The sequence below is a fragment of the Anser brachyrhynchus genome, assembly GCF_964034855.1.
Source record: "Anser brachyrhynchus genome assembly, chromosome: 2".
Classification (NCBI taxonomy): domain Eukaryota; kingdom Metazoa; phylum Chordata; class Aves; order Anseriformes; family Anatidae; genus Anser; species Anser brachyrhynchus.
Window position 1 is genome coordinate 55,566,615 of NC_137695.1, and position 72,089 is coordinate 55,638,703.

The 72,089-nt window shown below is 37.2% G+C and overlaps 1 long non-coding RNA gene across 2 annotated transcripts; it reads left to right on the forward strand.

The window, feature by feature from the left end:
• Nucleotides 1-32,876: 32,876 nt before the first annotated feature.
• Nucleotides 32,877-42,314, forward strand: LOC308189797. 2 transcript variants are annotated; one of them, XR_013946614.1, is made up of 4 exons: nt 32,877-33,086; nt 33,163-33,224; nt 38,237-38,420; nt 41,068-42,314. It is a non-coding gene; the product is annotated as an uncharacterized lncRNA (long non-coding RNA). The 2 variants fall into 2 exon arrangements; XR_013946613.1 differs by having other exon boundaries at nt 32,877-33,224.
• Nucleotides 42,315-72,089: the final 29,775 nt, after the last annotated feature.

The following is a 72,089-nucleotide window of genomic DNA, read 5'->3' on the forward strand; positions in this document are numbered from 1 at the left end:
AGGTTCAAGACCACCTGATGAATATGAGCATACACAAGACCTTGGAATATGATGAGATGCAATCCACGGTCCTGAGGAAATTGGGTAGTATAATCACTAAGTCACTGTTCATCATATCTGAAAACTCATGACCATCAGGCGAAGTCCCCGGGGACTGGAGAAAAGGGAAACATCTCACCTAAAAATGGGTGCATTTTTAAAAAGGTTAATAAGGAGGACCCTGGAAACTACTTATGAGTCTGTCTTACCTCTGTGCCCAGGAAGATTGTGGAACAGATCCTCCTAGAAGCTATGTTGGACATACAGAAGACAAAGTGTTGATACGATACAGCAAACATGGCTTCACCAAGGGCAATTTGCGCCTCTCTAATTAGATGGTCTTCTACAATAGAGCGACTGTGACTTCTGTAATGCCTTTGACATGGTTGCACACAACATCTTTATCTCTAAATTGGAGCAGTATGGATTTGATGGATGGACTATTGGATGGATAAGGAATTGTCTGGATGGCTGAATCTGAAGAGTTACAGTCAACAGCTCAGTGTCCAGATGGAGGCCCATGACAAGTGCTGTCCCTCAGGGGCCTATATTGGGACTGGTAGTGTTTAATATCTTTGTTAATGACATAGACAGTGGCATTGAGTGCACCCTCAGCAAGTTTACAGATGACACCAAGCTGAGTGGTGCAGTTGATAAGATAGCATGAAGGTATGTCATCCATAGGGACCTTGACACACTTTGGGGGTGGGCCCATGTGAAACTCATGAAGTTCAGTCTGGGCTGGGGCAATCACCAATATCAATACAGGCTGAATTATGAATTGATTGAGAGCAACTCTTCAGAGAAGGACTTGGGGACACTAATAAGAAATTGGATATGAGCTGTCAGTTGGTGCTTGCAGCTGTGAAAGCTGCATGAAATGCAGCTACATGAAATGAAGAGTGGCTGGAAGGTCAAAGAAGGGGATTCTCCCCCTCTACTCCACTTTTGTGAGACCCCATCTAAAGTACTGCATCCAGATCTAGGGTGCTTAACACAAGAAAGACATGGACCTGTTAGAGTGGGTCCAGAGGTGGGACCCACAATTGTTAGAAGATTGGAACACCTTTCCTTTGAAGAAAGGATTAGAGAATTGGGGTTGCTTAGCTTGGGGAAAAGAAGACTCCAGGGAAATCTGATTGCAACCTTTCAATAAGTAAGGGGGGTTTATAAGAAGGATGGAGAGAGTCTTTTTACCCGGGCCTCCAGCGATAGGACAAGAGGTAACCGTTTTAAGCTGAAAAAGGGTAGAAATAGTTTAGACTTAACACATAAATTTTTTACTGTGAGGACGGTGAGACACTGTAACAGGTTGCCCAGAGAAGTTGCTGATGTTTTACAACCCTGGATGTATACATTCCTGGAAGTGTAGAAGGTCAGAATTAGCAAATTGGCCTAGTGGAAGTTGTTCCTGTCAATGCTACAATGTTGGACTAGATGATTAAAGGTTCCTTCCAACCCAAACCATTAGCTAATTTAATATTTAGCTACTTTAGCTACCGTTTAGCTACTTTAAGATTTATGTATGTGTTTTTAAGTTCCATTTCACTTGCAGTGGTATCCTATATCAGTTTGTACTTATATGAATAATTCAGTTTGGCCATGATTTGCAGGCATACCTAAAGAATCAACTCATCACCTTTTTCCTCTTTTTCCTGTGTCCTAGTTTTGGCTAGGATAGAGTTAATTTTCCTCCTAGTAGCTGGTATGGTACTGTGTTTTGGGTTTGTGTTTTGAGAATAATGTTGATTACATGCTGACATTTTAATTGTTGCAGAGCAATGCGTACACTAAGTCGAGGACTTTTCAGCTTCTCATGCTGCCCTGACAGTGAGGAGGCTGGGAGTGAATGAGGAGCTTGGAGGGGACAGAACCAGGACAGCTAACCCCAACTGGCCAAAGTGATATTCCACACCATGTGATGTCATGATGAACAATTAATATAAGGCGGCTGGCCGGGGTGGGGGTGGGGGGCACTGCTCAGGGATAGGCTGGGCATTGGTCAGCGGGTGGTGAGCAATTGCATTGTGCATCACTTGCTTTGTACATATTATTATTATTACTATTTTCATTGTTATTATATCTTCTCTTCCTTTTCCATCCTATTAAACTGCCTTTATCTGAACCAACAAGCTTTTGCTTTTTTTTTTTTTTTTTTCCCCTCTGATTCTCTCCTAGAGTGAATGTCTGTGTGATGCTTAGTTGCTTGCTGGGTTAAACCACAACATCCTGTTTGGCAAATAGAAGTTGTTTTGTTCTTTTTAAAAATTAGCTGCATGATAAAACCCCTTCATTAACCATAGTTCTTTCTAATGGTTTGTGCTGTAGCAGAGGCAGCAGTTCTGAATATATTCTAGATACATACAGCAAAAAGCTACACTTACATAATAATAATAATGCTGCATGAAAGACATGGCACCATCTTTTATTTTCTTTCTGTATCTTAAAATTTGCCAAACTGGTGCATGTGTGAAATAGCCTCTACCCTTAAAAACAACAACAAAGAAACAACAAAACAAAACTAAAAAAATAAACAATCAAAGAAAAAACCTTCAAGAATCTCTCTGCTTTCTTGTAAGTGTATTTAACCATTCCTGATCAGTAATTCAAGAATCTTGAATTCAGAAATGATGGTCAAACTAAATTACTTTGTCATGTAATCAGTAATGTATGTGTTAGTTCACCCTAAAATCATTAGCTATCCTGTACAATACAGTGCAGTCTAAAGTTGTAACAAGACATAATGCCAGTAGATGGACCCAAATTTATGATATCCATGATGTACCTATACAATTTTCACATAAGTTTTCAGTATGCTGACCATGTTCTACTTATTTCTTTGTATTGAATGGTATTTCCTATTTGTTTTCATTGCCCTACTTCTACATGGCCTCTGCTAGATTTTCTTTCTGGTTCTGTACTTACAGTTTTGTTAGATTTCTAAAAGTATTTCTTATTCCAACAAAATAAATGAAAGTCTGAGGTTTTAAACTATGGGATACCTTAGAACAAGAGCGTGGAGGTGTTGGGAAAGTCACCCAGCCAACCAATTCACCAGTATTTACTTCAGTGCTCCATCCAGCCAGTTCATTCTGAAGGTCTTTTCAAGGTCCTGATAATCCACTTCAGATTTAGCTGGCTATTTCTACTCCTTCCCTCCTTCCTTCTTCTTTACTTCCTTTCACTCAACCTACCTGTATGCTGTACTTTGAAGAATGTAAAATTTCATGTGCCAAAATCAATGGGATTTGTGTGCATTTTTTAACTTTTCTACCTTACTGTACTGAAGTCCTGATACAGCAAAGCAGAGAGCTACGTACTCTATTAAAGTTAAGCCCTAGGATTAATATTTGTGAATAGTTTCAAAGCATCTGGTTGAAGCAGTATGGTACAGAAGCTAACTAACTTTCTTATACCTCACTTTACAGTTTTTATTACTTGTGTTTTACATTGAAAAATGAGAAAATTTGAATTATCATTTGAATATCCTTAAGAGTCATAGAAGTGTGGGACTCTATTCTGTACATCTAAAACTTAAGTGGGTGAATAACTTCAGCTTAATTATCATCAACATTACATTAATGTGCAGAAATTTCTTTTTTACAAAGTTTAAATTCTGAGAATTCACTTACACATGCTTCACTATTTTAGATGTTTCCTTGATAGAAAGATACCTCTCATGCCAAGAATTATTCTGAAGGGATGTTATCCAGGATTTTGCCAAAAATTCTGGCATAGTCTTCTTTATCCTTGTCACAGTTTTCTTTTTATGTGGATGTTGTTTGTTTTGCTTGTCTAGCTTGTTAGTATCTGGATATGCACATTTTCTTAGCCTTTCACTTGTGTCCCAGATGTATAATCATGTGTTGTATTATCTCTGTGTTAATTCCTAGAGTGCCGTGTCATTGCATAGCTGTTATGTGCCAGACTTGAAGAATTCTAGGAAATATAAACCTGAATTCCTGAATATCAATGCCACATTGTTCTCATGCTAGAAATATTCTGATTATCACGTTCAAGACCTTGCTTCATAGACAAGCTCAAGGAAATTTTAATGACTAGTAGAAGCTGCTGTATGTTCTATTTTGGATGTGAAAACATTTATTTATCTATTTAACCTAGCAAAGCCAAAACATACCGTCCTTACCTAGGTATCAATATGTTATCATGGTCCCATATTTCAGAGCATTTCCTTTAATGATGCACAAAAGGTAATTTGAGCAACCCTGGTATTTTCTCCAGTTTCCCTTCATAGAAAAAGGGAAGGGAATGGAAGGGAGGGGAAGGGAAGGGAAGGGAAAAGCAGCAACACATTGTTTTCCACATTGCTGTGATTTAGATTACACAGATGTTAATAGTGTTGAATGTCTTTATACTACTACCAATTCCTTATCTTTAAAGAAATTCCATTTACTGAAGGCCTACCTGTTACTCCTTTTATAATTCTTGTCTTTGTTGTATGCAATTCTTTAGACACTGAGAATTATTTTATCCTGTGTTAATTGTGAAACTGGAAATGTACATGGCCTTCTTCAGCATTTCAATTACAGATTCATCAGACAGAACTAGCTGGTCAAGTACTATACTTAGACTGTCAAGTTTTTGACCCAATATATTTTCAAACAAATCAGGCTAGACTTTGAACTGTTCAAATGCAAAAATTGTACCCCTTGTCTGGGTTTTTGTAGTTTGTCAGGTCAAAATTGTTTTGACTAGAACTAATTACTTTAGATTTTTGAATTTGTTGGACTACAAATCAATCAAATTGGTAAAATTGTGTGATAATTTTCTATAAAATCTTTTGAAAGACTTGTGAAGTGCTTAGTAGATTCAGGATGCAACTTTTTTTTTGTTTGTTTGTTTTGATTCTTTTTTCCTTTTTCCTTCTTTTCCTCTTTCAGGAGATGGACTTGATGATCCTTATGGGTCCCTTCCAACTCGGGATATTCTATGATTCTATGATTCCTCCCCAGTGTCAGAAGACAACAAGAAGGCAGATATAGCCTGTGCTTTTTGAAGTTTAAATAAACTTACGTCCAAAAAAAGTTTCTTTGTAATTTCTGTTAAAGAGCTTCAGCATCTCTTTGTTTAAAAAAGTAATCAGCAAGAAAAAATATATAGTGAACTAAGATATGCTAGCATTCTATCTACTTTACCATGATAAAGAAGGAGATAAAGTTTATAACATTGCATGTCATACAGACACTAAGGATATTTTAGTATGATAATCCAGGATGCCTCTGGGCACTACCTGTTCTAGCAGGCAGCAATGCCTTAAATTTAACCAGTGCTGATCTCTACAGAAATAGGACAGGCTGCAGCCATCTTCTTAGTGTATTGGAACCACTTTTGACGCTAGACCACTCTGATTTCTGTTATAATTTATGTATCTTTACACACACATGTTATTGCTAATCAATATTAAACACATAAATACTAAACAAAAAACCCTTAACAGGGGAAATTTGATCCTTCTAGTATGCTTCCCACCATGTGCATACATACAGGACAAATGAGGCTATAGGCCTTAATCTAGAAAAAGCAGTGCTCAGTCATTCTCCTTCTGCTTCAGAATATTTTGTTACTTTTTTCACTCTGTCCAGGCCTATAGGTATTTTCCCATATAAAATTCTTTCCCATTTCTCATGCCAATATTTTTGTTATGGTAGGTTGCTTTTTGGGGGCTCTCCCACAGCTGCTTAAAGAGTAGTTGAATTCTGAGAGGTGACTCCCTGAAGAATGTTACTGTGTAATTCCATGATTTTTCTATAAAAAGAAAGGATCTTATTTTTAATTAATATATTTTTTTTTCCTAATGATCTTTCCTATACAACAAACCTTGGGATCTAGGCAGCAACCTTTCAGTCTTGTGCTTGGTCATAAATAGCATAGATTCCACAACAGGAGTTTAGTAAGTAATTTGGTCAGTCATTGGCAAGGCAGAATAACAACCCATATGCAACAATACTGAGGAGAAAAAACATATATTTTCATGCCTATGTAGGAATATTTTACTTATACTTGGCCTGAAATGCTAGGAGCCAAGGGGTATTTTCACACAGACTGTTCTCAAGAATTTTGACTTTGATGGGCATCTTGATTACTCTCACACAGGCATGTACTATGATCAGGAGTGCTTTTGCAAAGTTAGAGGCTATATTTGCACGTCTACTACCATCATAAAGGTTGGACAGAGGGCTGTATGATAACAAACAGTACTGTATGCCTGAAGATATCCTCAGTGAAGTACAACAAACAGAATTGGCAGAAAATGAACTCTTCATGCAATGCATAGCTTACTTTGTTCTGCTTTTATTCTCTAGTATTCTAGGTGACTTGTTTGGATGTCACAGTGAGCAGCTGAGACAGAACTGGGAATTTACCACAGTATTGAATGATACCCTAAGTACTTCATATCCGAAGATCATTACATAGTTCACCCATTAATTTTCCTCCTGTATTCAGTGGGGGTAAAATACAAATATTCTATGCACATAACTTATAAGTATTTCTTTTTTATTACAGAAATAAGAAGATATGCTTTCATATAAAGAGGGAGCAGCTCCAATTTCTTGCCAAGAAAGTGTTGCTTAATAACTGCTTTTCAAAACAGAACTGCTCTGCTAGTTGTGAGTTTCCCATTGCTCTAGTTAGCTCTAAGTTTTAGTCAAAGCTTTACTGTGCTGTGTTTCTCTCTTACCGTGAATGAAAACACTGCACGCACAATGTTCAAAGAGTTAATTGAACATATTTCCAGCTTAATTGCTGCATTGGGCCTTGCCATTAAGTGTATTACATCACGTGACTGCTTGTATTGCTATATGAAGTGTGAGTAGTTAAGGCAAATGTCTCAACAGCATGGAACTATTTGTGTATTGGGTGTGTGGGGCAGTTGTCAGGGAACAGAGGTTGCAAAGTTTATATATTTTCTGTGTATTTGGTTTTCTGTCTAATTAATTTTCACAGAAAAAAAAAATCCATAGTGTGTTGGAACAGAGATGCTGGTCTTGCAACTGTGTTATCTGTGTTTCAGTGGAATGGCTAAGAATTGGTCACAGCTGAACTGGATTGCCTCAAATGGGCTACCACTCAACGTTTGACAAGTGTTGCACTATGTATGTAGATAAAGCTTCATTTTTCCCCTCTGTTACAGCTTTTTAATATCCTGGTTTTCATGTAAATACTAGGCCTGTTGAAATGTCGCTACTATTTTGGAGAAAGTAAAGACAGGGAAAATAAATTTTTAGCCAACTTAAACTTCTTTTGCTTTTATAGACCAGTATAATTCTTAATTTTAAGAAAGTCCTGTTGATCTATACTTTAAACTGCTAAAATAAGAAAACTGAAAAATGTTTTTTTTTTTTTTTTTAATGAGGTCCTTTTGTGGGATTTGTGAGGAATTATAGCTTGCATTCTTTACAAAAGCAATGAATCAATAAGATGCCAAAGTCAGATACAGAACATTTAAATTCCACTCTACCATCTTCTAGAATCTATTGCTGTTTTTCTGTCTGGCTATAAGGTATTTTGAATTGGCTTAATTTGTCAACAGTACTTACTAAATGGCATGAAAACCAAGCTATCGAGCATTTTTGTACAAAACCTGAGTATCACCAGAAGGGAAGCTACTTTCTATAGGATGCTTTCATCACATTGTTCAATAGTTTCTAAATAAGGATAATAAAGCTCATACTAACTACAATGGAATTCTGAATAAGTTTAAAACAACCTCAGACGTTGTTATGCACTCCTGCAGTTCCAAAACCAGCTAGAAAAATAGTCCCCATCCCTGTCCCTCTCCCCCTGCCCCTCTCTTCCTTCAATCTGCACTGATTTAAAACTGACTTGGCTGAATGGCTTCTAGCTAATCAACTCTAACTTATTTCTCATTTATGTTGCTACACTGAGCTAACACCATCATAAATGAGAAGCAAATGAGATCCCACTGCCCTCCAACATACATGCTGGTAGAACTAGGAGGAGAAAAAATTGAGCATTTATTGCAAAAATATTTCTATTATTGTAACAAAACTGTATTAATTGCACTGGAAAAATATTAAAGAGATGCTTGGCCTTAATTGCATGTCTTGCAGAACCATATATTTAGTAAAGAAAATAAAAGGTATATCTTGTTTGAGAGTAGTATGACTTGTTTGAGAGTCTATCATGCGTTAGAAAATTGTTGGCCTGAACAGTTTTCTAGGAAAAGAAAAGAAAAAAGTAAAAAAGCTTGTATCCTAAAAAGAAAAAGCATGTGAAGTAAGTGCTATAATCTTTGCAAATGTGCCAGAAATTTGTTAAGTAAGCTTTTCTTTTTATGGCTACGTTCTTCCAATTTCTAGTTGTAAATGTAGAATACCAAAGATACTAGGATTTGTTGTACTGCATCTAAGAAAGGTCTAAGTAGAAGATTAATTAATGGAATAGCCGTTGATTTAAGGAGCCAAAAGGGAAATAAAAAAATTCCCTATGCTCATATTTTCAAAAGTGGTAAGTACCTACTATTCATGTATGGGATTCAGAATTACTAAACAAGGCTAGGATCTAATTCACTTTGATTTCAGTGGAAATTATATGCTTAATCTGTTGAAGGACATTTGAAATCCCCCTTACACAAACAAATATATTTTCATGTTGTAATATCAATTTAAATATCTCACCCAATGTAATTTACAAACACAAATCCTTTAAGCGACACCAGATTAGAGCCTGAATTTATTTATTTTCCTATAAATCCAGCTCTCCACCCTGTGCCTTCAATTATGTCACTGCATTCTTATGTTTAGTGGTAGAAATAACTACACTGTAGAAATTCAAGATACAGCTTTAGAGATTTAGTACAAACATGTTATTCACCTGCAAACACAGCTACTCTTTCAACTAAAAATAACCATACATCACTGTTCATAGTTTTGCTTTGTTTGTTAGTACTTTCTCTCTCTTTTTTTTTCTTTTTTTCTGAATAATCATTATCATTCTTTAGAACTGATGGGCTTTGTATTTCTTTTCTCCCAGTTTAAGACAGACGGACGGAACTGATGTGCATATAGTATACTTGCTAGTAGTAGAGACTGAGGCTTTCTGTGCAATGCAAAATAAATCATGAAGTTTCCTGTGTCAGGAAAAGAGGAAGTTGAGGACAACAGGAAAACATTCACACCTTTTCACTTCTCTTGAAGCTCCATATCCAAGGCATAGTTGGTAAGGACTCCCCAGATGAGGAACAAGCAGTGGCCAGGATGGGGCATGGGGGGGGCAAGGCATCGTGACTGACATGCAGCAGTAACTGCTGAAGAGACCAGGAAGCAGATCCCCTGTGTGAACCTCATTCTGTTCAGAAGACTTGAAATATTCTTTAGGAATTAAACTTATCACTCTTCTGTATTTAGTTTATTTTAAAGTATCAGCAGAAGAGAAACTCCTGATTTATTTTCCACTTGCATATATGTAGACTATGCATGTCCTACCACAGAAGCAGTACAATACCTTGTACTACCTGGCTATGAATAGGAAAAATGATGACTGAAAATTTCTTCTACATAGGAAGGGTGGGAATCTGATTTATAAAGGGAATGATTAGGTACAAAAGAATTGTAAAGTTTGTGCACTAACATATGTTATTATCCGAGTTATTAAATAGCTTCAGGGGAAAAAATGCAGTTTGCTCAGGAATCTGTTGAATAACTTGCAAATCTTGTTACTTTTTAGCAGGAAGGCATAACTTTTTTTTTTCTATTTTTTCCCAATTTAATTTAGTACAAAATAACTTTATAAAGAGTAGAACACTTGAGTTCATTTTTACTTATTTGTTTGTAAATTTTACTAAGTCATGAAGTAATGTATTTTCCTAAATAATGTGGTAGTTCTCACACATCTTTTCCGTTTGTCAGATGATCCATCTGTCTTTTCTTTGATGTAAATTGAAATAAATAAACCCTCATTCAACGTAATTCTATTTTGTAAAAACATTCAGAAGTTTCAATATTCTGTTTCATTGGAGAGCACAACTCAAAATTGCAAAGGGTGTTGCAAAATACTAGAGCCAGCCCTGCTGCTTCTGCTTTTGTGCAATCTGCTTGTCATTTTTCCTGGCCTATTCATTGGTTTCCTGTTCAGGATTGCAGATAGATGGAGAGAAAGTAGAGCTTATTCTACAGATATATAAAAGGTATCTGGTGCCCTCCTGGGGCTTCATCCGGTGGCACTGAGAGCTGATTGCAGAAGTGTTGCTTCCAGAAAAAAAGATTTTTTTTTTCCTTGCCTAATATTTTTTAAGAAAAATCTAAGGGAGAAGTAAGTTGGCTTAAGTGCAAGAGGCCGAAAGAACTAGTCTCAGGGTCTTGACGTTCCCCCAGGATTTAAAAAATGTTTAATGAAAACTATGTCTAGCACATAGTAGGGCCCATTTTCTTATCTAGAAAAGAAGTCAGGAAGAAATCATATGGAAGTCTTTTTGTTAGGCTGTTGGGAATCATGATTTAGGCTGTAGTATAAATAAAGTCTGTGGGAGAATCTCAGAATGACATATTGAACCATAAAATAGTAGAACCCAAAGTTCTGTATGGAGTTTTTTCCCAATACTTTTTTTTTTTTTAATAGAACAATACTGTTGTATTTTGAGCCCTAAATGTAACCCTGTAGTCTTAAAAACTCTGTCAGCTAACCTTCCCATTTCTCTTAGCCTTTCTGAACTTTTCTATGATCCTATAATCTCTGATTATAGATAGTCTCAAATCCTTGGATGCAAACTGGAAAATTTAAAATTTGGGTGTAAAGTGTATGATTTGGAGCTATATCTATATTTTTAATGTATGTATGTTTCATAACTGACCCAGATAAAAGGTAAGTTTAAAATCGCATATGAAGAAAGATGTTGGGTATGTATAAGAGTGCAAAACTCTTAAAGACATTGCTAGTTCCTTCTTTTTGTAAGCTCTATGTTCCTCTGTATATAATCTTCTAAAAGGTCTTTCAAATTAAGAGCAAGAAAGTTGTATTGTATTCCATAACAAAGTGGACCTAATGCAGCAATACTGTTCATCAATTTCTTTTTATCCTGTATTAGCATGACCATGGAGATAAGCATTTGCTGCAGGGAAGACTAAGCTCAATTCTAGTTGTGTATTAGACAACAAAACTGCCCTTGATTTAAGATTAGCTTGTTCAGCTAATGATTTTTCATAAAAATTTTGGTACCTTTATAGTTAGCTTCAGAAACTTGATATAGGCTCAGTAAAGCTAAGGGATTTTCTAGTTTGATTTAGATCAGATTCTTTTTCAGGTGGGGCAGAATTTAGAAGGGAGGTAAGTTGGTGTTTAGATTCATGTTTATGTTGGAAAAGATTCCAATGAGTGAAAAGTATTTTCAGCCTATTACGTTAATTGCAAGGTAGCTGTACTATGTTCATTTGAGAGAGAATTTTTTTTGCAGTACTTAGATGATATTGTTTTGTCCTGTTGTAGTATATTTTTGGCAAATATGAGACAAAAATTCAGTACATTAACTCCATAAGAAAAGCATGTCAATTAGAAGCACTTTGTAGTAGCAAGTGGGAGTTATGATGGCACTAGTTCCAGAAAAAAATATAATGAAATATGCAGGCTTTGAAAGGTTTTAGCAAATATCACTGCTGTGGTGGGAATGAAAGGCAACAGAGGAAGTGAGCAAGATTTTGGGTCACTGCAATAATTCACTGGATAATGTAGAAATGATATTGCTTGCCCAGTGAGAGGCAGAATTGAACTTATTTTTCCTCCTCAACAACAGTCTTAAGAGACAAAGTCACAGTTGTTTAAATTAATAATTTTCAGTTTTATAGATATTTAAGACAAAAAGATACCTATGTAATTATTCAGCACCTCTGTATGCTGGACAAAAAGTCTTTTTACATTTCCCCCACCCCGAATTTTTAATTTGAACATTTCTATATGGAGATTACAGACAACAGGTTACATTGCCATTTGTTTCTTGGCCTTTTGATTTTAATTTATTTTATGAATTAAAATGTTGCCATGCCTGATTAATGAGAAACTTCATTATTTTTGAATTTAATTGGTTCTGTGTCATTACAGAGTATTCTCATATTCTGAGGTATTCTTTTTGGAAACTGTTCAGGACAGTTATTAGAATTTAAAAAAATGGTTTTTTTTGTTTGTGTTTTTCTCCTGCAAAATCTCCCTGACTTACAATAAAAGTAGTCAGGCTTACTGAGTTTTCACCAGTCAGCTTTGGCAGCAGCACCAACTACAAACTCATTTCTTTTATTTCTGATGTCTTCTACGAGACTCCTGAAATGTTGTCATGAATATGTCTTTCAGGGGGAGCAGGTGAGGTTTGCACTTTTGGCAGCTGAAACAAATAATGGAGTTGGTTTCATATTTGCAGAGCACTGGAGAAGAGGTCTTTTTCTTCAAGTGGGCAGATGTTTTTGAAGGGTAACTTCAGTAATTCTTACTGGCAAATTCTTCACATTGAGAATGAAGCCTCAAGACGTTATGTATTTCCACTTCTGTTCCCAGGAGCCCCATCTTCTCCAGCCCCAAAATGTGTGCAGAAGGGATGTAGTATTTACAAGGCAATTTAACTTTAATAGAAAACCAGCACAAAAACCATAAAAAGCATACCGCCAAACACAAGACAGTGAACTGGAAATTCTGAGATTAATCATGGCTCTGACACCGTTTAAACAGTCTGTTTTTATATAATTTTTGAAAGCACAACTTTAATCACTGATAAGATCAACTCACATGGACTTAGCCAGATGACACATTTCATCCTGGTGAATCCAATAATTCTCTCACCTCTGTTAATAAACTATTTTGAATTTGTGCATTTTCTTCATGGCAGATGTGAAACTCTACTAATTAGTTAGGTCTTTTCCAATCTCTGGCTACTATTTGGCAAGCTCACTACAGTGGATATTTCTTTTGACATCTTGTTACTTCAGTTGACATTGCAGAATTCATGTTCTGATGGAAGGATATAAGGTTGATTGTCCTCCCTACAGATAACTTTTGCAAGAGCAAATGAGGCAACAGCTCTGTAGACAGAAAATATTAGACAACACAAAGTGCACCTAGAAGATTTCCCTCCCCCTCTGATGTTCTGAATCTAGGAGCAGGGTTATGTGATAAATCTGTTTTGCTTTTCTAGTAAATGCCAATCCTTCATGGCTAACTGGCTGGCTTCTCGGTGCAATGTGTTATTGTTCTGTCCCACATGAAAACATGCTAGATTGAATTGGGAACGTGTGGGTAAGTGCCAAGGAAAACATTTCTCTGGCATAAAAACCTTCCACCACTCAGCACCTCTCTGGGCATGAATTGAACTTTGTAGAAGTTGATCCACTGCAGACTGACTGATGTGTGAAATTTTTAGCTGTATGTTCTCAGTATTTGAGCACTCCCCTGGGGAAGACAAACAAACAAACAAACATGAAACACATTGGCTTAACCCCTTTTGTAGAGAGTCTAGAGTGAGAACTTGCTTACTTTCTTTTCCTGCTCTTGTTTGTGGAGAATGGGGAGAAGTAAAGCACTTGCAAGTTGATGCAAATTCCTGTTAGGTTAGAGGTACTGGATGATGGTGGCATACGAGGAAATTGGGAAAAAATAGTGGAGAAAGACAAACCCAACCTAGAAATGCATAGTATATTTAGTTTGGGAAAAGAACTTGGTTAGCATTTTCTTCTCTGTATTTTATGCTTTCTGATTCAGTTTCTCAGCACTGAAAGCAAAATAAACAATAAATAGTATGCAGCAAAATTCTGGAGGCTTACGAGGTACAGACATTGTACTTTTACCAGCCTGATCCTACTTTAAGACCTCTGATGGACTTGAAATGGTCTACAGATGTCAGCCATTCTCCATGGAAGTCTGTATGAGAACTGCTTTAAAGAAAATAATAAAGTGAAACAGAACGTAAGTTAAGGGAAAGATTTAGTGATGTTTGCATTGTACAAGAACTCCCATCCTCATTTTCTCACCCAAACATGATCTGAACTCTGAAACATTAAAACTCAATTTGAATAACTGATACACATTCCTTTATATCTTTTCTTTTCCTTTCTTGAATTATTCTGAAAGCATAAAGAAATACAGAACAGAAAAGTTTTTTATTTCTTAAGTAGCCTGAGGCAGGATAGAAAAGAAATATGCCTAAAGCCTCATAAATATTGAGATGAAACCGTATCTTCACAATAGATCTGGTCAGTTGTGCCACTTTAAAATTCAAGTCTGAATTTTAAAAAATAGACCTCTCTAGAGTTTTCAGTGAACTGTATGAGCTGATCATTGTGGCTGAACCTTTGCAAAACAACCAAGCTTTCCAGCTGTCTCAAGTGAGACATAATCTCTGACTTGCCTTCTGACAGAGCCTTTGCTGTTTAGCTGTCCATAGATGTAACATAATTAGCACCCACATGATAAAATTAGCCTATGTGAAACCATCTTGCCCTGCCTTATTTGTGTATAGTTTCTTTTGTTTGGAAAAAAAAAAAAAACAAAAACTTTTTTAGTTACCTGTATGGTTCTATAGTTACTGAAGTGAAGAATAGTTACAAGATAGAAATACCAGAAAAGTGGAAAGACAGAAATTGTCCATATGTATTCAATTTGCCCACACATTAACATCATCCAGGATTAATTTTATATTTACATGTATTTTATACATCATGTGAGATATTAGTGCATCTAAAAGTTATACTGTCCTTTATTGGCAGTTCACCTCAGTTACAGTAACTCAAAAAACCTACAAGGAAATAATTTCAACGCAGGTGAGAAATCTGCTTTGTGATATCCAGAGCCTTTGCATTGAAACTACATAATGGTAGGAACAAGCTGCTGACACAGATGATGCTTAGAGTGCAGTATATTGTGCTCTTATTAATCTTTTAAGCAAAGGATCTGTCTTAAAATTTTGTCTGGGATAGTCATATACTAAATTCTTGAATTTTCTGCATGTTTGTATAAAATCAAGCATAGGGACTTTCTCATTCTTTTATATGCAGACATATGTTGAGAGGATAAGTTATTTGAATATTGAGGACTGGAAAGTAATAGAAAGAATGGGATTCTTATAAAATTGAAAATATAGATGAGTTGAAACAGTGCAAGCTACAGTTTCAGGAAACATGCTTCTCAATGAAGCTATTTCACTGATGTGGTCTCCTTTCCTTTTATCTTCTGAAACTAAAATGGTTTGGTTTTGGGATCTTAGTCTACCTCCTCTTCTGAAATACATTTTGGCCTTAGACATTGTGCTGTCCAGCCACAGGAATGTTATTTGGTCTAAAAAGGGAACTAGATTATACTCTAAACCTGCTCAGGGAGAAAACGGGTGGAGAGATTATCCTGTACGTATCATCCATTCTTATAAATTGTTAACTTATAGAAAAGAGCTTACCATTCTGTGAGAGTGAATACAAAAGGCAGATGGGTTAACAGAGTTTTTGTTGTCCCACAGTAATTCTACATAACAGGAGAAAGGATGGCACATTTTGCTTGGAAAAATGATGTTCCTGTCTGCTTGAATTTCCAATAACTGACATGTTTTCTGTCAATGCACCATATATATAATGTATCATGTACTATTGATACAGGTAGCATGTGCTATGCAATGCATACTCTGAGAAGTACAGAAGTGGATGTATAATGTTTGAGACCATCTAAGGAACTGGAATGTGCACAAGTCCATGGGACCTGATCAGACACATACGCAGGTCCTGAGGGAACTGGTCGATGAAGTTGCTAAGCCTCTATCAATCACATTTGAGAAGTTGTGGCAGCCCAGTGAAGTTCCCAGTTACTGGAAAAGGGGAAACAGAACCCCCATTTCTAAAAAAGGGAAAAAAGGAAGACTTGGAAAATGACAGGCCTGCCAATCTCACCTCTATACTTGGCAAGATCATGGAGCAGATCCTCCTGGAAACTCTGCTAAGGCATGCGGAAAACAGAGAGCTGATTGGTGACAGCCAACATGTCCTGATTAAGAGCTTGACATGGTCTTATACAAAGCATTTGAAACTGTCTCTCATGACATCCTTGTCTCTAAATTAGAGAGACATATATTTGATGGATGAATCACTTGGTGGATAAAGAATTAGCTGAATGGTCACACTGAGAGTTCCAGTCAATAGCTTGATATCTCAGTGGAGACTAGTGATGAGTGCTGTCCCTCAGATGTCTGTATTGGGATGGGTATTACTTAACATATTTGTTGGCAACATGGACAGTGGAATTGAATGCACCCTAAGCAAATTTGCAGATGACACCAAGCTGAGTGGTACAGTTGATATGCTGGAGGGTGGAGACGTTAACCAGAGGGACCTTGACAGGCTTGAGGGGTGAGACTGTGTGAGCCTCATGTAATCCAAGTCCAAGTGCAAGGTCCTGCACCTGGGCTGGGTCAATCCCAAACATGAATACCGGGTGGTCAATGGTCAATGAGCATATTGAGAGCAGCCCTGCAGAGAAGGACTTGGGGGTTTTGGTAGACAGAAAATTGAATGTGAGCCAGCAATGTGTGTTTTTAGCCTAGAAAGCCAATCAAATCTTGGGATGCATCAAAAGAAGTGTAGCTAGCAGGTCAAGGGAGGTGATTCTCCCATTTTCCTCTCCTGAGACTACTGGGCTATTGTGTTCCAACTCTGGGGCCCACATCATGAGAAAGACACGGACCTGTTAGAGTGGGTCCAGAGAAGGGCCATGATCATGATTAGAGAACTGGAACATCTTTCCTATGGAGAACAGATGAGAGAGTTTAGGTTGTTTAGCCTAGAGAAGAGAAGGCTCTGGGGACACCTCATAGTGAGTGGCCTTCCAGCACCTAGAGGGGGTCTACAATAAAGATGGGGAGGGATTCTTCATCTGGAAGTGTAGTGATGGGACAAGGGGTAGTGTAGTGTTTGTAAACTAAAAGAGAGTAGACTTAGATTATATATAAGGAATACATTCTTTACTCGGAGGGTGTTGAGGCACTGGAACAAGTTGCCCTGAGTAGTTGTGGATGTCTCATCCCTGGAAGTGTTCATGGCCAGGTGGGATGTGGCTTTGAGCAATGTGGTCTAGGGGAAGTTGTCCCTTCCCATGTATTGTGCTAGTGATATATGGTCAAGGGGGGCGCTCCTATTGAGTCATGAGGTTCAGAAAGGAACCCATTGCTTTCTAAACTCCTTCTTAGAGAGGAGCATAGGTGAGGCTGGATCCAATCCTAGTCCCAGACTTTGTCAACAGTTCATATCTAAAGGATTATGTGTATAGCCACTTATTAGAGTTAACGTTTGCCATCTCAGAGGCCTGCCAATGCAGGAGACAGTTTCACTGTGACAATTTTGAAAAGCTGAAAAGATAGGTAATTTATCAAGGCAACAATTAGATTTGGAATTTCCATTGATAAATTCACTTAATGCAATAATTGGGCTCAAGTTAATAGTTCAGTGTTTTAGTTATCAATATTTTCCTGGGTAACATCTGACAGAGACAGAGGCAGGAGCCTTACCAAAGAGATGTCCCTGCTTGGGAAGGAGAGAGGTCCAGGCCTGCCGATCTGTCCAATAACTGGAGTTCTAATCATCTAAATAGAGGTTTCTGAACACCAGATTTTTACTATTGGTGAGGCGGAACTAAGTCTTTTATCATGTGCCAATTTGCTCTCAACAAGACTTGTTGTGTTGTTTGGTCAAGAATATTAGGAAAAAGTTCTTCACTGTGAATGTTGTTGGGCACAGGAACAGGCCCCCCAGGGAAGTGGTCACAGCACTGAGCCTGTGGAAGTTCAAGAAGCATTTGGATAATGCTCTCAGACATTGTCTGATTTTTGGGTGGTCCTGTGCAGACCTAGGAGTTGTGCTTTATGATCCTTGTGGGTCCCTTCCAACTTGGAATATTTTATGAATGTATGTGATCTTAATTCTCAAGCTTGTCCAGGTCTCTTTGGATGGCTGCAGAAAAGTAGGTTTCAAGTTGATATCAGTACGTGATGTAGTTTTTATGAATACTGTGTTTTTCAAGGCTTACAAATGTAAGGCTGAAATAGGAGCAGTCCCATGATGAAGTGATATGACAGAACTTCCTGGTACAGAACCATGTTTTTGTATGAAGTTGTAGTTTACAGTAATAGTGACAGATGATAACAATACTAAGCAGTAAGCAGAAAACTCAAAATATTTCCCAAGATAAATTTCAAAACACATTTTATTTGAAGAAATGATTATTTTATTGTAGAGTTTGCTGAAAAATACAAATTGTTTGCTTTGAAAATAATATACTGAGAAACTTACCACAATCCAGACTTTCCATGTGCTTAAATCATCCTCTGGAAGGACTAACACTAAACAGTTAATAGAGCAGCTAATTTTAGGCATGGATCAACTATTGTGTGAAATCTGCCCTGGACTGAAGTTAGATCTAAGCTTGATCATCAGAACTGGAATACTCAATTGAAGAGGAAGTATGAATGATGTGCCAGAGTGGCCATAAATCCTGTAGAAAGTGTGGTCCTATTTCTAGCCACGATTGGAGATAGGTGGAGACAGAAACTCTGACTTTTAAGAGTATGAGAATATCCAGGTAAGACATTGAACTTCAGTTTGTGACCTCATCAAATCCAATTGATGCACCTTAATGCATCATTGTAATCAAAGCCACATTTGGGTGGTTCTTTGACAGATCGTACAGAAGAAGCTCAGGTTGGGACTGGGAATTTATTTGGTGGCATTTGGGAGCTGCAAATGTTCTGTCTTCCATGATAAGGTATTTTTTATACGGTTCAGCTAGAACCTCAGAAATGTTCTTCATTTAGGTGTTCAATCTCTAGAAAAACTGACACTTGCATATCATTCTGTGTGGTGATTTCTCCTCTGATGAACATCAGCATGAATATGAGGTTTTGTTGTTGTTTTGGCAGGATATATTTAATGGTAATTGGCAGTTTTGGAGTTGATGGATGATTCTGCAATATCAAAGTGCTATAAACTATGCACATGGCAAGTATATGAAGTAAGTACATAACAAGGATATGGCTCAGATACACAGCTGGTTAAAAGGACCATTCATTACAATGAACTACCTGCTTTAATTTCAGCTGGAAGTTGGACCCTTAGTTTTCCCAAGAGATTCCTCAGACTGTTTCATTTTGTCATTACATGAAGCTGTCTGCAGTGGAGGACACTGGTCTCTCTCTGCTCTTCGACATTCCTATCTATAATAATAACGATTATTAATATAATTAATTTGTTCTACTGCTCTTTTTTTTCTTTTTTTTTTTTTAAGGGCCTTACTTTTTTCCAAGATAAATTTTACAATGTGTGAAGTAGCCTGGATTCAGAAATTGGAGAGGGGTGTAATGTTTCCACAGACGTTACCTCTTTCTTTCCTCCCTCTTCATATGTTAGACTGTCTTAAGACATTACTCTTCTATTCTATAGCATGGTCAATTGAAAATGTTCCATAGGAATTTGGGCTGGTTTATGAAGCTTTCTGAGGGGTGGGAGTGGGGATTTTACTTAAACACAGATGGTCATGGAAACAATCCCACTAGGAACATCACATGAAATATGCAGATAAACATGATCATCAAGGCGATGAGCTCTGGGGCCCGTGCATTCTGCAGTGGAGCAGTGGATCATGGTCTGCAGAGGGGTTCCTGCACTGAGGCAACCCTAGGGAGAGGATGGAGCTGCCAGCCCCCAGCAGCCCTCACGAAACCAGCTGACAAGGCTTGGGCAGGGCCAGCAGCAGCAGCAGCAGACACCCCCACATATAAAAGCTGCCCCTAGAGTGCGTGAGTGACAAAGAGCAGGCAATCTATGTGTGGTGCAGCAGTTTGCGTGGCAGTTCGTGCCAGCATGTGATGTGGCGTGGCGTGGCGTGGCATGGCAGTTCGAGCGGCTGTTCACGGGGGAGGGCACACACAATGCATGGAAGGCAGGCTCCTCTCATCAGGGAGCAACAGAGGAAGGTACCCTGTACTGAAACAGAAATGGTGTTTGCCTGCCGGGCTGAGGCTGAAACCCAGACAGAGGGGTCACAGCTCCCCCAGGCAGATGCCTACACCCAAACAGACCTGCGGACCAAAGAGCTGCTTAGACCCTCAGTTCCAGGGCACTCCAGAATCTGAAGTCCCCCTAGGTCCAGAAGGAAGAGGTGGGTGTCATGGATGCAAGTGTTCCCAACTGGATGAAATTTTCAAGCAGGTTGCTGTGTTAGAAGAGGAGCTCACCAGGCAGTGTAGCATCCAGGAATCTGGCAGATTGATAAATACTATTATGTGCTGACATGGGCCAAGCAACAGCCCTGCCTTAAGTCCTGGCAAGTAAGTTAGCTCCAGCTCTGAACAAACAAACTTGACTGACTCCCAAGGCAAGGGAGACTGGACCTTCATCTCTTCTTGGAGTAGGTGTAGGAATCTCCCCCTTGCCCTGAAGTGCCTCTACACAACAGATGCAGTGATCTAGGGCTAGAAGAAGGAGACTGTGTGGGTAATGGTAAAGACTCAGGAAAGGGCAATTGTACAATGTTGGCCCACTCAACCATCTGCATCAGAACCAGTGCAACAAAAAAAGGAGCAAAGAGTGTTAGCAACTTAACAACTACAAGTCTATGGGACCTGATGGCATGCATCCCAGGATTCTGAGGGAATTGGCTGGTGTAGTTGCTAAACCTCTCTCCATCATATTTGAAAAGTCCTGACAACCAGACGAAGTCCCTGGTGACTGGAAAAAGAGAAACATCACTCCCATTTTAAAAAAGGGTAGAAAGGATGACTCAGGGAACTACAGACTCGTGAGTCTCACTTCTGTGCTTGGAAAGCTCATGGATCAGATCTTCTGGGAAGCAATGTCAGGGCGCATGCAGGACAAAGAAGTAATCTGAGGCAGCTAGCATGGCTTCAGCAAGGGTAAATCATGCCTGACCAATCTAGTGGCTTTCTATGATGGCGTGACTGCATCAGTTGACAAAGGAAGACCAATCGATGTCATCTACCTGGACTTCTGTAAAGCCTTTGACATGAAACGACATGACATCCTGGTCTCTAAATTGGAGAGAGATGGATTTAAATGTGGACCATTCAGTGGATAAGGAATTGGCTTGAAGGTCACATACAGAGTGGTGGTCAATGGTTGTCCAGGTGGAGGCTGGTGATGAGTGGTGTTCCTCAGGGGTCTGTTCTTGGACTGGTACTGTTTAATATCTTTATCAACGACAGACAATGGGATTGAGTGCACCCTCAGCAAGTTTGCAAATGACACTAAGCTGAATGGTACAGTCACAGAATCATATCATAGACTCATAGAATGGCTATGGTTGGAAGGGACCTTAAAGGTCAAGTAGTTCCACTCCCCTGCCATTTCAGGGATGCCACCCACTTGATCTGGTTGGCCAGGGCCTCGACCATCCTGGTCTTGAACACCTCCAGGGATGGGGCATCCACAACTTTCCTTGGCAACTTGTTCCAGTGGCTCATTACCCTCTGAGTGAAGATTTTTCTGCTAACCTCTAATCTAAAACTCCCCTCTTTTAGTTTAAAACCATTCCCCCCTCCCCTGTCATTATATGATTAAGCAAAAAGTTGCTCTCCATCTTTTTTATAAGCCCTCTTTAAGTATTGAAAAACTGTAGTGAGGTCACTCCTGGGCCTTCTCTTCTTCAGGCTGAACAACCCATAGCTGTTCCCAGGAGAACTGTTTTTCCTTCTAGCTTTGTGATCCTGTTTTTCGTAATGAATTAATATGTCTATAATGTTTTTTGGACCAAGTGTATTTTAGAGTTTCAAAGCACAAATCAAAGTTAACTCTAGAGAACCCAAACTTGTAAGTATACCAGTTTGGATCAAAAGGTGTGAGGAAGTACATAATTCTTTCTAAAATGGGAGAGAACTACGTCTACATATGCAGGTGAAAAACACACTCCATTTTTATTCTCTTGATGTATACTTTCTGTGCATGTATACATTATTTTATGTACATGGTAATTTTAATGGGCCAGCATTTCCCAGAATACTGTAACACTGTTGTGTTTTAATATATATAACATCATACAGAAAATATACTTAACAGTATCCTGGCTACCAGCTTCAGGATGAGTAGGTTTCATACCAGGACTATTGCGTAATGCCTATTTTTATCACCTTTCGTGAATTGTTTCTGATCAAAGAACTGAATTAAGAAAAAAAAAAGTCCTCACCCATTCTGTCTCTAATTTCAGAATTTAGCTGCAAAATTAATATATTTTCTCTCAAAGACGAATTCATAACTTTATTTTGCATTTATAAATATATTTTATAAAACAGGAAATAGTTGCTTATGATAGATATTAGAACTTAAATTATGAAGATATTATTACTATTATTAGGCTGTGTTGTATGAAGTTATAAATCAGTATTTTCCCATGTATCGTATTTCTCTAGTATTCTTTTGGTAATATGTTCAAAAATGTCCTTGCACAGATAACTAATATGCAAAACCCCTTTTAGAACTGTATTTACAGCATGTCACAAGAGCGCACAGAACAGTTCAGCGTATAAGGCCCTGCTTCTCTAAACACTTATGTAAGTGTTTCACCACAATCTTGAGAATAAGCCAAGCAATTTGAATGAGATTATCTGGAAATTCATGTATTTAATGTTAAGCATGTGTCCAGACATTTGCAGTATTAGAGCTTAAATTGGACTCGTTTTGTCCAAACCCCACTTGTTAAAAAAAGAAATGTGAGAAGCAGACCCTGTGTGTGCATATGTTATAAAGTACTAAAGGTAACTGAAAATGGATTAATCCAGATGAGTGCTAAAAAAACCCAACCCAACCCAAAATAGTTCACAGTTTCACAGTTCACCTCTTCACAGTTCTAAATACAAAATTACTTTTTATTTGTTTTATTTTATTTTATTTTATTTTTTTTAAGGACTACTGGTATATTACCCTGTCTGCAGTGACCTTTTGCTGTTCAGGTCTTCCTTCTTAAAAATAGATTAGTGTGGAATAAAAGGAACATTTTGCAACACATTGTGAAATTTTTGGGAAAAAATACATGACAGAAAAATATGGGAAACTTTCTTATATGGCTGATAGTAAAGGGAACACAGATTTTACACAGTTTACATTTTTATTTAGCTGTTAATTTTGACTTTGCCGCCAAGATCCAACTATATGGTAACTGAACACTTTAGCATCTGCAATTTCTTAAAACCCGGTTAAATACATGCAATTCCTAGCATAACTTTGTTTTTGCCAGCACTTTTTGTTACATTCCATTAAGACCAAACAGGAAATAGATTTCCTTCAGTTTAAAAGTTCAGGAAGAAAATGAGCCTCTCTTTGTAGCCCAGAACAGAATGAGATCTTTATTACTTCATGCTATCAATTAACAGGTTAATGTTAAAATAAATAGCAGTCCTTTTAGTGTGTCCAATAAGTGAATGAATTTATTGATGTTGATTCCTTTTAATTAGCATATTTAATACTACATTTTTCCTTTTATCTGTTTTAGATGTCATCATTATAATACTTTCTCCTTGTTATATTTGTTTGGTCTATATACACAGTCAATATCTATATTGTACATTACGTAAGCAATTGTTTATTTTTTAAGGTTATTTTCGTTGGTTTTGTTCAAGGAAAACAATGCAGAAAAAAATGCCTAGGGGATTTTTTTAAATGTACTTTATCGTTTAATGTTCAGTCAAGTTCAAACACTTCTGAAAAACATGTCTTATCTATACAGATCTTATGCACTGATCCTATGCAGGTCCTACTTAAGCATTCTATGATTTTTTTCTTTTTTTTTTTTTCTAAGAATAGTTGAGATTTAGCCATGTCTAAACCAATTAGGACCTCTGTGAAGCATGAGATTGCAGATGCTTTCTGCTTTCTATAAGCTAGTATCTTAAGTGTCTTAAGCATCCCTTTTTTTGTTTTTTGAAACTTGTACATGCACTATGTTATTTATTTTAAGTACACCTAAGAAAATTAGAACTGAAGACTGAGAATGAACTTATACTTTCATACAAACCTCAAACTGAACCTTTTTTTGCAGTTGAAAAAGTGCACTGTAGGTTTATTTTGTTTGTTTCTTACATTCAGTTTCTTGTGCCTCTGCCCTTCCTGGTTTAAACCAGGCCTGGAAACGGAAATGCTGAAATATGTCCAGAAATGTTATTCTTTAGTCTATTTTTGGCTTGGGGAAACCACAAAGAACTGGAAATCCTAGGAGAAAAACAGCTTTTAAGAAACATTGTCAACTACTCAAATCTAGAGATTACCAGAAATAAATATCAGAATTTATCTGAATGTATGGACCCACTGAGTTTTAGCTACCAGACATTCATCTGAAGGTTGTTGAATATTTCTTTTATCTTATACAAATCATTAAAAAAAAGATAGTTGCTGCATGTTTTTACAGCTCTTGACATACCACTAAACAGCAACACTAATGCCAAAACTAAATTATGACAGAAGATTGCAAATCTTCTGAAGTCAGACCGAAGTCTGTTGTATGAATTCAAAGCAGATCCAAAATTTCAATCTCATTTGGAGAAACTTACTAATCTTTGAATATCACCAGAATCCACTTTTTAAAAATCTGGATAAAGGACAATACTATAAGTGTGTGTGTACGCGTGCATGTGTATAAATCAAATTAATTGAATATTAATTGAATATTGTCATTGTGTGCAAATCTGGGGTTGATTTTTGATTAGCAAAGATGAACTTTTTTTTTTTATTTCACTTAATCTAATTTATTGGGATTTAGGATTTTCCCAGTTTAACAAACTGAAAATATACACTGTGATTCACCTTAAGATCCTTAAGTTTTTGAGTCCAGTTAACCTGTATGATTACTGGGAACTGATAAGGCAATTAGTTCACCTGTGTAACTGCCAATCCTTTCCCACTTTAAAGAGTATATGCAATGATTTTCTTTCTAATTCTCTAAGTTAGGTAGATGAGTATGAGATAACCCTCTCTCCCCTTGCTAACTTTTAATGCACTCAGCTGTATGGATTTCTGTCAGGCTTGTGCAAGTTACTAGAATTAAGGGTAGGAGGTAGTTTTGACAGGTTTGTAAGAGTAGGCAGCATAATTGTGGTACTTGCAGTCAAATTTTAATGAAATATTGTTAGGTTGGGAGGTTACATTAGCTTTATCACTTGTCACCTGAGAAAAGAGACCAACATCCTTTCAGGCAGTTATATAGAGCAGTGACATCTGCCCTCAGCTTTTTTTTCTCCAGACTAAACAAACCCAGTTCCCTCATCTGCTCCTCATATGTCTTGTTTTCTAGTTCCTTCACCAGTTTTGTTGCTCCTCTCTGCACGTACTTGAGACACTCAACATCTGAACACAGGACTGAAGGTGTGATCTCATCAGTATTGAGTACCAAGGGACAATCATTTCTGTTGTCTTGCTGGCCACATTATTTTTGATTATTTCTGATACAAGCTAGGATAGCACTGGCCTTCTCAGCCACCTGGGCACACAGTCAGCTCATGTTCAACTGGCTGTTGACCATCACCCACAGGTCCTTTTTTGCTGGCCAACTTTCTAGCCACTCTTACCCAAGCCTGTACTACTGTATGGGGTTGTTGTGACCCAAGTGCAGCACCTGACATTTCGCCTTGTTGAATGTCATGTGATTGGATGTGGCCCATTATCCAGTGTATTCAGATCATTCTGCAAAACATTTTCACGTTCAAGCAAGTCAACACTCACACCTAACTTGGTATTTTCTGCAAACTTACTGAGGATCCACTTGATCCCCTCGTCCAGTCATTGATAAAACACAAAACTGGCCAATACTGAGCCTTGGGGAATGCCACTGGTGACCAGCCACCATCTGGATTGAGCTCCATTCAAGAGATCCATCCAGTCTCTTTGAGCTGTCCATCCAGTCAGTTCTTTACCCAGCAAATTGTATGCCTGTCCAAACCATGAGCAGACAGTTTCTTCTGCAGAATACTGTGGGAAATGGAGTCAAACGCTTTACTAAAATTGAGGTAAGCAATTCTTTCTCATAGAAAGAGATCAGGTCAGTCATGCAGGATCTCCCTTCATAATCCCATGCTTGCTTCTTCTGATCGCTTGATTGTCCCATACACGCTGTGTGATGGCACGCAAGATACTCTGTTCCATAACCTCCCCTGGTATCAAGGCCAGATTTATAATTCTCTGGACCCACAATACTTCACTAGCCTTTGGAACTAGTATGGGAAAATTAATTACTGGATGTCTTTTTCTGGCTCTGTTATTTGTAAAATCTAGTTTCTTTTCTTCCATACAAATAGTAAGAAAATAATCAGAAATTTAAAGAAAGGATATATAGAAATAACATGGAAATGGAAAGACAGAGAAAAAGAAGTAAAAACACATGGGCAAAGTGTGCAAAGAAAGTAAAATTCACAAGGAAAGCCAGAAAAGGAGAGGGAAGGACCCCAAAACAGGACTAAGTCCTTTGAGCTAAATACAGCCTAAGAATACAATTGTGTTAGGCTGAAGGAAGATGTCATCGCTTTTTTTCAGTGTCTGAATAGTTTTGTTTATAAAGACTGGGCTTCGCTGAGTGCTCTAAGGTTAAGTTTTGGTGGTGAGAACTACTATTTTAAGTTGCCAAGCCAGCAAACTGCTTCATAAAATACACCATTCTTTGCTCTTTTATAATGCTTTGCAGTTTATTATATTTCATTTTACTAATCCATTCACTGACCAGCAAGTGATCTTAGATACTTAGAAGTACTTTCTCTGTATTCTAAAAAAGTAACATGGTCAGGATATTTGCTACAATGCACCTGTGGCAAATTAATTTGCTTCCCCCTAGTTAATGTATGGTTGTATCAAAGCTCAAAGCCTACTTTATCAGTACTTTATTATCAGGCTCTTTCTCAAATGAGCTTAATTCTTTCCTTTCTGTACTGCTGTTGAGGCAGGAGCAGCACCATGCTGAGGTCACCAAACTCCACCTCTTCTGATCCGAAACCTAGATTGTACCTTCCAGGAGCACTTTTGAATCCTGCCTCAGTGGCCCACTAGTCTGACAAACAGTAGCTGCTGCTTTAATACTGGATATAGTTAAAGAAATCACAGAAAGCTATGTGAATTACTTTTGCTTGGTGTGCTTGGTTTTGATTTTTGATACTTTTTTGATGCTGCCTCTGATGACCCAAAATAAGAATAACTGTTTTCCACATCTCAGTTTTTTTTTTTTTTTTTACAAACGGCAGCCTGTAGACTACTTTATGCAAGTTCAATACTCGCAAGCCTCAAAGAAAAATGTCAACACAATTCATTATGTACTTGACACATCCTCTCAGATTTTTTATGCTAATTGCCAACCTTTTTCTGTCACCTACAATTTCTTTAAAAGAATGGTGTAGGCTGAAGAATTTTGTATAAAAAAAAGAAACAAAAAACATCCAGAATATAATAATACCAAACTCAGTTACATTATCAATATTAAATATCATTGTTATGCTATCAATATTAATATGCAATATATGGTATGAATATTTATTAATAAAATCAATTCCCAGAAATATTAATAGTGGTGAAGCCAGGGATTTTACATCATGTCATGTAATTCATACTGCCCGGTATAAAAGGATGATATTCAGAGTACAAAATACAATTTTTGTACAACTTGATCTGTAGAATTAATTTTCTGCTTAGTTGGTTTCAAAGAAAATCATTGGAAGTGCTTAGATACAGGTTGCATGAAATAGGAAAAAAAAAAAAAGTGTGATCTACTCATAAGGTAGGCACCTTTTGTTGTTGTTTAGAAGCCTGTGCATCATTAAAGAGATTGTGGAATTTCTGTATGTATGGTAAATGGAAGTTTTCTTTCTTGCCGTCTTTATAGAGAAAATGTGTATGAGAAGCATTCTTGAATATTCATACTCTTTTTCCCCTTTCTTTTCACCTTAAATTTCACTGAATCACTTTTTTTTTTTCCCTACAAGACTGATATTGATTAAAATATACTTAAACATTTTTTTTTTCCAAAATTGATTTAAGCTTCTTATTTTGAAACATACTAAACCTGGAAATCCCTACAATTGCAGAGAACATATTGCAGTGTGAGTCGCGGAGAGATGCACTGTTTTTCTACCTGTTATTAAGAGCTCTTTTTGCAGTCTTTTTTTTGGCAAATCTAGTGCTGTTCTATGCTGCCTCCACCTTTTGTTGTTATGAGGGAAAGCCAGCAACACAATATTTGGAATGTGTTTTGTAAAAAAAAAAAAAAAAAAAAAAAAAAAAAAAAAAAAAAGTCTTCTTCAAGAGAAGAATGATGTTCTAATAATTGAATATGAATAATGAAAACTAACTTCAAAAAACTGAGCTGTAGTTTTCATCAATAGGACTTTGGAATTTTTTTCTTTGTTTCAATGTTAACAGATTTTATGTGTATTTATTCTTTGCCATTTTTCTGGAAAAACAAAACAAAACACAAGGTGAGAGACAGGTAGCAACATACTTCATATGATATTTTTTTGAGGTACAGTAAAATTAAAATTAATCTAATAAACATAGGATTTGTCTTCTAGTGTAGAACTGTCATAATGGTTCTAATTTTGGAATATGTCTGACGGAGCAATACTGAAGAAAAAGGTGTCACCACAGCCCAGACTTAGACCTCCAAATGTGACAATCTGTGAAATTTCCTCAAGACTGTGCTCAGGTAAATACAAATTAAATCAACCATCAGTACCTGGACATGTGTCTAGAAGCCAATCTTTGTTAAAGAAAATAAATCCCCTTTGCTATTCTGAAAGTTGGAATAGAAAGCAAGCCTTTATCCCAGCAACAAGTAACATGGACTTAAGGAAGGAACAATGTTTTTTAGCTTTCATTTTGTCTTCTAGTTATCTTGAAGTCCTTTACATGTAGATAGTTCTGAAACTATACAACTTAGATTCTCCAGTGATGAAGTGTGAACTGATGTCAATTGATCTGAAAGAGACTTCATTTATCCCTTTGTAATTTATTGCCTTTAGGAAACAAACAAACAAAAAACAAAGCTGAGGAACTGAAACTTAATCTAGCTACCAGGACAGAATTTCTGAAGGAGAGTTATTTAAGAGCTAGCTGTGCACTAAATTTACAACCTTTATATAAATGTAAAGAAACCACGTAAACCACCTATAGATGTTTGTTGTAACAACAGTAATCTGAACAACCTAAATTTTATTTTTCAATGGTAGGTGTAAAAAAAAAATAACGAATGAAATTCCTTTCTACCAAGTTAAATGGTGTTTTTAAAGGAGAAATAGGTAAGTTATAACCTCTATTTTCCTTCAAGATTTCCTCAGCCATGGGATCAAAATAGAACCTGAATTATTATAATAATAAAGCTAGGGCTTTTTTAGCTTTTGGTGGTACAGCTTAAAGATTTGCAAAGTTCTACTTTTCAGTACCTGAAAATGGGCTACTGCTGGCTATCTACAGAGACTAAAGGAATACTTATTTTGTCCAAACCTGCTGATTCACTCAATTACCCTAAAGGAAGGTGATATACTATTCAAGATGATCACTAGTCTTCTTGGTAGGGCCTGTAAGTTGCTTCCATTTTTCCTTCAAATATGCCGTGGTTAGTCAGCAACTTGCCCAGCAAAAGTAGTTCTTCAAAAAGACTGGAACTGCAGGGGAACTAGAGGTTTCCTGGACAAGCTGAGTTCGGCAGTGAAAATGAGAACAATGAATGATTGACAGAATAATTGTCAAACTTACATGGTATTGAGGAAGATAGGGTCTATAGCTTATCCCTTTTGAAATAATGTTTAACAATTTTGGTTTGTGTCTGCATAGATTTTGAAAAAAAAAAAAAAAAAAAAGAGAAAGCTCCATGAGCTAGCATAAGTGTTTTCTATTTTGGCCTTTCTTTTGAATAACAGTGATGTCAGAGCTAATATGTTCCCACAAGTGGACTACTTATTTTTATTAATACTGATTCAGAACAGAATGCAAATGCCACAAAATTGTGGAAAACAATATTTCTGTTGTTCTTTACTGTGTTACAGTAACACTTAAAGGCCTTCAGTGAGATCGAGATTATACTGCATGCAAGCATTCGTAAACCACATTATATTGAGTCAAGCCCTGCCATCAAGAAGTGTTAGCAGAGCCTCAGGTCTCATGTAACCCAGTACTGTGTCCTAGTAAGGCTGCCTTTAATTATACTGTACATAAGCAGTTTTACACTCAATGAAACTTAATTATGAGTTAGCATCACTCACAGCATTCAAAAGAGATTGTGTTCTCACTTTATAAAAGCAGGCAAGACAATGGATATTTTTATTTTTTTTTTTTTTCAGCTTTGCCAAGATCAGAATGACCTTGACTCTCAGCCAAGAACATTCCAAGTGAGCTAACAGCAGGAATCACATCCACAGTTGAGATCATCTTTGCAATCAGATAACAATTTGTTCCCATTTGTGAAAGTCATCCAGCCTCATTTAAGGACAATAGTAGTGTACAGTATGTTCATAGCATGTTTTAATGTCACAGTGTGAAGAACATGAGAAGTTCAGGAAGCACAATATACCTACTTTAAAAATGTCATATGATGAGGCAATACTGTTTTTACAAATTGTTATAATAAAATATCACACAGTTCACAGCTAACTTTAAAGGAGTTTGTTCCATTTTCCCCCACAACTTAACACATGTTTTTGCCCATTATATTGGTGCAAGGCAGTTCAATCCCATTATATGTTTGGAATCTGAAACCATGGTTTGAGAAGGTAATCAAGACATTATCAAAACGTTATCAAACTGCCTAGAGTAGTTCTAGTTGACTAACTGGAAAGCAGAGAAACTACATTCAAAAACAATGAGACCAGTGCAAAAAGCAAGTAGTCCTGTCCTTGTGGCAAGTTTTAATGTAGATCCATTTCATCATGCAGTCATGCAATTGCTTCAGCTGATACAAAAGAAGTATTGTGCAGACTGGTATCAAGTTTATGATAGGTGCAAGGGGAAGCGCCTTCTTTTCTTTTTTTTTTTTTTTTTGTACACAGTTCTACCTTAAAGGATATATAAAACATGGCTTTAGCTTAAACAGCTCAAGAAGATGTATGTTCTATGCGAACTGGAGTGATAGAAGCTATTCCTCTTTGGACAACTGAGTGAGGTAATTTATTCAACTGCCTCTCCTAGATATGCCCACAGAAGCCTCTCAAATCCTATGGACAGATGGAAAGGAGAGAAAGTTTTATTCTCATCAATTGTGTAAAATGCTTTTCAAGAAAATTACTTGTAACTTTTGGGAAATAAATCAGAGATGATCTTGGAAAAAAGAGCCAAGGTAACAGCAGATGCAACAAATGAGAGGTTGTGCTATGGATGGCTTTCCTTTTTTTTCAGTATTCTGAACAGAACAGGAAGGCTTTCTTTTTAATATTTTTGAACTCTTTCAAATAATGTATTTATGGGAGACCAAGGAAAAGAAAAATTAGGAACAAAAATTCAGTTTCAGTTAATCTTAGCAGCTCACCATGACCTAATCCTTTCTCCTCATCTTCCAAAACTTTGAGTCTTAGGAGTTAAGATGAAAGCATTGATTGGATGAATTAGGTGGTATAGTGATGAATTACAATGGTAATGCATTGAGGCAAAGAACACTTTTATCTCTTCCCGCTCTTGTTACGTGGGAATAAAGAAATTTCTTATGGGGAGGGAGCAATTGTCATTTAGAGATGATATTGCTGAAGAATAGATGACACATTAGGTCCACAAAGACTTCACAAGTCAAAGATTTCAGGGCAAATTGTGGTGGAAGATGCCAAGTCCATTCTTATTATGAAATCATGGAGAAAGATATTTGGCTTTTAAGGGATTTAATAGTAGGGAGACCACATACTGTTATGAGTAGTTATTATTCTCTCAAAAATTGTTCTTTCTTAATCTCAAAATGATTGAAGGAGAATTAGAGGAGAATTAGTCAGATTTGATATTTTGACTTTTTTTTTTTGTGTGTCTTTCTTCTAGTAGGTCTAGTTCTTATTTTGCAATGATAACTGATTTAGAACTAATTCTACCACAGTAAAGAGGACTGTACCAATACAGAAACAGTTTAAGAGAGTTGTCAATAATCAGCCACCTCCCCCCCTCCCCCCCCCCCCCCCCCATATGCATTTTCTTTAGCAGGGTTCATCCTTGTCTCTGCCACTGTGTCATTTCTGAAAAAGAACTTTGCCTCAAGATAATGTGCATATTTTTTATCTTTTAGGTAGCACTGGGTGTTCTTTAAGCCTTGAATAATTAATATATGTGTCTCAGGTGGAAGTTGTTATATGGCCACAAATTTGTTGGTAATTTTTAAATGAGACTCAATAAAAATCATTTTACATTGCTAAGTTTGTGCAATAAATGTACTGAAAATATTTCCATGAGTGTTTCGTGATGAACTTTATTGTCTACATGGAAATCTATTTTAGTGCAGTTCTCTGTTACTGTTAAATCTGTAGGGACTAGCTTCTGTTCTACCATGATTATATGATTATATTCTAATTTTACTGGGGCATATTATTGAACTAAATTACATAGTTATTGTAGTTAAAAATCCATCTGTATTTTGCTCATTTGCTTGTTACTTTGTGTGCTGACATAAAATCTAGATTATCAAGAATTTGCTTTTTAACTGACTTGTCTAAAGCACAATAGTCATTCTCTACATCCACATGTCAAATTATACTCAACATCTTGACAAAATTTCTAAAGATACAAATGGAATTGGAATTTTAAGGAAAAGGAAACAAAATGTTTTTAAACTTTCAGAATTGAGAGCTCAAATCTTAACTACACTAGGTTGTTAAAACAGTGGTCCTCAGTGAATGTTCTGTATTCTATGGGCATCCTTGGTTGACAGGAACTGTTGACTAGCGTTCTCCAAAGTCCTGCAGAACCAACACACCTAGAAGAGGGTGTACTGGGCATAAATGGGATGACAGCCAGTAGAAAAGAGAGAAAAAATATGCAGCATATGCCATACATGCATATGTGACTGAATCACCATTCTCTTTCCTTTTAAATAGTCCTCTCCTGAAACTAAAGTAACTTAAGGTAGGTGGAGATCTAGAACTATGAGCATTTTGCATCTACTTTGCACAGAAGTAAGTGATTGATTACTCTAACCCAGGCATGAAGATGAAGTTGAGTGAGTTTGTCTGTTGACTGAGGAGAGAGTTTTCCACACAAAAGGTAAGAATCTTAACACCAACATTTTTTTTTCTTTCAAATTTTAAAGTGAAGTAGTACTTCAGCATATTTGCCAAAATGATCTTGTTCCTTATCATTAGATATCTTACTGAAATTTGAGAACTGATTTTCCACTGCTGACACTATTTAGTCTTGAAAGTGTGCTAAATCTTATACATCATGTGATGACAAAGATACTTCTATATCTAATACAACTAAAGGCTCTTTGCTGGAAAAGAGCCTTCTTTCAGTTCTTAGGCTACTTGAGATTCTGCTTTGATAGCATCTTACTGAAATAGAGCCAAGATGAATTGCATATTATTTATTTTAAATTGTTTTCATACTGTTCTTTTTGCATGGATGCTCACTGCAACATCTTTCTATTCTCTGCATTCCTTTAAGCACTCATTTCAGGTGTTTCAGGTTCGAAGTTGCTTGTTTGAGTAAAAATAACAGGATACATGAGTATCTACAGTCTTGGGGAATTCTTTTTTTTACCCTCACAGGTCTGTTTTGCTGTTTACTGTTGTGTGTCTGAACACACAATTCTGGCTTCAAAAGTTCCGTTGAATCATAGAAGCATTAAGGTTGGAAAAGACCTCAAAGATCATCTGGTCCAACCATCCCCCTATCACTAATATCACCCAATAAACCATGTCCCTAACCACCATGTCCAACATTTTCCTAAACACCCCCAAGGACAGTGACTCAACCATCTCCCTGGGTAACCCGTTCCAATGCCTGACTACTCTTTCTGAGAAGAAATTTCTCCTAATTTCCACCCTAAACCTCCCCTGGCACGACTTGAGGCCATTCCCTCTTGTCCAATCCCTAGAGACTGACCCCCACCAGCCCACTACTCCCTTTCAGGTAGCTGTAGAGAGCAATAAGGTCTCCTCTGAGCCTCCTCTTCTCCAGACTAAACAATCCCAGTTCCCTCAGCCGCTCCTCATATTACTTGTGTTCTAGACCCTTCACCAGCTTCATAGCCCTTCTCTGGACATGCTCCAGGGCCTTGATGTCTTTCTTGTAGTGAAGGGCCCAAAACTGAACACAGTACTTGAAGCTCGGCTTACACCAGAGCAGAGCACAGAGGGACGATCACCTCCCTTGTCCTTCTAGCTACACTATTCCTGATAAAAGCCAGGATACTGTTGGCCTTCTGGGTCACCTGGGTACCCTGCTGTCTCATTTCAGGTGAGCATTGACTAATACCCCCAGATCCTTTTCCCTGCACAGCTTTCCAGCCACTCTTCCCCAAGCCTGTAGCGTTGTAGGGTGTTTTGTTTTTTTTTTTTTGACCAAAGTTCAGGATCTAGCACTTAGCCGTGTTGAATCTCATCCCATTGGCCTCTGCCCATCGATCCAACCTGTCCAGGTCCCTCTACAAGGCCTATTTGCCTTCCAGCAGATCAACACTTCCCCCCAACTTGGTGTCTGCAAACTTACTGAGAGTGCACTCAATTCTCTCGTCCAAATCACCAAATCAAATTAAAAATATTAAAGAGAATGGGTCCTAACAATGACCTCTGGGTAACACTGCCCATGACCGGTCACCAACTGGATTTCACTCCAGTCACTACACCAAAGAGTGTACCTGTCCGAGTCATGGGCTGCCAGCTTCTCCAGGAGATACACTGTGGGAGACCATGTCAAAGGTCTTGCTGAAGTCTAGGTCGACTACACCAACAGCCTTTCCCTCATCCACCAGGTGGGTTACCTGGTCATAGAAGGAGATGAGTTTGGTCAGGCAGGACCTGCCTTTCATGAACCCATGCTCACTGGGCCTGATCTCCTGGTTGTCTTGCACACATTGTGTGATTGCACTCAAGATGACCTGTTCCATCACCTTTCCTGGCATCAAAGTCAGACTGACAGGCCTGTAGTTCCCTGGCTCTTCCTCAAACCCTTCTAATAGATGGGTGTGACATAAAATTTTTTTTAAGGTTTCCATAAATTACAAATAAACTGCCACTATCTTAACTTATCTAATTAACTTATCTTAATTGTGGAACCAATGTTGCATTAAAGCTTCTGGCTAACTTTTTCACAGCATTGGATAGGTGAACTAGAAATTTTTACAGACATTATTTGATAGAAACTTTTTGAAATCCATACACTGGCAGGAATTCCATACTGACATAGATATTTAGAACTTGCATGATCAGGAATTTGATCACTTTTATGGCTCCTTTTGTTCCCCAGAAAATAAAAAATTAAATCTGAATAGATTTGGTGGTTCTTCACAAGAAATAGAAACCTCTCTCCAAGCAGATGAAGACCTGTTCTTGTGTGCAGACTGCCCAGAATAGGTGCCAAGTTAAACAGTGGACCATATCCTTACTTATAAATTCTTATGCTGTTTTCACCACTTTAGATGCCTGACAATGTTCTCTTTGGTGCTGATATCATGATCTGTGAAGCTGAGACCTGTGAAGACTGGTAGCTAAAACTACATGAAAAAACAACACAAAACAAAACAAAACAAAAACACCAAAAAGCTATTCCAATGACATTTTCCAAAACATCAGGAAAACACTGGCTAAACTACCATGCCATGTAGCTCTACAGAAATGGAAATTCTGTTGTTACTAAGCAACATGTTTTTTCAGGTGCCTAAAGCATGCACTGAGTTTCAGCATATGTTGCTGCCCTGTAGTCAGTGATTCCCATTGCTCTTAGGACTGAAAATCTCTATAGCCCCAGATCTTTGCACACCCATGATACTTTTTGTGGCTTGACTCCAGTCTTTTTCTGAGGAGCTGATAACCATGTTCTTAGGATTTTTCAGGCTACCACCTCCAGGGCAATAAATCTGGAATTTCTGGTTATTGCCTAGAGCTGTCTTATTTACCTGTAGCTTGACTGGCAGATGTTGTCTGGCTGTGCCTTGATGATAAAATTCTGTGACAGTGATGAGAAAGCACAAGGGACTCCAGACATCCAAGCAGTTTTTTAAGAGTCATCTATTGCTGGCCAATTGCCAACCACAGATTTGTGTTGAAAGAGGTTCAGCTGTTTTTTTTTTTTTTTTTTGATGGAAGTTTGTTTTATTTTTAAGGATTTTCTAACTAATTCTATTACCTGCTTCTGAATTTATGTCACTTTTAATTCCACATACCCTAATGAAAAATCTAAATATATCTTAGTTGTAAGAGTCTAGGAACCCATGATTTGCCTTACAAGTACTCCTTTTTCTTAAAGAGATTGGTTACATTAAGAAAAAATTGGGAAAGTGCTGCGGTTTAACCTGGCAGGCAGCTAAGCACCACATAGCTCTTTGCACCCCACCTTTCCCCTGCAGTAGGATGGAAGAGAGAATTGGGGAAACAAAAGCTTGTGGGTTGAGATAAAGATAGTTTAATATGACAGAAAAGAAAGAGAAATAACAATAATAATGATAATAGTAATAATAATAATGTGTACAAAACAAGTGATGCACAATGCAATTTCTCACCACCTGCTGGCCGATGCCCAGCCTATCCCTGAGCAGCTGGTCCCCCAACCCTGGCCAGCCACCCCATATTAATCGTTCAGCATGATGCCATATGGAATATCCCTTTGGCTAGTTTGGGTCAGCTGTCCTGGTTCTATCCCCTCACAGCTCCAGCTGCATCCCCAGCCCACTCACTGGCAGGACAAAGTGAGAAGCTGAAATATCCTTGACTTGGTGTAAGCACTGCTCTGCAACAATTAAAACATCGGTGTGTTATCAACATTATTCTCATCTTAAATCCAAAACATAGCACCATGCCAGCTACTAGGAGGAAAATTATCTCTATCCTTGCCAAAACCAGGACACACATATGTAGTTTTCTTTAGAGTTCTGCCGGAATTTCTGTGTAACCTAGGATTTTAGAAAAGGTTTTTAATGCATTTGAGGATGGTAACTTAGGCAAACTGTATTTAATGTCTAGTTCACCGATGACCTATTAGAAATAAGAAATATTTCAAGTTAATGTTATAGTTTACACACACGACTTCAAAACTTTTAGAAAATAATTATCTGTCAGAGTTTTATACTTTGTGAATTAGGAACAATCGCTCAGAACTTTTTCAGATAATGTGAAAATGAATGTAAGGGCAGATTTCCCATTGGTGACTATCTTATATAATGTTGCAAGATCTAAAAAAAATAGTATTTTTGTTGTATATAAGGGATAATATCTTTATTATTATCAATGTCAGTATATTGAAGAAGTCAGAGCTTAATTCTGTGACCTTTATTCACACAAATACATCTTCAAAGTGAATATGTTGGCTGGAGAAAAACTGAAAGTCTAAATATATACAGTCCTCAAACTGATGTCTAGAATAAGACTATAAGCACAAATATGGTGTCTTAAACTACTAAATGTTTCATAGTTATCTTTTCAAAACCTGTACAAACTTTCTATTCAACAAACAAACAAAACAACTACAACCAAATAAAATCTTCTTTAGAAAAGATTTAAACTCTTAATTGCCCATCTAGAGAAAGAGTTTCTGACCCTAACATAAATTACGGCTTCACTGTGACCATCTCAAATACTACAGTAATTTCATTAAAGTTTTTCTTTAATCAATTGTTTCTTTCTTCAATTGTTTTGGTTCTTAAGGCAGATTTCTGTACTTTACAGTTTCATGATGCATTGTTTCCATGGAAGCCTGAAGATTTCAAGTCTATACACAAAAGAATGCCTAAGTGGTTATTAATATGCATAAATTTTGATGGCAGGTTATGGCTTTGTTGTGTATAGATTTTTACACAACTTCAATTCAACAGCAATTTAAAATTTATATTATACTTTTATGGTAAATCACAGTATTAGATTATGTGATTCTTAACAATACTTAGTCATCAACCAATTTAACATAATTATGCAATAGAATTTAATACAATTGAAACATTCAAGAATGGCAAGGTTCACATGAGACTTACTGCAGGGTGTTGGGGGTATTCTAAACTCAGTTGTGCGCTTACAAACTTACCCCTTTTTTGGTGAACTACTCACCCTTCTCTGTTGTGTGTACAGTGGATGGATGATCTTTGAACCTCAAGGAGTCTGCCCTAAGAAGTGTTCCAGCTCAGGGGGCAATGAAAGATCACAGCCCACTGTGACCCCTGGAGAGTGCAAGGGGCTCTGTGCTTAGGAACACTATTTATAGGACCACAAGACAATTGGTTGTTAGTACATTTCCATTCTGGCTACAGTTCAGGTAAGGCAATTTTAGTATTTCCACCAATCTTCCTTATTTCTGGTACCTTTCAGAATGTACAGCTTTGGTAGATCCCAGACTGGGCTACCATGCAGGCTGCAGAGTCCAAGACGTGATCAGCGAGTGCCTGTTCACACTCACCTTTTATGCTGTTGTGGTTTAACCCGGCTGGCAGCTAAACACCACACAGCCGTTCGCTCACCCTCCCCCCTCCCTCTCTGGGATGGGGGAGAGAAACGGGAAAGTGAAGCCTGTGAGTTGAGATAAAGACAGTTTATTAAGACAGGAATATAATAATAACAATAATAATAATAGTGATAATGATAATAGTATTAATAATAATAATAATGTGTACGAAACAAGTGATGCACAATGCAATTGCTCACCACCCGCTGACCGATGCCCAGCCTATCCCCGAGCAGCCGGCCCCCCACCCCGGCCAGCCACCCCTATATATTGTTTAGCATGACGTCAGATGGTATGGAATACCCCTTTGGCCAGTTTGGGTCAGCTGTCCTGGGTCTGTCCCCTCCCAGCTCTTGCTGCACCCCTAGCCTGCTCGCTGGCAGGACAGAGCGAGAAGCCGAAAAGTCCTTGGCCTGGTGTAAACACTGCTCTGCAACAATTAAAACATCAGCATGTTATCAGCGCTCTTCTCATCCTAATCCAAAACATAGCACCCTACCAGCTACTACGAGGAAAAATTAACTCTGTCCTAACTGGAACCAGGACATATGACTGTTGCCCATTGACAATAGAGAGATAATGTGACACTGATTAATCTTAACCATAGTTGAGCTGGGGAAAGAGCTACTCCACCACAGGATTTCACTGATTGTAGGTGTGCAGATGAGCAGATGAGGTTTGACTTAAAATGTTCAAGTCTCAGCTAAATGGCCTAAGGTAAGAGGCCAATTTTTCACACAATTTGCAGGATTTCAGGTAGACCTTACTTATACAGACATCTGCAAAGGTAAAGTGAACTTTATTTTCATGTAAAACTCATGTCATTCTCAAATTGATCTTTTTGGTCGTCTGTTTTTCATTGTAGTAACATAGTAGAACACCATTAAATTAGTTGTATCCTGTCAGAAAATGACAGCAGGAAGTTTAGCTTGACATAAACTACAAGGACTGACCATATGCAACACATTTTTTATTTTTAATTGCTTCCATAAACACACAGAGGTCAAATTAGCAAAGCTGATGTATGTTTTTGGGTCGTTATGTGGTATTTGAACTAAATACTGAAGGCTAAAAATGGAAAACTGAAATACTGAAGAAGCCCAGAAATTTTAATTTATGTTTTGGACCATACATCAAAGAAAAAATGGATCTTAGAGACTTCTTTATGGATAAGAAGTTAGCCCAAGATTTCTTGGTAAAAGGAAACATCATAAAATGCCCAAACCCAACTAAGCAGGCAGTACTGGCTCAAGTGCTTTTATTGCTGAGTCCATTTTTAAAGTACTTTAAAATTAAATAATTTCTCTGGATTAAAAAAAAAAAAAGTGCAATAAACTCTGAATATTGTGTAGAAAAGTATATTTCAAGCTGCATGAATAAAAGATACACAGCAGATTGGTACTTAACAAACTGGTAATGTTCTCTGTACTTTGTAAAAAGACATTAGCAACGCTATCAAAAGACTGAATTCTTTAAAACAGGCTAGATAAGGAAAATATTTCTGTACATCTGAATTCCAGACTGGAATATCTTTAGAGTGAAGATTACAAGACTCTAGTTAGGTTACTTGGCACTGTTTTCAGGTAGTATTTTCAGAAACGACAATGCATTTTTTTTTCCTGACAAAGGAAAGTTTGATTGATTGATTATTTATTTATTTACTAATTTATTTTTCAGTGGGTGGCGCATCTAACAGCCAAAAAGGGACAGACAGCAGAGAACATACAGGACTGTGCTGGAAGAGCTAGGGCAGTACAAATGCATGTCTTGTTTGTTAAGATGTAGTTTTGCAGCGATTCTTTGAGAAGTAAGCTAAGGCTTTCTCTGGATTTATTAAATCAGTAACAATTAGAAAGTGTATTTGTAGGTTGTTAATTAGCCCAAATGAAAAATTTAGTGTACAACCCAACTTTTACCTTCTAAAATATGTGTATCCTTCTCTAGGCTGTTCTCAGTTATCTCCACTTAAAAATTACTCCAGAGATTCTGACATATAAACTTTGAAGTATGTCATCTCCTATCACTCATAGGGACCAGACTCTGCTATTTAAAGGTATTTTGGGGAGCCTGGCATTTCCTAATGTCACACTATAACAGCTAGACACTGTTTCATTTCATGCCTGCATAGAAAGAATACTTTTGACGCAGGTTATTAGCTTCATCACTGGGCAGTTTCATTGGAGATGAATGTTTATATTACTTTTTAAACACTAAAGAAATAATATATTTTACCCTTTACACCTTTCTTATATGAATGCAGATCTATATTTGTCTTCTATAAAGAACATAAAGACATCTAATGTAAAAACATAAAATAAAATCCATTATTCATAATTCAAAAATAAAAAATATTATGGCCTTTTTACCACAACAACTATTTAGCTTTTATTATTATTATTATTATTATTATTATTATTATTATTATTATTATTATTATTATTTTTCTCTCTGTTCCTCCTAGGTTGAACTGAAATTTCACTTTGTTAACATGAAATTTCTTGTGCTTCTATTTTCTTTGGAGTTGCCAGTACTGCGTCCGCATCTATCATACAATGAGAAAATTGAAACACACAGTTGCCTTACTAGATCTACCTTTATTGTTTCTCTGAAAGCACTGTATTGAGGCTAAAAATAAATTGAGCATGGCATGCCTACTCTGAATGACACTTTCTTCTCTTTTGAGCATAATTTTTCTTCATTGTTTTCATGGCTACCTACACAACTGGTTGTACTGTATATTACTTTAAAAGAAAAAGTTTAATAGCTGTTTAGGTGCAATGTATTTTTCGATTCCTTCTTTAGAGTGATGACAAGCATCCTGAAGACTCTGAGAAATTAATTATGACTATTAATCAGTTTTCCTAATCTGTGTAAACATTTTTTTCATATTTGCTTTTAATGTCTGACATTGTATCTCATGTAGTTTAACTAAACAGATGAAACTAATTAATCTTGTTGTAGTAGTATTTGTTCTAGTTGGTCAGTAAAACATCTGGAAAGCTGATGACAAATTGAGAAGGTTTAGTTGAAGATTTACAACAAATGTTCAGGATCTAACAGGATATACCCTGGGATGCGACACTAAGGAAAAATCAAATTTTAAGAGCTGCCCTCACAACAGACTAAAGGCACCTACAGTAAACAAAAAGTTCTGGTACTAGTGAACGAATATGTTGTATTTTCATTGAAAGCTGAAATTGACCAACTGAGATCAGAAACACTGTGCTTCTTGTCCCACTGAAGTAATTAACAGTTGAAAAAACTTGACTAATTAAATATTAGTTTTCTGTGTTACTAGGTCAAAAGAAGTTTGATGTGTTTCTAAAACGATATAGTTCAACTCAATCAGAAGTTATGAACATTATTGGAAAATTACCTAGTTAAACTCTGTTGCACATCTTTGCAAAAGAGAAATCAACATCAAATTAATTGTGCTGGCATTCGGGGCTCTGAATCAGCTTATATGTTTAAATTGACTTTTTCTGTTTGATATAGCTCAGAATAATGTTCGCATTCCAGATGTTGAGAATATTGCAATCTAATAAACAGATACTCGCACTTACAAGGTTTCTGCTTTATTATTTAGGAAAAAATCTGTCCAACTAGTCAAGAACTATAAGGACAAGCCTTTATTTTAAGAGGTACAAGTACCTCTTAAATACCAGGTTGAACTTGATTCTAATTTTCCAGATCAAACTTAAAAATAATTTTAAGAGGAAAAAAAATAAAGATTAATACATGAAATTCAGCTCTGTGTTAGCAATTGACGTTTAATATCATATGCATGAAATAAACTTTAGTTCATACCATGTTCATACCATACATTTTTCAAGATTGAAATTGACAAAATAAGAAATCTGAGAATATTATGTCTTCAGTATTTTATATATATATATTATATATATATTTATAATATATTATATATATTTATAATATATATTTGTATATATTTATATATACTATATAATATATAATATATATTATATATATTATTATATACATTATTTTTTCATAGATTTATTTTTTTTCATAGAATATTTATCATCTATACCATGTAATTTATCAGTGGGAGCAAGACATTTTAAATGTGCGGTTTTATTGGCTGAAATCTAAGTTCACCTGAAAAAATACAGCAACAACCTTTGCTGTTATTTATAAATATATGAGTTCTAGACATGTGTTAATGAGAAGTTATTATAAAAACAATAATAATAAAAATAACTATGGAAACACTTATTAATTCTTCATAAAATCAATTGTATTCATATATTATTTTGAAAATAGCATACAGACTGTAAAATCCAGATGGCAACTGAAAATAATCAAAATATATTATTTCTATATCACAAAGCAATTCAGTTAATGACAGTAATATAAGGTGTAACAGGAATATTATAGTTTTATTTGTGTATACAGTTGTACATTTGTATATATAGTTGTATTTGCTGTGATACAATTCCAGATTGTCTAACTTCAATATTTTAAGTTTAGTTTTGTTTCTATCTGGAATCTTCACTTCAGTGCTAGGGAAACATCCTGTTAGAATTCGATTTGTTAAATTAGGTGGTGCTACTTGTATTTTTGTTTTCAATATTGTGTTAGTAATAATCCTGCTGCAATAATTTCCTTTGCTAGCTACTGACAACAATAGGTGTGTTCAACTGGATATGCACAAAGCTTTTATCTCAGTGGCATCCGATTTCTGTCCTAAATGGCCAAACCAATGGCAGCCAGCAGTCCTGCATAATTTGAAGTTTTCCCATTGGCATGAGAGGAGGACCAGTCAGAGGATATTTTCTCAAATAGGTTTGTCATTGACCACAAGTCAATGAGAAATGCAGAAAGACTGAAGAAGCAGTATGTAGCTAGTGAATACAACTGGGTCCTGTTGCTCTTTGGCAGACCAGTTGAGTTTGAAGAATGGCTGTCATTAAGGAGTCTGTCTATTGCAAAATATTTTGGTTAAAAGACAGTTGCTGTGAAAGCAGATTGAAGAAGAGGGACGCAGAAAGTAGAATTAAGGTAAGGACAAGTTGTTTTTATCTGTTTGTTTTCTAATGACTAGCTATCCATCATCTGTGGTGCTCAAGATGCTAACTGTTTGTGGTAATTTAAGTATATTCTGAAAGATTATTAAAGAACTTTTTTTTTTTTTTGTGGATTAAAGATTTTCCATCCAACAAGTATGATTTTTTTTTTTTATTATTCACATCACTACATACATTCAGCACAAGCCTTTGTGCTATTTTAACTTGACAGCAGTTAGAGACTTCTCCATAGTATACATAAAAGGACAGTGAAAAACTGAGAGTGAAAAATTCATTTTGAAACGAAAAACAAAATAAAACAAAACAGTCCTACATAGAAATGTAGGTCTATGAATCTTCTGCCCCAAGATAATTGGAATTTTTATTTGCATAAGGTATTAGGATAATTATGGAGGTTATAAAAGAAGAACACTATTGGAGAAAGGAAATTAGTCTTTTTGTTTGATTAGAGACAGAAGAAGAATGAGTGGGAGAGAGCTGATTTCTGTAATTTAAAATATAAACAAAATTTCAAGAACATCATTATGGTTAACATTGAAGGAGAAATTGCTAGAGGCTTAAACAGACTGTTTTTATTAAATTACAGTAGGCAGGAACTGGCCTACATTGTAGAAAATAATGTCGAAAATAATTAGCAATTACACTGTGACTTTATAAAATTATTTTTCTACTCGTGAAAAACAAATTTAGCTGAAGGTGAAAGACTTTCTCTACCATTTGTTCTTATGGTTATACCTTACTGATGATTTTGTAAAAGTAGGGTTATGGTTACACAAATAATTACATGACATATATGTATACATCTATATTGCTTTTGATTAATTTTACATAATGAAAAAAACTTTTTATTTAATGTTCATCAAATTAATGTCTAGAAAATGTCAAAACAGGCAGCTCTGACTTTTAATGTTCATGGTGTAGTATACTGTAGAGTCACCAAAGTTTCCTTTTTCATATATACAGAGGCATGCCTCTGTTCAGCACAGTAGGGGCAAAGACTATGTCATTGCAGTTCTTTAAGTTCTTGGTATTCCCAGAATATGTGCAGAATAAGTGTATAAAAACCTGTGTAAATGCTAATCTAGCAGCTTTCTTGTGGAACTCTGCTGTAAGGAAACTCAATAACTGACACATTTTCTGTTCGATTATTTATTTATTTATTTATTTATTATTTCACTTGTGCATCATTGTTTAAGCTAGTGCAACAATAGAAGACTGGGGTTGTTCCCAACTATCATAATGTAGCCGGTTTCTAGAAATCCAGATGCTGAGAATTTGCTCTGCCACGCAACTGCTTAAGAGAAATAGTTACAAAGCTCAGCTAAAATAGTTGAAAAACAAAGCAAGAATGACCATGTCATACATTTTGACTTTCTACAAGTTATTGTTATTCTATGCAGTAGGGGACTGCCTTTCTAACGTCAGTTCCTTCTGACTTCGTAAGCAAGAAACAATGGTTTGAAGCACAATAGGATTTTCTGTTTTAGACAATGACTGTCAGTCCCATTAGTATCCTGCTGATATGCTCAGGAGAAGGCAAAACCAAAAATACAAAAGAGAAGTCAGAGTATTCTTCAGGAAGATGGCCTATTCTCCCACGTTCCTGGTGACAGGAGGAGGGGGAATGGGCTAAAGTTGCGCCACGGGAGGTGTGCCACTAGGTGCGCCACTAGGTGATCTTGGAGGTCTCTTCCAACCTAGATGATTCTGTGATTCTGTAATATTCCCAAGATAATACATTAAAACCACAAAGCTTTGTTTTTTATTTATTTTTATTTTTATTTATTTTTATTTTTATTTTTATTTTTATTTTTATTTTTATTTTTATTTTTATTTTTATTTTTATTTTTATTTTTATTTTTATTTTTATTTTTATTTTTATTTTTATTTTTATTTTTATTTTTATTTTTATTTTTATTTCTATTTTTATTTCTATTTCTATTTTTATTTTTATTTTTATTTTTATTTTTATTTTTATTTTTATTTTTATTTTTATTTTTATTTTTATTTTTATTTTTATTTTTATTTCTATTTTTATTTCTATTTCTATTTTTATTTTTATTTTTATTTTTATTTTTATTTTTATTTTTATTTTTATTTTTATTTATTTATTTTTAATTATGTGGCAAAAGTTGTTAATATGCAAAGACTGCTGAAATGAAGTAAGTGATCTTAATCTATTGATTCATTCACCTGGATTGAACACCACAGACAGTGGTTTCAGAATAGAGTTCTTCCTAGCAGCCCAGTCACATGATGTAGTTTAGAAAACTATTTTTTTCTTTGAAACGATCCCTGTTAGATGACAGATTCATTACTATTCTCACTTACTTTTTCCAACATTTCATTGACCTCCTTGCCAAGAATCACTCCTTTACTAAAAGCTGAAAATTCTTGTGCTTCCATTATGCTAACTGCCAAGCAGTTTTTTTCTTTTTTTTTCTTTTTTTTTTTTTTTAAATCTAACATTCAGCAGAGCTAAAGAATCTCCCCTTTGAAATGCTTTGTCTTTAAATATGTATAGGAAACAACGAAATATCCCTTCTGCCTTCTGTTTTGAGTAAGCTGAGATCTGTAGTGTGTGTTTCCAGTCTGTGGATTAGTTTTATGTATGTCCTTTGAACTCTCTGCTTCTAAATATGTTTTTGATAACTTAAATATTGAGATAGTAAAAAAATAAAATAAATGTATAGTTGCTAGTTGAAATAAAACTGTCTCTTATGAGGTGCTGTTTTTCTTTTAACTGAGTTTTTTGGTAGATCTTCAACTACCACTTTTTAAAGCAACAACCAATTCTTCAGGAAAATAAAATTGTATCTTTATTCTTTCATTTTGTTTATTTCCTGTGAGTCTTTTTTTTGTGTGTGTGTGTGTGTGTGTGTGTGTGTGTCTACTTCATCATTTAGAGATTTCTTAACAAAGTATTGTGTTGTCTCAAAAGCAAGATCATTTTTGCCTTTCTTAAAAGCTTTTTTTTTCAAAGAAATCTACTTTCCATATGTGAATATTGATATGAAATTTTTTTTTTCTGAAGTTTTAAGCAGTACCAAGATCTTACATTGTATTCAATTTTATACATTTAATCTTCAATTCTCTTCTTTCTCACAAAACTTTTACTATATGTTATTAAATGCAACTGAATTTTAAAAACACAACAAATCATCCAGCTACTGAAACTCATTTGTGGCTCTGTATCCTTAAACAGTAAGTCTGAAAGCCCATCATTATGCTTTTGTATATTTTTCAGACTATTTAATACTTTTTGTATATGTGTGAGTTACTTGCTACAAGCTGCTCAATGTTTTGATAGGCATGATGATCTTAGGTGATTTAAACAAGCCAGCAAAGGGAAGCCACACAAATGTTTGTTTCTGTTACAAGGGAATTTATTATTTCTTAAAATTGGACCTGAAATTATACAACCTTATTTTGAATGTTTTAAAAGGAAGTGAGAAATTTTCAAAGAAACTTTTATTTTATATATATAGCAATGGTGTATATATATATGTATATATATATATATCATATATTTATGTTCTTTGGCCAAGTTCTTGCAGTCCTTGGACATAAAGCATTTTTTTGCTTTATGATTCCAATAACTACTTTTTTTTTTTTTTTTGAGATTTTGAATTTGTTTACTTTTGGGAGAACCAACACAATGTTCCCAGCCTTAACTTTACTTATGAGCTATCTTTTTTAGAGGAAAATATATTATGCAGGATGAAACAGCACAAGAGATGAGAGGCTGTTGCTACTCCACATTCCCAGGTCCATTAGCAAGGCAGAAGATGTATTTTCAGAAGTTGCATGCTCACAGAGCACACGTATATGCTACTTATATACGTATATGGCTGGCCTCAGAAATGGCAGACAGACACTCAGAGAACTCGAACACAGAATGAATGGCCTCATCCAGCTGCACTCTCTAGCTGAGCAGGATGGAAGTCCACCAGCATGACAGGTGCATTTGTACATATGTGCAAAGTGCATCCCTCCAGGAGCTGGGCTTAGACACTCAATCTGCCCAGTAGCTGGCCCTGGATCCCAGTCTCCACAGTTGCTGGCACAAGGACATACAAACTTCTGAGACCATGGGCCCACTCTGATTGCTTGTACTGACCACCACACACACACAGAATGGGCCAGGACTTTCCTGTTCCCAGCATCTGACACCGTATCCCTTTAGGGACACAAGCATTCTCACACCCAGAGTTGACTGAGACTCCCCCTGGTCCCTTAGCCAACTCCACTATACTTTTTAGCCCTAAGAGATACACAGACACTCTCACAACCGTTCATGGCCCTTAGAGATACACTCACCCTGTTGCTCTGAAGCTACCTAATTTCTGGCTAATCAGGCTTGATCATTGCAATTGACCACCCACTCACTCCTGCACTTGCTTGAGTTGCTAGCACCATGGACTCAAGGGTCCTCCAACATATGGTGTAACTCCAGTTGCTGCACTCACACCACCATACATACAAGTGCACACAAAATAGAGACCCCCCTCAATCAGGAGGGATTTAGAAAGAAATTTAACAAGAAGACAGGACAGGTTGTGCTGATCAGACAGAGGACATGGCCAGACAAGTGTACTGACCAGACCACTATTTACATATGAACAGCCCTTTTAATTTTCTTACCCTTCTATTTTCCCACTCTTGTGCTTCTCCTAAATCATCTAAAACCCTCCCCTTTCCTGCCTTTTGTTCCTCCTCTAAACACCCCAGAATAAGTCCTGCTTTCTTGAACTGCTTTACTTCTGCACCCTATAGTATGTCCCACCCCAATGCATCAACCCCTTTAGTCCAAAAGGTGATCTAGAGAGTTGCTCTGGATGACTCATCATGATGGGTATAATCCATGGGCAGGGGTCTGCTGGGGCAGCCCTGGGAAGGACCCAGATAAGGTCTTCCTTCTTCAGGAGTTCTTCACTTGTGTTTCTGCCTAACATTGTGCGTCCCTCTACTCCTCTGGGCTTGTGCAGATGAGTCCTTCTGGAAATTGCATTGAATAATCCTACTGTTAAAAGAATTCTACCCAGACTGGATTTGCACTCCTGACCTGTTAAGAACATAAATAACTAACTGGCATCATGAGATGGAACACATGAGAGTTATGTAGCAAAAAAGTGTTGACTTCTTGTTCCATTTTTATTCTTAGCTTTTATACCTTCAGAAAACATTCAAATCAGTTTCTTAAATATTTCCATAGGCCCCTTCTGAAAATGACCCCAAACCTTTCTTCATGTGGCCTTCCAGTTTTAGGAATAATAAATGATATAACCTATTTGCTATAGTAATGAAATTCAGTTAGTCTTCCAGTACTGACTTCAGTCTACCTTACCTGTCCGATTTTTCATCAGTTGCTTTGTCTTTCCTTAGATTGATTTCTAGTCCTTGTTCTTTCTTTCTGAGATTAGGGCTGTCATTTTTAAGAGTATATAATATAATATAATATAATATAATATAATATAATATAATATAATATAATATAATATAATAAGCAGAGCAGAGCAGAGAAGAGAATAGTTCAGTTGGAAGGGACCTAGAATGATCATCAAGTCCAACTGTCTGGCCACTTCAGGGCTAAGCAAAAGTTAAAGGATATTATTAAGGGCATTATCCAAATGCCTCTGGAACAGTGACAAGCAAGTGGGATCAACCACCTCACCAGGTGGTTGATCTCACCTCACCTGTTCCAGTGTTTGACCATCCTCGTGATAAATTTTTTTCTTAATATCTAGTGTGAACATCCCCTGGTGCAGCTTTGTGCTGTTCCCACAGGTTCTGTCGTTACCAGAGAGAAGAGGTTGGCACCTCCCTCTCCATTTCCCTTCCTCAGGAAGTTATAGAGAGCCAAGAGGTCGTACCTTAGCTTTCTTTTCTCCAAACTAGACAGACCAATTGTGCCCAGCCTCTCCTTATGCCTTCCAGCCCTTTTACCAGCTCTGCTGCCCTCCTCTGGACGCTTTCAAGTATCCTTTTTATACTGTGGAACCAATAACTGTACATAATATTTAAGGTGAGGCAGTACAAATACTAAATGTAGTGGGAGAATCACCTCTTTTGACTGCCTGGTTATGCTGTTTTTAAGGTCCTGTTATAAAATGCTTTCTTCTATGCTGACCTTCAACTGTTGTATTCACTATGAGAGATTCAGGGGAAATAACATTACTACTAAGTTAAATTTACTTGAACACTATTTTTGTCAATCTATTCAATAAACCACACAAAGGCTTCCAGTAATTGTGTAAATTTAGTCTTATACTATGCAACCTAATGTATGAGCAGTGAAGGTTGAATTTGATCATCTCTCTTGATTAAGCATTTAGTGTTTAATCTCCATCATTGTTAACAATTGCATCTTATTTCATGGATTATCTTGACTCCTTATGTGTTTGATAAATTTTGCTTACTCAGAGGAAAAGACTTAGTATTATACAAAATGGTCTTTGGATTTTCATGGGGAGTATCTGCACAGATGGACTGAGTTCTTTGTTGGAAATGCCGTGACACACTTACATACTTTTAAATCAGTTACAAATCACAGAATCACAGAATTGTAGAGGTTGGAAGGGACCTCAAGAGATCATCAGGTCCAAACCCCCTGCCTAAGCAGGTTCCCTAGAGCAGGTTGCCCAGGTAGGCGTTCAGACGGGCCTTGCATATCTTCAGAGAAGGAGACTCCACAACCTCCCTGGCCAGCCTGTTCCAGTGCTCTGTCAACCTCACCAGGAAGAAGTTCTTTCGCATGTTGGTGCAGAACTTCCTGTGCTGTATTTTGTGGCCATTGCCCCTTGCCCTGTCCTCACAAACCACTGAAAAGAGGTTGGCCAAATCCCACTGTCTCCGACACTGAAAATATTTGTAAACATTAATAAGATCCCCTCTCAGTCTTCTTTTCTCAAGGCCGAACAGACCCAGGCCTTTCCTCATAGGGAAGATGCACCAGGCCCTGTATCATCTTTGTTGCCCTCCACTGTGCCCTTTCCAGAAGATCCCTGTCTTTTTTGTACCGGGGAGCCCAGAACTTGGACACAGTACTCCAGGACAGCCTCGGACACCCTGACAGAAGGGGGCCTCAGTGGCATTTACAGGCCGGGCGGTGGAGGAACGACGGTGGAGGTGGTGTCGTTGTCGTCGCTGTAGTCCTAGAGCGGCGCGGGACAGAGTGGAGCGGGGCGGGCGCCAGCTCCGGCCGCGGGCCGGCACCATGATCACCTCGGCCGCTGAAATTCTCTCTCTTCTGGATGAAGAAGGAGTTTGCACTTCACAAGCTGAATGTTGTTGTCTGGGCTTGACTTCTGGGCAGAAATCTCCGAGTCAGCAGATAAAATTGAGTTCTCTATGAAGATGAGGGTCTCCAGAGCTGGCAGTGTGCTGCTTTAGAATCACAGAATCATCTAGGTTGGAAGAGACCTCCAAGACCATCTAGTCCAACCTCTGGCCTAACACTAACAAGACCTCCACTAAACCATATCACTAAGGGCTACATCGAAACGTCTTTTAAAGACCTCAGGGATGGTGACTCAACCACTTCCCTAGGCAGCCCATTCCAATGTCTAACAACCCTTTCAGTAAAGAAGTTCTTCCTAATATCCAACCTAAACCTTCCCTGGCACAACTTTAGTTGCTTCCAAATAGTTTTACCACCTGTGAGCTTTTGAAGAATCACTGAACTATGCCCTGGGAGCAGGTGACCTCTTCAATGTCAATGACATCTCGGAATACGTGGAGGTGATCATTGCAAAATGTATCTACCACTATACAAAACAGTGTGTGGAGAACGCGGAGCTGCTGGAAGGGGAGAAGAAACCTGTTGATGAAAGGCTAGAAGGGATAGTGAACAAAATGTTCCAGCGATGCTTGGATGACCACACGTACAAGCAGGCTATTGGCATTGCACTAGAGACACCCAGGCTGGACATCTTTGAGAAAACAATCCTTGAATTGAATGATGTTCCTGGGAGGCTAGCCTACAGCTTGAAGCTCTACAAATATAGCAGTGAATCCACTGAATGGTTTAAAATCACACCAGCTGTTTCTCTTATTTAATAGACAGAACTACTTAATGGAGCAACAGCTGAAAATGACGAAATCAATCACAGAATCATAGAATCATCTGTTAGGAAAAGACTTTAAAGATCATGAAGTCCAACCATCAACCTGAGCCTCATCAATAACATTCCATCAACACTGTATTCATCAAAAATCCAAAAGACAGCACCGTACAAGCTAAAATGAAAAACAAAACAAAACAAAACAAAAAAACAAACAAAAAAACATATCCCAGTGAAAACCAGGACAGTATTCACCCCTTATTCCATACCATGTATGTAATACCCAGGTCCCACATTATCCAATATATCCTCATTAACCACCAACCATTTATTAATACATAGTTATCATTCCTGTAGGCTATGGACCACCCCTGAGAAATGTCCATAAAATGCCCAATGAGTTCATTTAGTCCATGACTTAGGTTCTATTATGATGGTCATTCAGGACAGGAGAAGCAGTGTATTACATGGAGTTATATGCCAAAGCCAGCTCAGATAGGGTCACTGCTGCACTTGCACTTCTTGTTATGAGGCTCATCCTCCATTGGTTTGACTGGTTCTTGCTATAGGCCTTCCTAACACATGCAACTGAGGTCACGTTACAACAATTTAAAGGTATATTCACCACAATCTCCACCCCTACCCCCACTGAAGCAGGCTATAGGATTTAACATTGCCATGAATGCCTCCCCTTACCCTTGGACTGGATAATGGCAAGGGGTTCCTGTTATAGTGCTCTCTATAACATGCAACTCAAATTATGGGTTACAACAATTTAAAGGTATATCCATTACAATCTCCAACTGTTGTCTTTCTATGACCAGACCATTGGGTTTAGCATTGCAATGAAGTGCTGTCCTCGTCCCTGCTCCTACCTGGGCTTCTCCATTGGCCACAATCCCTTTAAGGTGTACCTACTCCAGTATGGCTTTATTCATGGGCCACAGTCCTTTGAGAGTTCTACCTACTGTGTCATGGATTTATCCATAGCCACAGAGGGTTTGAGGTGTAACTTCTCTAGAGTGGACTTATTCATGGGACACAGTCTCTTCAGACATCTCTGTGGGGGCCCAGAGAGAGCCATCCTGGACGACCCCCTCAGAGGCCTCCGATATTCAAAGTACCCTTGGGCTAAATTAAGGTGCCATAACACCAAACGCTGGATTGAAAAGTTTTATTGACAGCAGAATCTATTCTGGCAGAAACTGATTAAATCTTGTTGTTTACCACAGGAGCTATTTTACTTGTTATTCCAAAAAGGGTTAATGGGAGCTATTTAAGCCCCATTGTTTTACAAAGGGCTGAACAGCCTGTAACATACAATGAAAGAAAGAGAGGGATGGAAAGTTAGAAAGGCAAGGCAAGAGGAAAGGGGTTTCTGCTATAGTGCTTCCTATATCATGCAGCTCAAATCATGGGTTACAACAGTTTAAAGGCATATCCATTACAATCTCTACCCATATCCTTTTAAACCCAGGCCATAATTTTTAGCACTGCAATGAACTCCTCCCCTTGCCCTTGCTCCAGCATGGGCTTGTCCAATGACCACAGCACGTACACTGGCATGGCTTTATCCATGAACTACAGTTCCTTCAGAGGTCTATCTACTGTGTCATGCATTTATCCATGGCACCAGAAGCTTCAAGGTGTACCTGCTCTGGTATGAGCTTGTTCATGGGCCACGGTCTCTTCAGAGGAGTACCTGCTCACACAAGGCCTATTCCATTGGTCACAGTCCCTTTAGAGGAACGTCAAACAGCTGCTGTGTTATGGTCTTATCCATGGCCACAAATGCTTCAAGGTGTTCTGGCATGGCCTTATCCACTGTCACTGCAAAGTGCGCCTGCTGCAGCACAGACTTCTCCATGGCCATGGACACTTTGGGGTGTACATGCTCTCTGTTGTGCCTTAGCCCTGGCAGGCAGCTAAATGCCACAAAGCCACTTGCTCATTCTCCCCAGGTGGGATGGGGGAGAGAATCCGAAAGGTAAAAATGCAAGAACTCATGGGTTGAGATAAAGAAGGTTTGCTAGGTAAAGCAAAAGCTGTGTGTCCAAGCAAATCAGAACAAGGAATTAAATCACTACTTCCCATTGACAGACAGGTGTTCAGTGACTTCCAGGAAAACATCAAAACATCATACATAATGGTTTCTTGGGAAGAGAAATACCATCACTCTGAACATCTCCTCTCCCCTCCCCCTCCCTCTGCTGCCTCCTTTACCCCAGCTTTTATTGCCAAGAATGATATCATATAGTACGGAATATGGAATATCCCTTTGCTCAGTTTGGGTTAGCTGTCCTGGCTGTGTCTCCAAGTTACTTGTGCACCCCCAGCCTCCTCACTGGCAGGGTAGCATAAGAAATGAAAAAAAATCTTGATTCTGTGTAAACACTGCTCTGCAACAACTAAAAATATCAGTGTGTTATCACCACTATTTTCATCAAAAATCCAAAACACACCATTGTGTGAGCCTCTATAAACAAATACATAAATAATAATAATAATAAAAAAAACTCTGTTCCAGCCAAAACCAGGAAACTCTCACATGGACTTGTGTAAGAAGCATGACCAGCAGGTCGAGGGAGGTGATTGTCCCTCTTTACTCTGCCCTTGTAAGGCCCCACCTGGAGTACTGCATCCAGGTCTGGGGTCTCCAGAACATGAAGGATGTGGACCTGTTGGAACAAGTCCAGAGGAGGGCTACAAAGATGATCAGAGGGCTGGAGAACTCTCCTACGAAGAAAGGCTGATAGAGCTGGGGCTGTTCAGCCTACAGAAGAGAAGTCTCTGGGGAGACCTCATTGAGGCCTTTCAATACTTAAAGGGGTCTTATAAAAAGGATTGAGAAGGACTCTTTTCTCGGGTAGATAACGATAAGACAAGGGAGATTGGTCCTAAACTAAAAGAGGATAGATGTAGATTAGACATTAGGAAGAAATTCTTCAGTGTAAGGGTAGAGAGGCACTGGAACAGGTTGCCAGGAAAAGTTGTGGCTGCCCCATCCCCGGAGGCATTCAAGGCCAGGTTGGATGGGGCCTTGGACAACCTGATTTGGTGGGTGGCATCCCTGCCTATGGCAGGGGGGTTGGAGTTAGATGATCTTTAAGGTCCCTTCCAACCCAAGACATTCTATGATTCTATGACTTATCCACAGGTCATAGATCCTCTGACTCAAGTTCAGATCAGACTTCCAGCTTGTCTAGTACAGCAGCACTGGAATAGCATCTGATCTGCATCATCTTTTATCATGGATTGCACCTAAATACCACAGTCAAGTCCCCTGATCACTGACAATTAAAGAAAAATAACCACAAATTCCAGTAGGGAAAGGCCATGATAATGTTGCAGAAAGGATTTTTCTGGATTGGTAAGAAGACTATCTGCAAGTTTGTCATGACATGTCCGTAAAAAGACCATGACCAACTCTCCGTAGGGGATGATTCTCCTGTGAAGAGAGTACTCATCAGATATTGCGACTTGTTGCTGAGAGAGATTGATTCTATCTGGTAAAATATCTTAGTGCCATGCTTTATACCTGGTGGCACTTGAGATAATGAAACATCTGTCAGTGTTTTGGGGTGAAAAGTGATGGATGCCAAGTGATGTGCAGAAAATCCAAGTGATGGCTAGAGTTTTGCAAGACTCTGTGAGACGACAGACTAATTGTAAATTCTACAACATTCTGATATTTAAAGACATTATTCCTCAGACAACAAAACCTGAATATCCTGTATATTTTATTTTTTTTAGTAGCAGCAGGTATTCCTGGAAAAAAATATTTGTATGTTTCTATAGAATTTTCATTCACTTCTCCTGAAATCTGGTGAAAAAAAATAAGACTGTTATAAAACTACATCTGCATAATAGCTACTGCAGCACAGGTTCTCTGGGAATGGACTAACTCTGACAAAAAGAAGACTCACACACCTCGACAGAACAGGTCAGACCATCCAATCTGAGAAAAGGAAAAGCATTTACATATATCATGGCTCTCATAGCAAGTCTAACATTTCTCCTTGGAAATATATATATTTTTTAATGTAATGAAATTATTAGGACTGCCCATCTTCATAGAGAATTACTAATTAGAAGGAAGGACAGATGCTATACAATTAAGTCCCTATGGAGGAATGGTTTCTATAAGTAGACTGAGTAAAATTGAACAGTACCTGAGTTTGAGTTTCTGGGTTGTGAGTTCTGGAATATTGTGCTGAGGTACCTTCCTCAATGAAAGATAAGAAGAAAAAATGATGTTATTTCTACTTGTTTTCAATTGAGATTTCCATTTTACAGTACAATCTAGATTATTTTTGAGGTTAAAATCAACCAACCAACTGCTTCAATTTAGTTTTAATGGCACAAGTCCCTGACTGTTGAACTGAGTTATAACTAAAACCACCGTACACCTAACTTTGAATTTCTTAGAGCTGAAGGACTGATGTAAGTTTCTAGTAGCTTCTGACATGTTTAGTGTAAAATCAGTTTTAAGTAGCCAGAGTTGAAGTTATCATTTCGAAGAATGATACAAACAAGTTTATGAGTCATGTATATGTTAATAAAAATAGATGTTCTTTAAAATTTATCCTAATATATTAGGAAGTAACTGTTAAAAATATCTTTTTTTTTTTTTTCTCCCCTCTGCAGATGATAAAATTAAAGTAAAATATACACATATTAATGAATTATGCCTACCTCACTGTTCTTGTTTTTCCTGGACTTAATAGTAGTAAGCAGCTTACTTTCCTGAGACCTTGAAAATAGTTTTTAAGCGTTTCATCTGTTTAAGGATTAAGACGTCACTCAACGCTAGATTTATCTAGCCTTAGGTATTTTTCCTTTTAATTTACCATTTTGTTACATTGCCTCTTGACACTTCAGTGTCTGACAGTGCTTATTTTTTTGTTAAAGGAAAAGTTTCCACATTCCTTTCATTTTTTGGCATCTGTTAATACCAGTAGAGAAGTCAGAAATGTTGGTGATTTTCCAAGCATGTAGAGTGGAAATACCTTTCCTTTCCCTCTTGTCTGCAAAATTATATTAACTTCTAATGTCTGGACATTGATGTGTCTGTTGAAAGGGAAAAAAATAGTTGACTACAGAACAAATCTATATATTTAATCCAATGAATTGCCTGACATGAAATCAATGGCAATGACAGTATTTTCAGACAGTTTGGAAAGTTTTACTTAGTTTTACATGGAATGAGTACAAGCAACTAATATGGATCTTCCTGGTGTTTTAAAAATGAGTAACATCCATTGCATACATTTTTGATCAGGCTGAAATTGATCTTTTTTTTCCTGCTAGGTACATTCTTCTTTATGATTAGATGACAGCAGAGGCCAAAGATAAAATGAAGTTCATTGGTGTGGGTCAAACACATTTCATTTTCCATTTGACTATAAATTGACTTTTTGAAGTTGGATTTCATAATAAATCTTATGATTCCTGTCACTAGCAAGAGATAGAAAATGGGCTATTGAATTTGAATTGTGTTAAAAAAAAAGGGTTTTTCTTTTTCTTTTTTTTTTTTCCCACTTCTCCTTCATTGTGAGATTATTCCTTCCTCCTTTTTCCCTCCTCTTTCTTTCACTTTACTTAAGGAAAATATTGAATGTGACACCAGCAAGGTAAAGCTTAAAATTGTCAGCAGAAGATCATATGTAATCTTTGCAACAGCATAAGATTTACTGGGATTTTAACTGTTATCCAAATATGGGCCTCTGTATTTTTTATATTCAATGCTATTTTTTATTACTATTATTATTCATTTTAAACCTAGGATATTCAAGCTGTTGTGTTGAAAGAAATAGAAAGGGGGATGGTGAGAAACAAATTTTCGCATATCATAGTTTTACAGTTTAAATGGAATAATATACTTGTACAAAAAGAGTTAACAGTTGTTTTCATCTTTATATGGATTTTATAAGTGGATATGTTGTCTGACAACTTTGCCAGCAGATCTTGAACAGCATTTTAAAGAAGACAAATTTACATATACTGGATTTCCAAGCTTTGTCTTTTAATATATATTTTTTTTCTATTTGCATACTTAAAGCTATTGAAGAACTAGAACTCTCAATGTATACACCTATTGTACAACTAGTTGATGAAGTGAGTTACAGCAAGTGCTGTCATTTTAAAAATACCTGTAGGTTAGGTTACATTACTACCTTAGGTGAAACAGTATAGTCAGTGTCTGCAGATTATATATGGAGGAAATATTTTAAAATCTTGAATTTTTCATTTGAGCATTCTAATTAGCTATTAAATCCCACTAACTTTGTTGTTCTTTCTGATGGGATGACTGTGTTTTTAATTAAATACTCTGCACTTGGAAGACTGCCAGTTAATCATCAAGCAAAGTATTCTTGAGACTTTTGTTTTTTGATTTTCTTGATTCTTTTGCAGCTCCAAACTCTGCTATAAACCAGATGGAAAACATGAATAGTTAGCTTGAGTTTCCATTAACAAAGAATGACTAGAAATGAGTTGCAGTAAATGTAATTTTTAAAATGCATAACTTTTGTCAGTTATAAGCATAGGTATCCTCTTACTGCGTACCTACATTTTCTAGGTATCCTCTTACTGAGTGTAGGATATTAATCAATGTGAAAAATTCAATGATGAATCTTAATTTTCTCAAAAAAAAAAAAGATTTTAGCTGATACAAGAAGAGAGAATAGAAAGCAACTTTTATGGGATTTCTTTCTAAACTTGGGGATATAGTTTATAGACAGAAGTTTGACAGCTGTGTAATTAGATTTTCTAGTCCTCTAGAAATGTGAATATCATCAGTCTAATTATATCTTACAAACATAAATAACTTGTTTATTTTTAAATTTTATGGTGCATCCTTGTTGTTCCTCTATGACATGGTAAGCTTAAAATCAAGCACGTGTTCCTTTTTATTTCCTGCTGGATCTCATCATGAAAAGTTGATTATTCTTAAATAAATAATTCTAATCATCAGTACTGTAGAAGGCTTTCCATACTTACAGTTGTTTGAGTGTTTTATTTATACCACATTCTTTCTGAGATTTGGTTGATAGAGGACATGCATTTTTAAGGTATATTCTGTCTTTTTCTCTCAATGCAGCTTCACATAGTTCATTCATCTCTGGAGTGTAGTTTAGAATGTTCCCTTTAATCTCTCCTGTTGCTAGTTTTTGATTAACATTTTTGTTTCTTAAAAAAAAATTAAAAAATCAGACTTGGTGTTAACAGCTCTATATTACCCACTTTTTTTTTTTTTTCTAATGATAATCACAACATTTATTTCTTCTAGCTTAGACAGGGCCTCCTTTTTATTATATTTAAGTAAGATCAACAACATAAATAAGTTTCATGACTCTTTCTGTAACCTATTAACATAAAGACTTCATCGAAAATATTATCTCCTTTACCTCTTGCCGTGTAACAGGTTGGCTGTCTATTGTGTAGTTTCTGCAGTGGCTATGTGTACATTACCTTGTCTATCTCCATACTCATAGCTGTTACCTTCACCCTCTCTGTTAAGTCTCCAAGTTTAATATTCTACCACACTCTCTAGATCACTTTCTGCTGTTAGCTTTAGCTTATCCACTTGTGAAGTGTGTTTTGCATATTATTTTTTGTCTTTCTGTTTATATTTGATCTCCCTGTCAATGCTTTACATGTTTCTTTAGTGTTGCTGGGGGAATATGCAAAAGATGTGTCTTGCTCCTATGAGACTCTGCAGCTCCTGACAGGACCTCTTATTCACAAGCATTCTAGTGAATGTAAGTAAAATGTAACCACTCCAATCCAGTGTACCTTGAATAATATATGCAAAGGAGGCAACAGGAGTCTTTATCAATAGCACTGAGAGGCTATAGTAGTACTAGGCTATAGAAGAACATTACTGGGGCATGTAAAATTTATATTTAGAGCAAAAGAAAAGTCTTTCTGTAAGGAGACACAGACATCACAGTTAAACATGAGGTTAATTTTTGGAAGGATTGGAAGAATTTTTGACAGTACAGAGAATATAATTTTTTTTTCCCAAAGGATTTTATGAAGTTATGAGTAGAAGACTAAATCCTTATAAATATCAAGCAAAAATGGTTTGAGGGCAAGTGACAATTGCAGACTTCCTCTGTACAAAGTAAAGGAATTTGTTCTATTCTTGCTGTTGCTGCAAACATTTATCATGTATTTCAATTACTTTCAGAGGACTTCAAGAAGTTTGGCACTGTATCAAATATAATCACAATTTAACCACTTACAAGGCACTTTGGTTACAGATAACAAATTCAGAAGTCAATTTGGGACTGGAAAATGATCATTTCCTTGCAAAATATATTCTAATGAACGCGATGAACACAGAATATTTTTAAAAAGAAGCTATGGACAAATTGTGTGCTGGGATAAATTATTTTCCATCTTGGCTTCCATCTGTGATAAGGAGGGAAATATTGAAGATCTTAAAGTTTCTTATTTTTGTGGATGTCACATTAAATGGGACTAATCAAGAGTCCAATGTTTGCCTATATCAGAGCCCTGTTAAGGGCCTTTTCTAAGACAGTTTCACAAAGTTGAACAAGTTTAATAAGGCAACAGATAGATTCATAATTGCCATTGATAAATACACTTTCTGCAAGGGTGTTAATCTGTGATAATACTGCTAGCAAAATGCTATCCATGGCATTCCTCACCAAAAGGTGAAGGCACAGATTTTACCAAGAAGGCAGCCCTGTCTTGGTGGAGGAGGACTGCCTTTTCTAGGTTTCCAGTTTCTTCTTTCTCCCTGCCCTCCCCACTCTTCTTTTTTCCTCACTCTAACATTTTTTAATTATTGTTGGTTTTTTTGTTTGTTTGTTTTCCTAACAATAACTTTCTTCTTTTACACCGTCTTAATACTCTTCTATATCCTAACCTTATCTGTTCCCTCCATGGGGTGACAGTTAGTAAGATTGGATGAAGAGTTTAGTATTATTGTCATAGATGTTTAGCATGTATTTCATTAAGCTCATTATTATATTCAGGGGTGTATTTAATATTCAGTTAATATTCATCAGTATTTAATATTCTTTTTACAAATAATAAAGCAAAAGGTTTCACTCTGGGCACTGTAGCCTTCAAGATTCTGTTCTGCTGCCAAAACAGGGCTGCCCCACCAACACAAGACTCCCTCCTTCAACAACCTCTCATACCAAGCCTGCAGACATCCATCCACAAAATTTGTAAATGAGATAAACAAGAACAAGCTGCTCAACTCCCCTTTGCCCAAGACTGGTGTTTATCAGTGTCACTAACAAGTCTAACCGAGCACTTGTGAAATAATCAATCTGATGGTGTATTTCTTATCTGTATATAATAAGAATGCATACAACAAATGAATACCTAAACCAGACAAAATCTTGTATATATACTTCCATTCTGAGACCGAAGTGGTGTTTAAGAACAAGGTCACCTCTGCCATGAGCCTCACTGAAAAAACAGACCCAATAACTGCCATAAATCTGCTGGTACAACTACCAAAATAATCTATCAGGAAGCCAAGTAATACTATACAGAAATACTGTACAGAGATTGGCATTCATAAATTCTTATTTTTCTGACAAACATCCAAGAGAATGCAGAAAAGTAAAAGGTTATCTTCCCTTCCCAGTGGCGTTGTGGATTGTTAAATGAGTAAAGAGTCATAAATGAGTACACTCTACAATCTACATAACAATTTTTGAAAAGAGTTCTGAGGACTAAGCTAGTTCTTTCTTAAGAAAATAGCATATTTTAACTGCAGTTCACAGCCAAGCTATTTTCTTAGAGACTATTTTTCTCATACCTCCTCCAAATAATTTTTTCTTCTGTCTAACCAAATTTTCCTCCAGGTTTTGGTCATCTCCCTCCAAGTTCAGTGAAGAAAGTCTCCATGGACTCATTTGCCACCACTGGCATAGAAATAAACTCCATATTTTTATATTTTGAGATTATTTTTTTTTTTTTAGAGATGAGTAATAGTAACAAAACTGATCAACAGTCTTCATGGAGGAAAGTCTGGCCATGATAGTTGTAGCTACTGAAAATCAGGTGACGTTTATTCACTTCTATATTGTATAGTGGACCATGGCTGCTATTAATAACACTCAGTAAGGCCAGAATATGGTATGCCATAATTTATTGTCCTTTATCAATTTTTAATTGGCTGTTTTAATTGGCTTTAGATTCATGGGGGTAGATATTATGACACCAAAATCGGACATTACCGGTTTTGCTCTAAGGACCAAACTGCCGGAGGAGTTCTACTGGAGAACTTTTTCTTTAGGGCTTCACGCTGAAAGGTACTGAATGCAAGTCAGATTTGCCTCTGCTAGTTGAAGAGGTAATAAATGCTACCTGGAGCAGGCACAGCTTAAACACTGGTGTCTTAGAGGGAACAGGTAGAGAGGAGGAGTGGGCCATAACATTTGTTGTGTTATCAAGAAAGGGCACTGACTTAAAAAACAGCTAGTTCTTTTAAATTTAATTTAATTTAATTTTTTATTTAATTTTTAATTTAATTTAATTTAATTTAATTTAATTTAATTTAATTTTAATATCTTATCTTATTTTATCTTATTTTATCTTATTTTGTATTTTTTTTGTCATTCACTTTATTGGCAAATTGTTAATCAGCATCTGTTGGTATCCAGGCTTTTCTGTCTTCCAGACAGGCTGTTGAAATTTGATTTTATTTATCTCAGCAGCCACGCGATGGCAGCAAAGTATTGAGGAACCCCACTTTCCTCCTCTATCATCAAGTGCTACAGCTTGCCATTTCAAGGTTTTAGACCAACCAGAGGAGATCTACATATAAACTGCATCAAACCTGAGAACAATGATGCTAAGAACTGTATACTCAAAGAACAAAATCATGAGCTCTGTATATGTTTATCTGTGAATATTTCCTTGCCAACTTATCTATGAAACACATACTTGCTGTGTTTGACGTCAGCTTGTTTTAGAAATGTCATATCAATGTAGAAAAGAAATGTGATATTTCTTTTATAAACTCAGATTTAGTTGTAGTTTACATAATCATTACTGTAAGATAATGATTAAATTCAGTACTACTATCCATGTTAATCCTGATAAAATCCACAGCGTCGTAAATTGTGCTCACCAGGTTTAAAAAATTACCAAAAATCTGGAATAGAGATATCTTATTGCCATTTCTTAAGCCTATATTCATAAAGAAAGTTCACCTAATGTAGCTATAATACACACAAAAAATAAAAGAAATACAATAATACATACAAAAAATGGACATACTGGAAAGACAACATCTGGTAAGAGGCAAGGAGGAATGTCTGCAGAAAATAAAGGGAAAAATGATGAGAGATGGCTTTGCGTATTTATTCATAAATATTTGTGTGTATTTATATGTTAAACTCTCCTTTTTCTAGTAAAAAACTATATAAAAGAATATATATGTTTGTGTGAATGTGTGTGCATATAAATCTGTATGTCTTAGGCAAGGGCCACAGACGTAAAAAGCTATTTTAATCAGAGCTACAAAAGAGTTCTGAAATGCAAAATTTCTGAATAGAGAATTTTTGAATCCATACCATGAAGAGTTGTTGAGTTTAACCAAACAGCTGTAACGTCACAAATGAAATACCCACAACTGGTAATATCAGTTTGATTCAGCTCGCTATTATGTTGATAACCTCTGTCATTAATAATGGCAGCTGAGTAAAATGAGAAAAAAAAACACATTTTTTTGCAATTTAGTATGCAAAATCTGTTGAACAACATTTACATGTAAAATTTGTCTTTAGACAAATTGCATATTTATGACCAATGAGGTATGAGAAAATAATTGTTTCTTATATGTTTGCACAATTCTTACCTAACAGTGTTTTCCAGCCATGTATTTCCACTGAGTTGAAGGCCTTTTCTGTATCCTCATATTTGTAGACATTACAGAAAAAATAAAAAAAGAAATTAAAAAAATGCTAGAACATCATAAGAAGTGTTTTATTTTCAGTATTTTGAATTTCATGGAGAAGCTTTTAGAAATCACAGAATCATAGAATCATTAAGGTTGGAAAAGACCTCAAAGATCATCTGGTCCAACCATTCCCCTAAGACCAATATCACCCACTAGACCATGCCTTATAGTAGTTACATTCCAAAACAATGAGCTTAATGTTAATTTGTGTGTCTGTCTTAAAAATTGAGGAAAATAAATTAAATGTTTATTTAAGTGAATAGATGTTACCAAATGCTGTTTATTTCTTATGTTTGAAACCAAACATAACACAATATTTTTACAAATGTTATAGGCAATATGCTTCTACAGTTTATATTTATAGTATTTTTCTGATTTTGATATTTTTGTAACATTTCATAATATTCAAACCTATGCTTAATTCACAGCATAAAGTTTTAATTTTGCTGTCTGCAAAAATCCAAATTTTAAAAGTCTGTTAAATGGCATATTATTTTAGAGCTGGCTGATTTCCTTACTTTTATTTTGGGTAACAGTTATATTTTGGAAAAGTTTCAGTAAAATGAAAATTGGAAGGAAAGGTTTTCAGAAATATCTAAATGGAGTTGCATTATGGTTCATCTTCAAATTATGCAGAAAGTTATGTCTAAGGAGGCAGAAGTTGTTTTACAAATTAATGCAGGGAGAATTTTGAATATGGAATTCTATTCAGAACTATTCACCTATCTTGTAAAAACAAACTGCAAAATATTCTCTTAATATTCTCTTGGAGAAAATTAAGGAAAACATTCTTATTATTTCTAATTCCAATCTATTTTTAGTGGGAAAGGAACTGGAATAAATTTCAAGACATTTCAAGTGATCTAAGGGATTTCTAAGGTTACTTACTTGTGAGACTGAGTATTAACTTGCTGTGAATTACAACAGCTTACACTGCCTTAATGGTTCTCAGAGATTAAACCACTGGTTCTCTGAGTAATTTTGACTCTTCTATAATTTATTTGTTCAGCTAAGAGTAGTTTCTGGATATTGTGGAAAAATTTGGTCACATTTCTGGTTAATTGCTCTTGGAAAATGCTAAGTTAAATAATCAGCAGCAATCTGATAGGCTTGGTGATTGTAATATTGTTCAGGGCTTTACTCATCAAGTATACTACATGTATGAGAGAGTTACAAAGAGTTCCAGCTAAAGGCGATTAGTGGCATGACATTTCTGTAAAGGAGAAAAATGCATTTCCTTTCCCTGCTAAGGCAACAGCGATTCAATCTCTGCAAGAGCTGAGTATTTTATTTTATTTATTTAATTTTAATTTTATTTTATTTTATTTTTATTTTATTTTATTTTATTTATTTTTAATAAGAGATTTGGATCAGTGGACAAAATGTAAGGGTTGTGAAGTTTCTCTGAACAGATTAATACTTGTGAGACAAGCCATCATCAGCACACTGGTTGTGAGAAGGCTTTTTGTATGAGCCATTCTTCTGTTACTTCTTTTGGCTCCATATTATTGAAAATGACTTAAAGGAAAAAGCTGATTTAGACATGGAATGGTGGTCACCCCATTTACTTATTGCCTCTTCTAAAGATTGTGCACATATAAACAGAGGTGATGAGAGCAAATTTTCAGTAGCTTCAGGGAAAATTAGCCTTATAAGTGGAAAGTATTTTTCTAAACAGCAAAGTACCTTCAGTACTTCAGTGTCTTAAGCTCTAAGAGATATAAATCATGACAAAATGGAATTTTACCATATTCCTTCTAGTGAACAGAACAGCCCTATAGAAAGACCTGATAATTGCTGTATTCAAAAATGAATATTAATATACAAAGCAATCTGTGTAAAAATATTTTTTGTGAATAATGTTTTGCCTGAATGAAAGGCAGAAGTTGCATTTAAGCTGATCACTTCAAAAGTAATTAGAGAAGTATAAAACCAGTACTTGCACTGTAGATCGGGAAAGAGAGAAATAATATCACCCAGGAACTATACCAAAATTTGTCTAACTTCAATAGGATGCAATTTCAAAACAATTATGAAAGTAAGTTATTAAAGACATAAAAGAAACTTGGGAAAAAAGGAAAAAAATCAGCACAACTTTACTAGTTGCAAACTACTATATATGTGGTGAATAAATTTATTTCAGTTAAAATGTCTGATCATGTAGACAAACACCTGCTAAAAAAAGTTAAAATTACAGTATCACAGTATCACAGATTTCTAGGTTGGAAGAGACCTCAAGATCATCGAGTCCAACCTCCGACCTAACACTAAGTACTCCACTAAACCATATCGCTAAGCTCTACATCTAAACGTCTTTTAAAGACCTCCAGGGATGGTGACTCCACCACCTCCCTGGGCAGCCCGTTCCAATGCTTAATAACCCTTTTGGTAAAGAAGTACTTCCTAATATCCAACCTAAAACTCCCCTGTCGCAACTTTCGCCCATTCCCCCTCGTCCTGTCACCAGGCACGTAGGAGAACAGACCAACCCCCACCTCTTTACAGCCTCCTCTAAGGTAACTGTAGAGAGCGATGAGGTCGCCCCTGAGCCTCCTCTTCTCCAGGCTGAACAAGCCCAGCTCCCTCAGCCGCTCCTCGTAAGACTTGTTCTCCAGACCCCTCACCAGCTTGGTCGCCCTTCTCTGGACTCGCTCGAGCACGTCCATGTCCTTCCTGTAGCGAGGGGCCCAAAACTGAACACAGTACTCGAGGTGCGGCCTCACCAGAGCTGAGTACAGGGGCACAATCACTTCCCTAGACCTGCTGGCCACACTGCTTCTTATGCAGGCCAGGATGCTGTTGGCCTTCCTGGCCACCTGGGCACACTGCTAATTAGACTTCTTAGACTTAATTAGACTTCTATTTGGTGTTTCTTAATGTGTCCAGCATTCAGTGCCACATACAAAGTAATTATTGAAAATAATGAGTGCCACATACAAAGTACATACAAAGTAATTATTGAAAATGGGAAGTAATAAAATGGTAAGAAATGAACTATGTTGGCAGAAGTTAATAAGTGTTATGTGTTGGAAGTTGGCTCGGACAGTCTGGGATGAGTTTACAGATAATGAACCTGAAGGAAGAGTTTTGCAAACAGCCTTGTTTAATTGTTTTTCTTCTATCTGGTTATGATATGGTTTAATTGTTTTGGGAATGGGCTAAAGTTGTGCCAGGGGAGGTTTAGTTTGGATATTAGGAAGAACTTATTTACTGAAAGGGTTGTTAGGCATTGGAATGGACTGCCCAGGGAAGTGGTTGAGTCGCCATCCCTGGAGGTCTTTAAGAGACGTTTAGATGTAGCCCTTAGTGATATGGTTTAGTGGAGGTCTTGTTAGTGTTAGGCCAGAGGTTGGACTAGATGGTCTTGGAGGTCTCTTCCAACCTAGACGATTCTGTGATTCTGTGATTCTGTGATTTAGTCTGTACTTGGGAAAGTAACTTTTTATTTTTAATATACGTAATTTTTGAATTATATGTGTGAAACCAATTAAATAGCTGTAATTGTAATTTGCATAAGGTAATCTATATACCGGATTCAGCTTCATATATGTTGATGAAATAGAAGTTCATAGATTGATTAATACAGTCAACTTAGTACTCTCTTCAAGTTCTTCATGAGTTCTGCTTCACTGAAGGTATAATAATGACTTAAAATTTAGTTATTCTCCAATTTCCTGGAATAATTTTAGAGAAAACTGAGCTGCTTGCTATATTAATGGCTTCATAGAATTGTTGTAAGTAGCAAAATCACAGAATGGTTGAAAATGGAAGAGACCCCTGGAGGTCATCTGCGCCTGGAAATGTTTTCCAGAATTACCTGCTCTACCACCTTCCCAAGGACAGAGGTGAGGTTGGCTCGTCTGTAATTCCATGTGTAGTGGTTTTACCCAGCTGGGCATCTGAGCTCCACCAAAACTGCTCTCTCACTTGCCCTCCTCAAAGGGAAAGGGGGAGAAAATATGTTGAAAAGGGCTCAAGGGTTGAGGTAAGGACAGGAAGATCACTCAACAATAATCATCATGGGCAAAACAGACTCAGTATAGGGAGATTGATAAAATTTATTGTTTATTATTAAAAATCTAGAGCAGTGACAAACAAACAAAAACAAACAAACTAAAAAAAACCTTCCCCCATCCAACTTCTTCCACCTCCTCCCCCCTGAGTGGCACAGGGGAAAAAGGGAATGGGTATTGCGGTCAGTCAGTAACACTATGATTCTATGATTCTATGATTTTGTCTCCGCCACTCCTTCACAGTCATTCTCTTTCCCTCCTCCAACGTGGGATCCCTCCCACAGCATACAGTCCTTCCTGAACTGATCCTTGCAGGGGCTTCCTACAGGCAGCACCTCTTCAAGAACTGCTCCAAATATGGTTTCGTACCATGGGTTCCATCCATCAGGAGCACACTGCTCCAACCTGGGTCCCCCAGGGGTGGCAGCTCCTGCCAGGTCACCTGCTCCTGTGTGGGCTCCTCTCCATGGGCTACAGATCTGGTCTGAAATTTGCTCCGGCGGGGGTCCTCCACAGGCCGCAGGTCAGTGCAGGTCTACCTGCTCCACCGTGGTCTCCTCCAAGGGCTGCAGCGTGGAACCCTGCTCCACCATGGTACATGGTGGGCTGCAGGGGGACAACCTGCTTCACCATGGTCCTCACCACAGGCTGCAGGGGAACTTCTGCTCCGGCACCTGGAGCTCCCCCTCCTTCTTCACCGACCTTGGCATCTGCAAGGCTGTTTCGCACTCCTTTCTATCTCCCAGCTGCTGTGTAGAAGCAGGTTTTGTTTGTTTTTTTTTTTTTTTTTTTTTTTTTCCTTTCTTAAATATGCTCTCAGGAGGCTCTCAGAGCAGGTCCCTTTGGAGCCGGCTGAAACTTACCCTTATTTAACATGGGGCAACTTCTGAATTCTTCTCATAAAGGCCACCCCTGAAGCCCCTTGATACCAAAACCTTGCCACATAAACCTGATACACCATGGGTCCTCTTTCTTGCCCTTCTTGATCATAGGAGCAACAGTGAATAGAAACAGTGGACATTGTAGGAAGTGTTGTCTCTTTCCAGTGCTGCTTTTAATGTAGAAATGAATTTCTAACTAAAAAAGACCTGATATTAACAGACCATATTTACAAAAATAGTTTAAAGAATGATGTTAGGTAAAATTGTTATCACAGAATAATAGAATTGTTTGTGTTGGAAGGGAAGATGGGCTAATTCCAACCCCCAAGATATAGTCAGGGACACCTGCCACTAGACCACATTGCTTGTAGCCCCATCCAACCTGGCTAAGGAAAGTAAATGTCACTACTATCTTCAAGAAGGGCAAAATGAGAACTCAGGAAACTACAGACCAGCCAACCTCACCTCAGTCTCTGGGAAGGTGGTAGAGCAGGTAATCCTGGAAACTATTTCCAGGCACATGAAGAACAAGAAAATTGTCAGGAATAGTCACCATAGATTCACCAAGGCATGCTTGACCAACCTGATAAAATTCTAGGATGAAATGACTGACCTGGCAGTTGAAGGGAGAGCAGTGGATATTGTCTTACTGGACTTCAGAAAGGTCTTTGACACTGTCCCCCATATGGTCCTCAGAGAAAAGCTATTGAAGTAAGGGCTGGGTGAATAGATGGTGTGGTGGATTGAAAACTGGCTGAACAGTTGAACCCAGAAGGCAGTGATAAGTGGTGTAAATTCTAGTTGGAGACCAGTAAAAGACTATCACAAGGGTCACTCCTGGGTCCTGTCCTGTTTAACATCTTCATTAATGATCTGGACAATGGGCTAGTGCGTACCCTCAGTAAATTTATGGATGACACAAAACTGGGCGGAAGTAGCTGATATACCCAGAGGCTCATGCTGCCATCCAGAGGGACTGTGACAGGCTGGGGAAATGGGCTGACAGGAACCTTATGAACTTCAACAAGGGGAAGTGCAAAATCCTGCAACTGTGGAGGGTCAATCCCGTTCACCAATATATGCCGGGGTTCACCTTTTCTGAAAAGGACCTGGGGATCCTGGTGGACACGAGGTTGAAAGTGAGCCAGAAATGTGCCTTTGTTGCAGAGAAGGCTAATGGTATCCTGGGCTGCATTATGCAAAGCATTGCTATCAGGTTGAGGGGGGTGGTCTTTCTCCTCCGCTCAGTCTTTGTGAGGCCACTCCTGGAGTACTGTTTCCAGTTCTGGGTTCCCCATTACAAGAGACATATGGACATTCTGGACAGAGTTCAACTAAGGGCAAGAAAGATGATGAAGAGTCTGGAGCATCTCTCCTATGACAAAAGGCTGAGAGAGATGGGACCTTTCAGCCTCGAGAAGAAAAAACTCGGGGGGATTTTGTCAATGTATATACATACCTGAACTGAGGGTGCAAAGAAGACAAAAGAGGCTCTTCTGAGTGCTGCCCAGCAAGAGGACAAGAGGCACTGGGCACAAAATGAAACACAGGAGGTTCCCTCTGAACATCAGGAAACATTTTTTCACTGTGAGAGTGATAGAGCACTGACATATGTGTCCAAAGATGTTGCTGAATCTCCCTCCATGGAGATACATTGAAACACTCTCTGGATATGGTCATGTGCAATTGACTGTAGGCAGACCTGCTTGAGCAGGGAGGCTGGACCAGATTACCTCCAGAGGTGTGGCGCAATGACAACATGGAGGCCAGGGTTCTTTAAGGATCCATAACTGCTACTTTAATGATGACAATAACTTCAACTCTCTTTTATTGAGGACAAGTTCCCTTCTTATACCATTAGCTCTACAGCAGTACTTTTCCACTAACTATTCATTGGTTAACAACTTTGCCCGGCAACAGCAAACACCCAGCAACTTCCATGTCTTAATGGCTTGAGAAGAAGCAGTCCGAGACAGCAATTTGTCTCCTGAATCACCCTCCTTTCTTCCTTCTAAACTCTTTACACTCCTCATGGCCTCATCATGAAGAGTCTGATGTTATCACCAGCCATGGAGCTTGTCGAGTCCCATGGCCACACTCCCACGCAGAAGTCCCTTCCAACCTCAACCATTCTGTGATTTTCTGATTCAGTCTATTTATTTATTTATTTATTTATTATTATTTTTAATTTTATTGGCAATAATTTTCTCTAGTGACTCACATTGATTTTCATCTGCTCTGTTTGCTTAATTGACAGAATTCCTTAAGATGATTTTCTTTTCTTTTTCATAGAATCATAGAACCATATAATCATATGGCTTGGGCTGGAAGGGACCAGAAGACGAACTGCACTCTGGGCTGCTTCAAAAGATGAGTGACCAGCAGGTTGAGGGAAGTGACTGTCCCCCTCTATTCTGCCCTTGTGAGGCCCCACTTGGAGTACTGCATCCAGGTCTGGGGTCTCCAGAACATGAAGGATGTGGACCTGTTACAGTGGGTGCAGAGGAGCACCATGAAGTTGATCAGAGGGCTGGAGCACCTTTGCTATGAAGCTGAGAGAGCTGGTACTGTTCAGCCTGAAAAAGAGAAGGCTTGGGTGTGACCTCATTGCAGCTTTTCAATACTTGAAGGGGGTTTATAATAAAGATGGATATCTCTGTCTTTTTTTTTTTTCCTCCTCAGGCAGATAATGATAGGACAAGGGGTAATGGCTTTAAAATTTGTGGTGGTTTTAACTTGCTAGGCAGGTGAACTCCACCACAACCGCTGTCTCACTCAGGAGGGTGACACTGGAACAGGTTGCCCAGAGAAGCTCCAATCCCTGGAGGTGTTCAAGGCCAGGTTGGATGAGGTCCAGGGCAACATGATCTAGTGGGTGGTGTCCCTGACCATGGTAGGGGGTTTGGAACTAGATAAAACTAGATAATCTTTAAGGTCTCTTCCAAACCAAGCCACTCTATGATTTTATGATTCTGTGCTCTATGTACAAGGTTCTTTATGTATGGGTGATTTCTATTTTGATAACAACATCTAGTTTTGTGTCCTATTTTTTCCCCCTCATTTTTGGCCATTGTGTTTGTATTTAATATGTTTTTTTTCTCTGCACCAAAGAGACCGATTTATGTTATCTTACTTGTTCCCCCGCTAATCATGTCTAAGACCTTCATTTTATCTAGTTCTCAAAATCTTTTGTTGTTTTCAACAGCATATTTCATTTCATTTCATTTATTTATTTATTTATTTATTTATTTATTTATTTATTTATTTATTTATTTATTTATTTTTCAGTCCAGGTGCCTTTCAGTTATCAGCTTTTACAGCCTTTACATTTTCCCTGCTGAAGACTTAATTATTTGGTCCTTAAATGAAACCTCCTTTCAATTGGTTATTTAATCCTTGGCTCAAGTATTTTGTCCATAAAATTACATTTTCAATATGTTTTTTTGTCACTTGCTCACCTTCAGTTCCTTAACATTTAGCTGGCATTCTGTATCTGGCACTATATATACAATTTCTTTCCCT